This window comes from Triticum aestivum, chromosome 1B (assembly GCF_018294505.1).
Source record: "Triticum aestivum cultivar Chinese Spring chromosome 1B, IWGSC CS RefSeq v2.1, whole genome shotgun sequence".
Classification (NCBI taxonomy): Eukaryota; Viridiplantae; Streptophyta; class Magnoliopsida; order Poales; family Poaceae; genus Triticum; species Triticum aestivum.
The window spans coordinates 458643200-458715288 of record NC_057795.1 but is presented as its reverse complement, the minus strand read 5'-3'; the positions used below and the strand labels follow the sequence as shown (position 1 = coordinate 458715288).

Genomic DNA, 72089 nt, shown 5'->3' with positions numbered 1-72089 from the left:
AATGACATGTTTCCTAAACAGTTTCTCCTAATTGACACTTCCCAGGTGAATTAAATCCTTCGTGGCTAGATTGAGTGCAACTCACATCTCCATATGCAAGCCTGTTCTTAATATATTTCCCAGCATTCAAGTGATATAACCCTAGTGTATGGCCGCCCGTGTAAACACTTACGGGGAATCTGAGAGATAGTCCAATATAATTCAACATCAATGCCATGATCTCGAACGGAATTAAAATAAGCAAGGAAATTCCTAATCTTGTGTGTAAAATTAGCTATGTGCCGAGTTGTTGAGGGAATGATGGCCATGAAGAGCAGGTACCAGACACAACTATTGCAGGCTGTCGCGTTGCCATCAAATAGTTTTTGCAGTGCTTTGCCGCCGTCGATCGTGTGTTGAGTAAACCATGCGAACAGACACAATAGAGGAGCAGAGATATACTTAGTGGCCAGTGGGCATGAGCTAACGCAGTAATCTGATGTTTTAGGGCTTCTCAAGTGTTAATCAGACCTTCCAATCGACTACTCACAAATTAATCAGACCTCAAATTCAAATCATCCAAGAGAGCATGAGGGGAACAAGGCGTGAGGGAGGAGCAGTGGTGGAATATTTTTTTGGAAACAAGGCAAAGCAGTGGTGGAATACCTTGGATAGCTCCGGGAACATGACCCAACCGACGAAGACCGTGCCGGTGAAACGCTCCCGACCAGGGTCCCTGCCGGGAGGGAGACCATCTCTTTCCTCGACGCTTCCTCCTCTTCTCGGTCACCTCCGTCGCGCGCTCAGGGAGGCTTCGCAGTAGGCAGCAGATCCGGTAGGGACGTGCACGAGCAGAAAGAAGTAGGCTCGCAGTAAAGAGAAAGGTACGTGGCGGCGGAGCTCGATCGATGGGAAGGTAAAAACAATCAGGCGGCCGTCACTGCCCCTTCGCATCTTCGCATCGCCCGCACAGACCTACCTTTACGACGGGCCGATTACTCCGACGCCCTCGTGCCGAAAAAAAAAGGCAAAACCTATTCGGCGACGGTTTCTTCGGTTTTCTGCAAACCGGCGCCTGCAGGCGCTTTAGCTGGGCTCGGCCCGTTTAGCTCTTTCGCTAGCGTATTCAAAGCGCAAAAATACAACCATAGGAATCGAACCAAGGGCGCACAGGAGACCTCCTCGTTAGCGCCTTCAGCGCCCGATCGCTGTCCTGGCGCTCACGCGCGCCCATAGTGGGCCGCGGCCCATTCGCTTGATCGCTGCTCGCTCGACCTGCTCGCTTGATCGCTGCTGGCTCGCTCGATCGCTACTTGCTCCTTTCGTAGCCTTTTGTTTTCTTGCAAGCGCTGGTCAATAAAGCCTTGTTGATTAAAAAAAGAAAAAATCCGCAAAAACAACGAAAAAACATGAATTAAAAACTGTACAATAAATTCATAAAATTTCCCGAAATTTGAAAAAAAGGTTCATCAAATTTGAAAAAGTTCATTGAATTTTAAAAAAGTTCATCCAATTCGATAACAAGTTCATCGGTTTGAAAAAAAGTTCATCAACTTTGAAAAAAGTTCATCGAATTTGAAAAAAAGTTCATCGGATTTGGAAAAACTTAGTTCATCGAACTTGGAAAAAGTTCATAGAATTTGAAAAAAGTTCATCGAATTGTAAAAAAGTTCATGGTTTTTGAAAAATGTTCATCAAATTCGAAAAAGTTCATTGAATTTGAAAAAAGTTCATCGAATTTGAAAAAAATGTTCATCAATATTAAAAAAAGGTCATTGAATTTGAAAAAGTTCATCGGATTGAATTAAAAAAAAGCATCGAATTAGAATAAAGTTCATGAATTTGAAACGTACGTTCTTGTATTATAGAAACAGGATAGAAAAGGGTAAAATGGAAATGAAATAAAAATAGAAAAAAAGAAGGAGGAGAAAAAGAAGTAAAGGGAGGAGAGAAAGAAGTAAAGGGTGAAAACCTACAAGTAAACACAGCACGTACAGATGGCCAGTTGGTTAGTGCAGCAAATATTTGTCCAGGAGATCGCAAGTTCGATACGCGTTACGTACACGCCTTCTTATTTGCGTCTTTAAGTCCGAAAGAAAGGACTGTGCGCCCTGTACCATTAACCCTATATCGGGCGCTTAAGGCGCCAAATAGTGCTAACCACCCCGCCACAGGACCTGTATGTGCTAAGCTCCATCACTTGTTTTACTTATCCTTTTTGCTTTTCTTTCTTCTGTTTTTTGTTTTTCGCTTTTTCTGTTTTCTTTTTTATTTTTCCTTCTTCGTTGTTGATGTTTTTTTTCAAATCCATCCAGATTTTTAAAATTCAATGAGATTTTTTCTAATTCTATGAGCTTTTTTCAAATTTAATAAACTTTTTTCCAAATTGGATGAAATTTTCCAAATCCGATGAACATTTTTCAAGATTGATGAATTGTTCCTTAAAATTTGTGAGCATTTTTAAAAATTGATGAACTATTTTTTCAAACGCGGTGAACTTTTTTCTAAAAATTGATGAATTGATTTTCAAATTCGATGAAGTTTTTTCAAATCGAAGAACTTTTTTCAAATTCAATGAACTTTTTTCAAATCTGATGAACTTTTTCAAGATTGATGAATTTTTCTTATCAAATTTGTGAACTTTCTTCAAAATCGATGAACTATTTTTCAAACTTGATGAACTTTTTTCCAAAATCATTGAACTTTTTCAAAACCGATGAACTTCTTTTCGGAAACGATGAACTTTTTCATAATTCTTTCCAAAATCGGTGAACATATTTAAGTTTATGAACTTTATATTCAAAACTGATGAACTATTTCTCCAAGCCGATAAACTTTTTTGAAGTTTATGAACTTTTGTCTCAAAATCGATGAACATTATTAAATTCACGATTTTTTAATAAATAAAAAACAAAGTGATAATTAAATAGCGCGGCCATACTACTTCACCTGTTCGGGCGTTTAAGGCGCCGAACAGCAGCTCCCACAAAAAAAGTCCCGAGCAACCAGATTACTCAGATTTGGCTACATAGCCCATCCGTTCGGAAGAAAAGCTTCACAGCCCAAACGGGAAGGAGACTGTAATTAGACATAGATTGGACGGCCAACACATACCGATCGCAAAAACGAACGGTCACGAGGACTGATAGCGTGAGAGGGTTGGGATGTGGTGCAATTTTACTGTCCTTAATTTCTACGCACGAACCTGCTCAAGGATCGGCTATTCCGCCTCTCTTTTCCCAACCATGCCCGCCGCTCAGGCACGGCTGCTCGCCTCCATCGCCTACTGGTCTGCTCCATCCATGAACCAAGCCGCCGCACTTCCACGGCGCCCACGTCGAGGAGAAGATCGCATCTGATTTGCATGCACCAAGGAGGTCAAGACGGAGGAACAAGGGCATGTCTGAGACGGTCATCTTTGGCTCTTCGCCACTGGCCGATGGTCGTCGTTGTCGACCGGCCGGCACGCCACTCGTCGTCGCATGTCGCCCCCCATACGAATTTGTCTACTTGATTTTGCAAGTGCCATATACCCAGCTCAATTAACCCTAAACTACTGGATCCCTTTTTGCAATGTTGCTTGAACAAGTAAATTGGGGGCAACAGTAAATTTAGGAATATCTTGTTTTAACTTAGCAATTAGTATGCTTATTCATTTGACCTAATTTGGGGTATTTTAACGGAATTCAATGCCTTTCAAGTTTGAAGGCTGAGCGGCAACTTGTATATTTTTGTTTGCTTAGTTCTCTTATGAAGCAGATATATTGCTAATCATACATGTATTTTGCGATCAATATGGGTAATATAAGTATAACTTTTCCTGAATGCTATAAGTTCTTGTTTGTAGAAGTTGTTTGTTTTCTTGTCTTTGGCCTCCCCATAGATTCTTGTCAAGCTCCGCCAGTGCATGTTCCCCACCCCTGCCAGCGTTCGGGTCTTGGGGAGCTGTGAGTGAATAACCGGCCACCACCACGGGCAGCGTGCGGCTGATTCGCAGTGAATGATAAGTACGGGCTCAATGAAATTTAATATGTTCAAGAAACATCCGGTAGGAGAAAAAAGAGATAGCGAGTTCAATGTACTGTCAGAAAACCGAGCGCACTGGCCTGCCAAACGAATACTAAGTGGACACACCGGTGTTCCCACTGTTCCACTTCCGGCCGGCTGCGTGAGCGTGACTTGATGATGCAAGACGCATCCCCTACGTGCTCGCGTATGCGCACCCACGCGCCATGGACAAGACAAAAGAGGGAAACAAAAGTACATTTTTAATCTATTCATCAACTATCAAGGTAATACTCCCTCCGTCTAGAAATATTTGTCATCAAAATGAATAAAAGATGATGTATTTAGATGTATTTTAGTTCTAGATACATCCATTTTTGTCCATTTTGATGACAAGTATTTTCGGACGGAGGGAGTACAACGAACACTAGAAGTAAAATTTACATTCAGGTTCATAGACCATCTAGCGACAACTACAAGGGTTAGAGAGAACCGAAGGCGCGTCGCCGTCATCGCCTCTCCCTCGTCGGAGCCGGGCAAACATTGTTGTACTAAACAGTCGGGAAGTCGTCGTGCTAAGGTCTCATAGGACGAGTGCACCAGAACAATAATCGTCGCCGATAAAAAAACGTAGACCGAAAGGATCCAACCTACAAACACACAGACGTAGACGAACAAAGACCGGATCCAGCTAGATCCACCGAAAACAAACGTCGATTGGATCCCACAAATTTATCGGAGACAAACCTTCACACGCAATGCTTGAAAAATTACCGGAATAGGGGCCAAGCGGGAAGGACTATTCCATCTTCCAGAAGCCGTCGCCGCCTCGCATTGTTGAGCATTGTATAAGGCCTTGTACAATGCTAGATGCTTAGCCAGGTACTTAGAAAAATAAACTGGATTTTTCTGAAGCACCGGCACCTGTTACTACAGGAGAGACGCCTAATTAAGCGTCTATCATGTACAAATAAGTACCGATGATTAAGAAAAGTCTGGTTTATTTCTCTAAGCACCTTCCGTAAGCACCTTGCATTGTACAAGGCCTACCAAAACTTAGAAAAACACGGAGCCCTTCTGCCGGCAAGGGCCGGGATCCATCTTCGCGTACAGTGGTTGCTGCTTCACCAAGCCGGAAGAAGACGGTGATTTGGTGCTGCAACCTCGGCTAACCATCTTGATGCAGGCCTTGATGACGCCGACCATCTTCTCCACACAGTCAGCAACCTTCAAAGATATCCATGGACCACAAGTTACTTAGCGAGTATGCACATCAATATACCAAAGAAAAAAAACCGCAACAAACAACCGCAACTGCAACTCTGAAGGGGGTGTAGGGCCGGTCGTAGGCCATGGCAAAAGGTGTGGCGGCCTAGGGGCCATCTTAAGTAAGGTCCTAATATATCAACACACTTAAAAATTATTAAAAGGGGGCATTTGCCCTCCCCCTCCTCGGCGCACTTCACCATGTTGTATCTATTCAATAGTTATTTTATAGTTGAGTACGTTATATCACATGGTGTATTGAGACTTTATTTGCTAACTATAAAATTAAAAATAATGATGTTCATGCTTATATATTTTTCATGATATACGATATATATTGTTGAAAGTATATATGGGTCGCGCTATTTGTCACTCTGAGTGAGGAATAGTTATTTTTCACCCCCTCTCTATTTTGACATCAATGCACTATATTTTTGCATTTCGTAAATTTTATCTTATTTCATACATAAAAAGATAACGTAAAAAAATATGTACTCGCCGTAAAAAGTACTTTATGTTAGGTAAAATTACGAATGTAAAAATATAGTGTAAAATATACATAAAATGTGATTTTTCTGATCTTATAACCTATATTTTTGTTTTTTATACCAAATTTTACATATTAAATCAATATGCATGTAACTATTTATATTCTAAACGTAATTTATTTAGGAAGCAATCGTAAGATTACCTCGGATGAAGAATAACGTATTGTGCACCCTGGGTGATGAATAGTAACACTATATATATATAGGACAAATGTTTCCTACAAGCAGTGGTAGTTACCACCACTTGCGTTTTGTATGTTGTATGTAGTATCTGTCGATACGGAGAGTATGCATGTGTAATATGTAGTATATAACAATGATTAGATAGTATATATACTAATTTTTAGGTAGTATCTATCATATTTTGAGTATACTCTTTTTAGGTATAAATACATACGTATTTCACAAATATAACAAAAACTATGGTTCATATGCAATTTTTTCATGGAACTTGCTTTCAAATATCTTAGATATAGTATATGAACATATTTAAAATAATAAAGTATTATATACAGTACCACATGGTAGTATATAAGACATATGGGGTAATTATCACTGGGTGATAGGATGGATTTTCCCTATGTGTGTGTGTGTGTGTGTGTGTGTGTGTGTGTGTGTGTGTGTTACTCCGTTAAGGTTCATTGTCCCTCAATTGCACTAGGGCGTTGCACTAGAGGCGATGGCCAAAGGTTAGTCAACATTATTCAATGACAATGTCGCAGAGAGGGTTTTGTTGACTGAGTGCAAGGTACTGGGCTAGACGTAGAGTACAAAATGGTGTACTATTGTGGAGCAACGGCTCTAACCTTTTAAAGCCGTCCCTAGACCCGGGCGCTTGTGCATGTCCAGCCGTGAGGCAGGAGTCAAGGTTCTTGGTAGAAGGCACCTGGATGTTCTTCTCACAAGTAGGAGATCAATGTGGAGGGGATTCAACCGCATGGTGGGCGCTGCTATTACCTCCAAATCCAGAGGAGATCTGGTTCCTTTCCACCCACAACTCCATGCTATGAATTTTGCAGCTCCCCCGCCATCGCATCCCAACGAGTAGCCATCGCCGATGCGTTGTTGGAAGAGTCAAGGTCATCTTCGTTCATGTTTCTTTTCTAGGAGAAACAATCGTTGCCATAGCCAAACGACCGATGTCGTGGCCCATGCGAGCGGATCTAAAACCTTCACTGCGATTGACCAGAATCCACACCTCAACCATTGATGACAACTTTTTGTTGATAGCTTATCAGGCCAACAACCAAACATGACCTTAGTCTTAGCAATCCAATATATGAGTTGTAATCTGAGAGCACTTTGCCTAGAACTTGTAAAATTTATGAGATTTGGATCTCGAAATCCAAAAGATATAGACATACCAACCTCTATAGCCAATCTGAGAGAGTGACTAAAGTTGGCCAAGGACGCACCACTTGGCACGCTATCAGCCGCCACCACGCATCGTGTTTTAGGTGCTTCCTCGGGATATTTTTTATACACGTTTATGAGTTTTAGATGAGTTTTTCATGGTTTTTTGGCTTTTCGTTTTTTGCCCAGTTTTTCCTAGGTTTTTTTGGGAGGGGGATTGCGCGAAAAAAGTCTTTTTCCTTCAGCGAAAGGCACAATTTTGCTTCTCATGGAGGCACAGATTTGCTTCCCCGAGAGGCACAACTTGCCTCTCAGAAAGAAAACCCCCCGCATTTTTTGCTTATGCGGGAGACACAAATTTGCTTCTCATGTAGGCATATATTTGCTTCAGCAAGAGTCACTCACTACTGGAATCAGGATCTTTGCCGTCTGCTAGCTGGCGACAGAGAAGGTCTTTGCCCCCAGCTTAATAGAAGCTGATGGCAAAGAAAGAGCTGATGGCAACGACCATGTTTGTTGGCAGCCAACTCTTTGTCGTCCGCTAGCGAACGACATAGAATCTTTGTCGTACGCTAGCGGATGGCAAAGAATGAGGGTGTCCCACTAACGGAGTACCACCTAACGGACACTATCTTTGCCGTCCGCTAGCAGACAGCAAAGAAAGTGGCCAAACTAACGTCCGTTAGCTAGGATCTTTGTCGTCTGCTAGCAGACAGCAAAGAACCGTGCCCTAACTAAAATCCATCGACGCCCGCTCGCGCCCCACATCTCTATCTGTCCCTTCTCTCTCTCTCCGCCCGCGCCCGAGCCGCCGCCGCCCCGCGCCACCCCGCCCCGTGCCGCCGCCGCCCCGCGCCACCCCGTCACCACGCCGCCCCAGCAACCCCAGTGACCGCCTTCCCTGCCCCGCGCCATTCCCGTCGTTGCGCCGCGCCATCCCGCCCCGCCCCGTATCTGAACTGCCGCCGCCCCCACGCCACCCACGTCGCCACGGCACCCCCTCATCCACCTGGCGGCCTCGGTGCCCCTCTGCTCCACCACCGCGACCGCCCCGCCGCTCCGGCGCCCCCTCCTCCACCCGGCGGCCCCGGCGCCCCTCTGCTCCACCATCGCGGCCACCCTGCCGCTCCGGCACCCCCTCCTCCACCCCGCCACCCCGGTGCCCCTCTCCTCCACCACCGCGGCCGTCCCACCCCTCCAGCGCCCCCTCCTCCACCCAGTGAGACCTCTTGTATTTTTTTCTATTTTTGTTTCTGTATTTTAAGTTTAGTTTAGGTTTACTTTAGGTTTGGTTTAGTTTAGGTTTACTTTAGTTTAGGTTTAGAGCAGAGAGCCTTATATTGCAGTGCAAGAATTGATTATGATAGCTCATCCAGACTTAGAAGTTCTTAGGGTCTGTGCGAATAGAACTTGGTAGCTAGGTTGACTCTGCTAGCTTGCTGATACACACCAGTAGCTCAAGATGCATAGCCTGCTACTGAAATGCGGTGCTGGTGCATTGATGTGAAGCATGGTGTATAATCCAGGTGCTGATCACACCTGAGTATGCGGTCCTGGCAAGTGGCAACATCATTGTTGAGGTGTGTGTGCCTCAAACTCGTATGTTAGTTGCGTCTCCTGTGATCATAGTTAAGCAAGTATAAGATTGCAGTATGGTTATAATGTCTTACCCCAGCTTGCATTTACATACCTTTTCTGTAATAGGATCCTATGGTAATGTGATGTGGTACTCGTTCTGATTTGCATACAAAGTAAATTGATTTTAGCACACTACCCTTAGTTTCTGATTTGAGGTATGTTTGTTTGCTTGGTGTGTGGCACCTAGAGCCACCTAAAATATGGTGCAACTATGATTGTTGCCACAAGTATTCCAATGTGATCACACCACAAGGAACTTTAGGTTTAGTTTTGGTTAAGAAGAAAGAAGAAAGATGAAAAATAATAATAAGAAGAAGATAATTAAAGAGGAGGAAGAAGAAGTGTATTTTTTTTCCTATTTTTAGATTACTATGCTTTTTTTCGACATTTTCAGTTTTCTTTCACGTCTAAATAAATCCTTAGTTTTGAAAGTTGCCAATTGCCATTGCCAACTAACCTATCAAATTAATTAAGTGTTGTTGATGTCGTTGAGCACAAGTGCTTTTTTCTCAGTTTTCTTTCATGTCTAGAAACTTGGCTCTATGTTTACAGATATGCTTCTAGATACTAATTGGTCTCTTCTGCTGCTTATTAGAGATGGGGAGAGGTCGTCACCGCAGGTTATGCTCTGCCACACCGAAATATGAGTTGGATGCTGATAACCCACAAGTGTAGGGGATCGCAACAGCTTTCGAGGGTAAAGTACAACCCAAATTTATTGATTCGACACAAGGGGAGCCAAAGAATATTCTTGAGTATTAGCAGTTGAGTTGTCAATTCAATCACACCTGGATAACTTAGTATCTGCAGCAAGGTATTTAGTAGCAAAGATGGTATGATAATAAAGGTAACGGTAGCAAAAGTAAAGATAAATGTTTTTGGGTTTTTGTAGTAGTTGTAACAGTAGCAATGGAAAAGTAAATAAGCGAAGAACAATATATGCAAAGCTCGTAGGCAATGGATCAGTGATGGATAATTATGCCGGATGTGATTCCTCATGTAATAGCTATAACATAGGGTGACACAGAACTAGCTCCAATTCATCAATGTAATGTAGGCATGTATTCCGCAAATAGTCATACGTGCTTATGGAAAAGAACTTGCATGACATCTTTTGTCCTACCCTCCCGTGGCAGCGGGGTCCTAGAGGAAACTAAGGGATATTAAGGCCTCCTTTTAATAGAGAACCGGACCAAAGCATTAACACATAGTGAATACATGAACTCCTCAAACTACGGTCATCACCGAGAAGTATCCCGATTATTGTCACTTCGGGGTTGTCGGATCATAACACATAATAGGTGACTATAGACTTGCAAGATAGGATCAAGAACACACATATATTCATGAAAACATAATAGGTTCAGATCTGAAATCATGGCACTCGGGCCCTAGTGACAAGCATTAAGCATAACAAAGTCATAGCAACATCAATCTCAAAATATAGTGGATACTAGGGATCAAACCCTAACAAAACTAACTTGATTACATGGTAAATCTCATCCAACCCATCACCGTCCAACAAGCCTATGATGGAATTACTCACGCACGGCGGTGAGCATCATGAAATTGGTGATGGAGGATGGTTGATGATGACGACGGCGACGAATCCCCCTCTCCGGAGCCCCGAACGGACTCCAGACCAGCCCTCCCGAGAGAGATTAGGGCTTGGCGGCGGCTCCATGTTGTAAAACGCGATGAAAATTTCTCTCCAATTTTTTTCTCCGCGAGACGGAATATATGGAGTTGGAGTTGAGGTCGGTGGAGGTTCAGGGGGCCACGAGATAGGGGGCGCGCCCTAGGGGGGCGCCCCCTGTCTCGTGGACAGGCCCTGGGCCACCTGATGTATTTATTTCGCCCAGAAATTCTTATTAATTCCAAAAAGTGCCTCTGTGGATTTTCAGGACATTCCGAGAACTTTTCTTTTCTACACATAAAACAACATCATGGCAGTTTTGCTGGAAACAGCATCAGTCCGGGTTAGTTTCATTCAAATCATGCAAGTTAGAGTCCAAAACAAGGGCAAAAGTGTTTGGAAAAGTAGATACGTTGGAGACGTATCAACTCCCCCAAGCTTAAATCTTTGCTTGTCCTCAAGAAATTCAGTTGATAAACTGAAAGTGATAAAGAAAAACTTTTACAAACTCTGTTTGCTCTTGTTGTTGTAAACATGAAAAGCCAGCATTCAAGTTTCAGCAAATATTATGAACTAACCATACTAACAATAACACCCAGGTCTCACAATTACTCATATCAATAGCATAATCAGCTAGCGGGTCATAATAATAAAACTCGGATGACAACACTTTCTCAAAACAATCATAACATGATACAACAAAATGGTATCTCGCTAGCCCTTTCTGAGACCGAAAAACATAAATGCAGAGCACCTTTAAAGATCAAGGACTGACTAAACATTGTAATTCATGATAAAAGAGATCCAGTCAAGTCATACCCAATATAAACCAATAGGAATGAATGCAAATGACAGCGTGCTCTCCAGCGGGTGCTTTTAATAAGAAGGGTGATGACTCAACATAAAAGTAAATAGATAGACCCTTCGCAGAGGGAAGCAGGGATTTGTAGAGGTACCAGAGCTCAATTTTAAAACAGAGATTGAATAACATTTTGAGCGGCATACTTTCACTGTCAACGCAACAACTATGAGATGGTTGTATCTTCCATACTATATGCATTATAGGCAGTTCCCAAACAGAATGGTAAAGGTTTATACTCCCCCAACCACCAACAAGCATCAATCCATGGCTTGCTCGAAACAACGAGTGCCTCCAACTAACAACAACCCTGGGGGGATTTTGTTTAATTATTTTGATTTGCTTTGATCTTTTTGGATCATGGGACTGGGCATCCCGGTTACCGACCCTTTCTCGTGAATGAGGAGCGGAGTCCACTCCTCGTGAGAATAACCCACCTAGCATGGAAGATATAGGCAGCCCTAGTTGTAACATGAGCTGCTCGAGCATACAAAACAGAATTTTATTTGAAGGTTTGGAGTTTGGCACATATAAATTTACTTGGAACGACAGGTAAATACCGCATATAGGAAGGTATAGTGGACTCATATGGAACAACTTTGGGGTTTAAGGAGTTTGGATGCACAAGCAGTATTCCCGCTTAGTACAGGTGAAGGCTAGCAAAAGACTGGGAAGCGACCAACTGAGAGAGCGACAACAGTCGTAAACATGCATTAAAATTAATTCACACCGAATACAAGCATGAGTAGGATATAATCCACCATGAACATAAATATCATGAAGGCTATGTTGATTTGTTTCAACTACATGCGTGAACATGTGCCAAGTCGAGTCACTCAATTCATTTAAAGGAGGATACCATCCCATCATACCACATCATAATCATTCTAATAGCATGTTGGCACGCAAGGTAAACCATTATAACTCATAGCTAATCAAGCATGGCACAAGCAACTATAATCTCTAAATGTCATTGCAAATATGTTTACTTCATAATAGCTGACTCAGAAACGATGAACTCATCATATTTACAAAAACAAGAGAGGTCGAGTTCATACCAGCTTTTCTCATCCCAATAAGTCCATCATATATCGTCATTATTGCCTTTCACTTGCACGACCGAACGATGTGTATAATAATAAGAGTGCATGTGCATTGGACTAAGCTGGAATCTGCAAGCATTCAACTCAGAAGAGAAGACAAGTAATATGGGCTCTAAGTTAAATAAACAATCAAGCATATGAGAGCCACTAAGCATTTTCAATATGGTCTTCTCGACCCCCAAAGGAAAGAAAAGAAAATAAAACTATTTACACATGAAAGCTCCCAACAAGAAAGAAGAAGAACTAGAAATATTTTTGGGTTTTCATTTTAATTTCTACTACAAGCATGGAAATTAAACTAACTAATTTTTTTGGTTTTTCTCAAGATTTATCGAACACACAAGAAGAAAACTAGAAAAAGAAATTTAAACTAGCATGGATAATACAATGAAAGAGTATGAGCACCGACGACTAGTGTGTGAACATGAATGTAAAGTCAGTGGGAAATATGTACTCCCCCAAGCTTAAGCTTTTGGCCTAAGTTGGTCTAATATCAAGGACCGCCTGGCTGATATCCATAAGTGAAACCGGGGTTGTACTGAGATGCAGCGGCAACCGCCTCCTGAGCTGCAGCATGTTGGCGAGCTGCCTCCACTACCCTCTCGTATTCAGCTGCTTCCTCCCTGCTGACAACACATCTTCCCTTTGCCTGATAATCAAAAAGGTAGGGAGCAGGAAGAGTAACAGGGACGACGTTGCGTCTGTCATAGATTAGTCGATAATGGAGGAATTGTTCATTCCTCTCAAGAAAATGATGACTAAACATAGCTTCTTTATCCAAATAAACAGGAGGTATTATCATATCTCCCTCTCGTGGGGCCATGCCAAGATAATTAGCTACACGGTTTGCATAAATCCCCCCAAATAAATCTCCCTTTCTACTATTATTCTGCAACCTACGTGCAACTATTGCCCTCAAGTTATAACCTTTATAACCTAACACAACACTCTTGAGGACACACAGATCAGGGACACACATGTGACATGCTTCATCCTTACCATTAATACATATACCAATGAAGAGAGCAAAATAATATATAGCAGGAAAATGAATGCTCCCTATGGTAGCTTGTGCTATGTCCCTAGATTCTCCCACAGTAATACTAGCAAGAAAATCTCTAAATTCAGATTTGTGAGGATCATTAATATTACCCCACTGCGGGAGTTTGCAAGCAGTTGTGAAATCCTCTAAATCCATGGTATAAGATGTATCATAAATATCAAATATGACACTAGGAGAATTACGCACACAGTTATATTTAAACCTCCGCACAAAGGAATCAGTCAGTTGATAGTACTGAGGACACTTATCTTGTAAGAAGTCCTCCAGCTCAGCATTACGCACATACGTGTCAAATTCCTCCTTAAAGCCTGCTCTGACCATAAAATCATCGGATGTCCACTCACAAGCTCGTACATTCGCGTCCCTCGGCAATGCAACATCTTGCTCACGTATAGCAATCCTAGGCCCTTTCTTTACCGAGGAACCACCTTGGTACATTTTTCTAAGCATATTTATTTTCCTGAAAAAAATCTGAAATTTTTAGTAACTTCAAAATAAAAGTGCATAAAACTAAACAAGATTGATAGCAACTACTCCTACAAGTGCCTAGAGCCTACATCATGCATTGGAATTGCTTGGGACCTCAAAAATTTAACATGCAAGCTCAAGAACAAGGTCACCTATGCAGCAAAAATTTGCAATGAATAAAGCACTAGAACAAAAACTAATTGGACCAATGGAGGAGTCACATACCAAGCAACAATCTCCCAAAGCAGTTTTGTGAATGGAGCTTTGAGCAAGGAGATCGAAAATCGCAGCAAAACGAGCTAGAACTCGTGGTTGAGCTGGACGGGGATTTTTTTTGGGTAGAAGATGAAGTGTGTGGGTGCTGGCGTAAGTGGAGGAGAGCCACCAGGGGCCCACGAGACAGGGGGGCGTGCCCTCCACTCTCGTGGCCTGGTGCTTGCCCCTCCTGGAGTGATTTCAGTGCCTAAAATCCTCAGATATTTCAGAAAAAATCATACTAAATTTGCAGGGCATTTGGAGCACTTTTATTTTCAGACTATTTTTTTAATGCACGGATAATTCAGAAAACAGACAGATAATACTATTTTTGCTTTATTTATTTTAAATAACAGAAAGTAAAAAGTGGGTACAGAAGATTGTGCCTTCTAGTTTTCATCCATCTCATGATCATTAAAATGAACCCACTAACAAGGTTGATCAAGTCTTGTTAATAAACTCATTTCGAATAACATGGAACTGGAGAAATTTCGAATAACACTAAGTTACCTCAACAGGGATATGAAAATCCCCAACAATAAGAATATCATACTTTTTCTTGACAGTAGGGAGAGGAAATTCAAAACCTCCAAAAATAATAGTTGGAACTTTTCAATAGAATTGATGCTATGAACTTGAGATTGTTTCCTCGGAAAGTGTACCATATGCTCATTACCATTAACATGAAAAGTGACAATGCCTTTGTTGCAATCAATAACAGCCCCTGCAGTATTAAGAAAAGGTCTACCAAGGATAATAGACATACTATCGTCCTCGGGAATATCAAGAATAACAAAGTTCGTTAAGATAGTGACATTTGCAACCACAACAGGCACATCCTCACAAATACCGACATGTATAGCAGTTGATTTATCAGCCATTTGCAAAGATATTTCAGTAGGTGTCAACTTATTCAATTCAAGTCTACGATATAAAGAGAGAGGCATAACACTAACACCGACTCCAAGATCACATAAAGCAGTTCTAACATAATTTCTTTTAATGGAGCATGGTATAGTTGGGACACCCGGATCTCCAAGTTTCTTTGGTATACCACCCTTAAAAGTGTAATTAGCAAGCATGGTGGAAATTTCAGCTTCCGGTATCTTTCTTTTGTTTGTAATGATATCCTTCATATACTTAGCATAAGGATTTACTTTCAGCATATCACTTAAGCGCATACGTAAGAAAATAGGTCTAATCATTTCGGCAAAGCGCTCAAAATCCTCCTCATCCTTTGACTTGGATGGTTTAGGAGGAAAGGGCATGGGTTTCTGAACCCATGGTTCTCTTTCTTTACCGTGCTTCCTAGCAACAAAATCTCTCTTAACATAACGTTGATTCTTTGATTGTGGGTTATCAAGATCAACAGCAGGTTCAATCTCTACATCATTGTTTTTGCTAGGTTGAGTATCAACATGAACATTATCATTAACATTATCACTAGGTTCATGTTCATCACCTGATTGAGTTTCAGCATCAGAAATAGAAATATCATTGGGATTCTCAGCTGTGTCCACAGTAGGTTCACTAGAAGCATGCAAAGTTCTATCGTTTTTCTTTTTCTTCCTTTTAGAAGAACTAGGTGCCTCTAAATTATTTCTCTGAGAATCTTGCTCGATTCTCTTAGGGTGGCCTTCAGGATACAAAGGTCTGAGTCATTCTACCAGTTCTAGTAGCCACTCTAATAGCAAAGTCATTTTTATTGTTTAATTCCTCAAGCAAATCATTTTGAGCTTTAAGTACTTGCTCAGCTTGAGTAGCAACCATAGAAGCATATTTGCTAACGAGGTGAAGTTCATCTTTAACTCTAGCTAGATTATCACTTACACGTCCTATCTCGAAAGCATTATTCTTTAACTTCTACCAACATAAGCATTAAAACTTTCTTGTCTAGCCATAAAGTCATCAAATTCATCTAAGCAAGGGCTATGAAATTTAGTAGAGGGGATTTCAAATTTATCATATCTATAGAGAGAATTTACCTTTACTACCTGTGTCGGGTTATCAAGACAATATGGTTCTTCAATAGGCGGTATATTAAGACCATGTATTTCTTCAATAGGAGATAAATTCTTAACATCTTCAGCTTTAATACCTTTTTATTTCATTGATTTCTTTGCCTCTTGCATATCTTCAGGACTGAGAAATAAAACACCTCTCTTCTTCGGAGTGGGTTTAGGAATAGGCTCAGGAGTTGGCTCAATTGGTTCAGGAATTGCCTCGGGAATTGGCTCAGGAAGAGTCCAATTATTTTCATTAGTCAACATAGTATTCAATAATATTTTGGCTTCGTCAACTGTTCTTTCCCTGAAAACACAACCAGCACAACTATCCAAGTAGTCCTTGGAAGCATCGGTTAGTCCATTATAAAAGATATCAAGTATTTCATTTTTCTTAAGAGGATGATCAGGCAAAGCATTAAGTATCCGGAGAAGCCTCCCCCAAGCTTGTGGGAGACTCTCTTCTTTGATTTGCACAAAATTATAGATTTCCCGCAAGGCAGCTTGTTTCTTATGAGCAGGGAAATATTTAGCAGAGAAGCAATAAATCATATCCTGGGGACTACGCACACAACCAGGAGCAAGAGAATTATACCAAGTCTTAGCATCACCCATTAATGAGAATGGAAATATCTTAAGGATATAAAAATAGCGGGACTTCTCATCATTAGTAAACATGGTAGCTATATCATTCAACTTGGTGAGATGTGCCACAACAATTTCAGATTCAAGGCCATAAAAAGGATCAGATTCAACTAAAGTAATAATTTCAGTATCAATAGAGAATTCATAATCCTTATCAGTAAAACAGATAGGTGAAGTAGCAAAAGCAGGGTCGGGTTTCATTCTAGCATTAAGAGACTGCTGCTTCCATTTAGCTAATAATTTCTTAAGATCATTTCTATCATTGCAAGCAAAGATTTCCCTAGCAGTTTCTTCATTCATAACATAACCCTTAGGAACAACAGGCAATACATAATCATTGGGAGAACCTTCATCATCACTATCATCAATATTAGCATCTTCAATATTTTCACTCCCCCTAACTCTAGCAAGTTGTTCATCAAGAACTTTACCTAATGGCAAAGTAGTATCACGCACAGAAGTAGTTTCATCATGCATAGTAGAAGTGGCATCATCAATAACATGCGACATATCAAAATTCATAGCAGTAGCAGGTTTAGGTGTCGCAAGCCTACTAATAACGGAAGGAGAATCTAGTGCAGAGCTAGATGGCAGTTCCTTACCTCCCCTCGTAGTTGAGGGCAAAATCTTGGTTTTAGCGTCTTTCAAGTTCTTCATAGTGATCAATAGATATAAATCCCAAGTGACTCAGAGAACAGAGCTATGCTCCCGGGCAACGGCGCCAGAAATTAGTCTTGATAACCCACAAGTGTAGGGGATCGCAACAACTTTCGAGGGTGAAGTACAACCCAAATTTATTGATTCGACACATGGGGAGCCAAAGAATATTCTTGAGTATTAGCAGTTGAGTTGTCAATTCAACCACACCTGGATAACTTAGTATCTGCAGCAAGGTATTTAGCAGCAAATGTGGTATGATAATAAAGGTAACGGTAGCAAAAGTAAAGATAAATGTTTTTGGGTTTTTGTAGTAGTTGTAACAGTAGCAATGGAAAAGTAAATAAGCGAAGAACAATATATGAAAAGCTCGAAGGCAATGGATCAGTGATGGATAATTATGCCGGATGCGATTCCTCATGTAATAGCTATAACATAGGGTGACACAGAACTAGCTCCAATTCATCAATGTAATGTAGGCATGTATTCCGTAAATAGTCATACGTGCTTATGAAAAAGAACTTGCATGACATATTTTGTCCTACCCTCCCGTGGCAGCGGGGTCCTAGAGGAAACTAAGGGATATTAAGGCCTCCTTTTAATAGAGAACCGGACCAAAGCATTAACACATAGTGAATACATGAACTCCTCAAACTACGGTCATCACCGAGAAGTATCCCGATTATTGTCACTTCGGGGTTGTCGGATCATAACACATAATAGGTGACTATAGACTTGCAAGATAGGATCAAGAACACACATATATTCATGAAAACATAATAGGTTCAGATCTGAAATTATGGCACTCGGGCCCTAGTGACAAGCATTAAGCATAACAAAGTCATAGCAACATCAATCTCAAAACATAGTGGATACTAGGGATCAAACCCTAACAAAACTAACTTGATTACATGATAAATCTCATCCAACTCATCACCGTACAGCAAGCCTACGATGAAATTACTCACGCACGGTGGTGAGCATCATGAAATTGGTGATGGAGGATGGTTGATGATGATGACGGAGATGAATCCCCCTCTCCGAAGCCCCGAACGGACTCCAGATCAGCCCTCCCGAGAGAGATTAGGGCTTGTCAGTGGCTCCGTGTCGTAAAACGCGATGAAACTTTCTCTCTGATTTTTTTCTCCGCGAGACGGAATATATGGAGTTGGAGTTGAGGTCAGTGGAGGTCCAGGGGGCCCACGATATAGGGGGGCGCACCCTAGGGGGGGCTGTCTCGTGGACAGGCCCTGGGCCCCCTGATGTATTTCTTTCGCCCAGAAATTCTTATTAATTCCAAAAAGTGCCTCCGTGGATTTTCAGGACATTCCGAGAACTTTTCTTTTCTACACATAAAACAACATCATGGCAGTTCTGCTGAAAACAACGTCAGTCCGGGTTAATTTCATTCAAATCATGCAAGTTAGAGTCCAAAACAAGGGCAAAAGTGTTTGGAAAAGTAGATACGTTGGAGATGTATCAGATGCTTTCGAGTTCTTCAGTATCATACTTGGGACTTCCTCCAAGAGGCAAGTATATAAAAGGAGAGATCTCCCCTTCACCAATCTCATTATGATAACTCTGTTGTTTGCTACATCACTCCTTGTCCCAAACTGCAGAGGCTACCTGACACTTTTATGACGATGCTGGACGGTCATCGGCCAAAGAATGTGAAGCTGTGACAGGCCGGCAGCGGGCTTCGTAGGCTTTGGGACGTGGAGTTGGTGATCAGGTACGGCCACATGTACCTGTGTCATGGCTGGGAGCAACTCTACCGTGCCTACGACCTGCGGCATGGGTACTTCCTTCTCTTCAGGTACGACTACGACGCCATGCTCACCGTGAAGGGTTCAACACGACTATGTGTCGCATGCGCTACCAGGACGATGATGATGCCAGTACGTCCTGCCTCTTCTTCCTCTATATTTTGCTTTGTCTCACATCGATTGTTAACGGTCATTGTTGCATTTGGTCAGGCAATGGGAGCAACAATAGCGACTCTGGCTACAGCCAAAGCAGCAGCGACTCTGGCTGCAGCAAAAGCAGCAGCGAGGATGATCTAGAATGGAGTGGGGAAGAAGAGGAGCAGAGTGGGGATGAGGAGGTGCAGGCTAACGATGGGCAATAGATGGTGGTGGCTGAGGATGATGTAGCGATGGTGGTGGCTGAGGATGGGCAAGAGATGGTGGTGGCTGAGGATGACCTAGCGATGGTGCTGCCTGAAGATGGCCTCGCGATGGTGGTGGTGCCTGACAATGACCTCGCGATGGTGGTGGCGCCGGCGATCCCACAACCGGGCGACATGACCATGCCAATTGTGGTAGAAGACTACATCCCACTGCCTCCACTGCCTCGCCGCTCTTGGCACATCAGGATGATGAAGGAGAAGGATAAGAAGAATGAGGAGTGAACTATGTCAGGTATGTCAGATCTCCAGAATGATCTATGTATAGTTAGCTTTGTTTCCTCCGAAATGACATAAGTTAGCTCTAATATGCTAAGTTATCTCTAATATACTTAGTTTCCTAGGTTTTCTCAATAATGACATACACTTGGCTTACTTCTGTAAAAAATGGCATAATTATGCTTAGTTAACTCAAAAATGGCATAATAAGTTAAGTTAGCTCCAAAATGATCCATTTAACCTAGGTTAGCTCTAATATGATCCATTTTACCTAGGTTAGCTCCAAAATGACCAAGTTTACCTAGGTTAGCTCCAATTTGATCCATTTTAGCTAGGTTAGCTCCAAAATGACCTAGTTTACCTAGGTTAGCTCCAAAATGACCAAGTTTACCTAGGTTAGCTCCAATATGATCCATTTTAGTTAGGTTAGCTCCAAAATGATCAAGTTTACCTAGGTTAGCTCCATTATGATCCATTTTAGCTAGGTTAGCTCCAAAATGATCAAGTTTACCAGGTTAGCTCCAATATGATCCATTTTAGCTAGGTTAGCTCCAAAATGACCTAGTTTACCTAGGTTAGCTCCAAAATGACCAAGTTTACCTAGGTTAGCTCCAAAATGACCTAGTTTACCTAGGTTAGCTCCAAAATGACCAAGATGGCATAATGTGCTTAGTTCACTCAAAGATGGCATACTTAGCTAGGTTAGCTCCATTTTACCTAAGTATGCTTACTTCTTATTCCGGTCTTCTTCTTCTTCAATTTCTTCTTCTTCTTCTAACTTTCTTGTTTCCCATTTTGTAGATCTCATTTAATTCACGGAAGCTTGCATGGATGGAGTGCTTCTTTTCCCTTTCTGCTTTTATTTTGTATCGATGAACTTGCATGGATGGAACTTGTTATATGGATGGATGGATAATGGTGTTGGATGAACAATGTGAAACTTTTGTAATATGTATGGATGGAACTATGTGTTGGTGATGTATGTATATATGATGAAACTTGTGTGTTGGATATGTCTTTTGTCAAATTTGTGTGTTGAAATTTGTGTGTTGAAACTTGTGTGTTCAAATTGAATGAATTTAAGAAAAACAAAAAAAATCAGGGGCTATACATGATCTTTGCCATCCGCTGGCGGACGACAAAGATGGCACGTGGCAGCTCCCTATACAACCTGGGGGCTATCCTATTTGGTTACTTTGCCGTCCGTCAGCTGACGGCAAAGCTAACCGTTAGCCCCCTAACGGCCAGACATTGTCACGTGTGCCGTTCAGGACCGTTGCCGTCAGCCGGCTGACGGCAAAGATCGTTTCATCTTTGCCGTCCGCCAGCTGACGGCAAAGAAGCCTTTGTCGTAGCCTATTCAGCCGGACCTGTTGCCGTCAGCTGACGAACGACAAAGGTCTTTGCCGTCCGCCTTGTATGCCTTTGTCGTCCGCCATGGCGGACGGCAAAGAAGCTGATTTCAGTAGTGACTGTTGTGTTTTGTTTTTTCTTTCGAGAGGCGCATAGATTTACTTCTCATAGAGGCACAGGTTTGCTTCCGCGAGAGGCACAGCTATGCCCCTCGAAAAGGAAAAACATGCTTTTTTCGTGAGAGACACGGATTTGCTTCTCGTTGAGGCACATGTTTGCTTCCGCGGGAGGCATAGTGTGCTTCTCGAAAAGGGAAAAAAGTGGGGGGGAAACCGTGCATCCGGCTCACCTTTTTTCTTCTGATTTTTTCGTGAAAAAAATCATCAAATATTATTAACATGGGATATAGTTTTGAAAACGCCGACGTGAGAAACCAACAGTGAAAACAGTCCGTTGTTTTGACGCACGGTTTTAAAGACAAAAACTTTTTGAATAAACGAATCTATGAAAAAGGGAAAATTGCCGGGTTGTGAAAAGTGGCAATGGTACTCCTTAATTAGTTTCTAGGGGAAAGTCCTTGTGATTTGGCCAATCTGTTGTCAAAAAGAAAGTGATTTCGCCAATCTGATATTCCTTTTTCTTTTTGAGCGTAATCTGATCTTCATGGATATGTGCCTTCTGTCCCGCATGGGCCGCCGGCCCGTCTGTGCGCGACACGAGTTTCCCCAGTCCGGCAGTCCAGTCCCACTCGCGGACTCGCCCAAGCGAGTCTATTTTTCCACCTCAGCTCGTCTCCCTTTTGCCCTACCTACCCCCTGTCGGTTGTACTCGCCATTGCCCTGTCGAGTGTCGACGATGAACTCTGGCAGCAAGCTGAGCTTCCCGGTGCTCGACACTCTTGTACTGCTACTGGTGAGCATCTCCGAGCAAGTTGACGAGGTAGACAACTAGCATACGGAGCACATAGAGCACACCAGACAGAGTGGACGGGTACTCTGACGATGGCCCGGAGCGCACGCAGCCCCGTGCGTCGTGCTAGAGCATGGTGATCATGCTCCCTGCTCCCGTGAGAGTGCGAGCTGAGCCCCACCCCAACGGAACGAGATCCTCTGACTTGGGAACGCCTACTGCAGAGGGACAGCCTGCACCGTCCATCAGGCGTCCAATGACATACACATGGACTACAGCCTTGTGCTATCCTTTTTGCTCCAAATAAGCGTGACTACCGTCCCGGGAGCTCCTATAGGACGCTCTTTGCGTCAAATTGTCGTCCCGACGCACAGGGAGGCAGCATGACTGGGCCGGCCCATAGAGCTGTATCGCTGGAACGAAAAAAAGACTCAGGCGCAATGGAAGGAATCGAACCCGCAACCATCAGCTCGCACATGTGTCATCCAAACCACTCCAGCTATCTACCATTGCTTGTACCAGGCCAACGCACAACGTTAATAACCGAGCAGAACCGTCCAACCGGACTTTTCTGAAACTGTATATTTTGAAAAAGTGCGAACATTTTTTGAATATCTGAAAACAATTGTAGACAGGAACATCCTTTCGCATATGCAATTTGTTTTTGAAAACTGCAGGAAATGTTTTCGAAAAACATGAACCATTTTTTGAAGTTGTATACAATTATCAAATACAGCACAAATTTCGAAACTGCAAACATTTTTTGATTTTTTGAACCAATATTTCAAAATGCAACATTTGAAGAAATTACGAAAATATGAAACGACGAACATTTTTTGAATTTTTGAACAAATATTTTAAAACGGAACTTCATGAAATATCTAACAAAAAATTTGAACCCATGAACATTTTTTAGATATCCCTGTACACTTTTTCAAACATGAACATGTTTTGAATTTCGGACCAAATTTTGCAACTGCAAACATTTTAACAATTCCAGAGGTATATTTGAAATATGAACGTTTTCTAAATATGTGAAAAAAAATCAAATACATGAACATTTTTTGAAATTCTGGTACATTTTTTGAATTTAGGAACATATTTTGTAAAGCAGAACTTATTTTAAAATCTGAAAAATGAATTTTAAAAAAGACAAATATCAACATGAAAAAGGAAAAAAGGTGAAAATAAAAATTGAAATGTAAAAGCAAAAAAGGAAAGGAAAAGACAGGAACATTTTTTCGCATATGCGAACAAAAATTGAAACTGCAGAAAATGTTTTCGAAAAACCTGAACCATTTTTTGAAGTTGTGAACAAATTATGAAATTCTGAACAAAATTTGAAACCGCGAACTTTTTTTTGAAGTTTTGAACAAATATTTGAAAATGTAACATTTGATGAAACCACGAACATTTTTTGAATTTGTGAACAAATATTTGAAAGTGAAACTTCATGAAATATCTAACAAGAAGTATGAAACCACGAACATTTTTTAAATTCCTGAACACTTTTTAAAACGCAAACATTTTTTGAATTTGAGACCAAATTTTGCAATCGCGAACATTTTTTACTACGCCATAAGTATTTATGAAATATTATCATTTGCTAAATTTGCGAACAAATTTTCAAATACATAAACATTTTTGAAATTCTTGTACATTTTTTGAATTTATGATCATATTTTATAAAGTGGAGCATATTTTTAAATCTGAAAAAACTGAATGTTAAAAAAAGACAAATATCAACATGAAAAAGAAAAAAAAAGGTGAAAGTAAAAAATCAAATGAGAAAGAAAAAGGAAACAACAAAACTAAAAGAGAAAAGAAACAAGAAAAAAATAAACAAAATCTTTAGAAAAAACCGAAAACCAAAAAGAAACAGAAAAAACGGTTCAGAGAACTTTCTACAAGGTCCCAAAACCAGGAAAACCTGCTGGGAAGCGCTAGAAGGTTCCCAAAACCGAAAGCGCTGCAACCCCGTTAGTGGGCCGGCCCAGGTCATCCATCGATCGGTATGTCTCTGTGAGAAAGGTCGACATTTAGACGCAACGTGCGTCCAATAGGGAATCCCACCTGCACCGTCCATCAGGCGTCCAATGACACACACATGGACTACAACCTTGCGCTATCCTTTTTGCTCCAAATAAGCGGCCCATGCGGCCCACAATAATGCTAGACTTACAGAAAGAAATTAGGGAGCTCCTAGTCGGCGCTGTTAGCGCTGATTAGAGAAACTGGCGCTCGCAGGGGTGCTTAATGGGCCGGTCCATTTGTTTTTCCCTTTATTCCAGAAACTGCAAAAATTATACGCGGGTAACAAGACTTGAACACTAGACTTACAGAAAGAAATTAGGGAGCTCCTAGTCGGCGCTGTTAGCGCTGATTAGAGAAACTGGCGCTCGCAGGGGTGCTTAATGGGCCGGCCCATTTGTTTTTTCCTTTATGCCAGAAACTACAAAAATTATACGCGGGTAACAAGACTTGAACACTAGACCTCACGAACCACTTCAGGGTACACCAACCACTAAGCCATGATAAGACATATGCTTATTTTCTTCGTCTCCTTCATTTTATTCTTTCTGCAGCTCGCGTCCGCCAACTGTTTTTTTAATCTTTTTTTCACTTTTTATGTAACGGTTTTGTTCGCCTTCTTTCTTTCCTTTGTTTGCTAAATACATGCACCATTTGGAAAAAATTAAATAACTTTTTTTCAAAATGCATGAGTTTTTAAAAAATTTGAAAAAAAAATCATTGTTTTTTTAAAGTTCATCAAATTTGAAGAAAGTTCATCGAATCTAAAAAAATGTTCATTAAATTTGAGAAAAGTTCATCAAAACTGGTAAAGCGTCATCGAATTTGAAAACAAAAATCATCAATTTAAGAAAAAAACATCAAATTTGAAAAAAAGTTTATCAAATTTGAAAAAATAGTTCAACGGATTTCTAAAAAAGTTCATCAAATTTGGAGAAGTTCATCGGATATGAAAAAAAGTTCGTCCAATGTGAAAAAAGTTTAGCGAATTTGGAAAAAGTTCATTGGATTTGAAAAAATTGTTCATCGGCTTTGAAAAAAAGTTCATCAAATTTAGAAAAAGTTCATCAAATTTGGAAAAAGTTCATAAAATTTTAAAAAATAGTTCATCAGATATAGAAAAAAGGTTCATCAAATTTGAAAAAAGTTCATCAGATTTGAAAACAAATTCATCCAATTTGAAAAAATAGTTCATCGCATTTGAAAAAAAGTTCATCAAACTTGGCAAAAATTCAGAAAAATAAGTTCAATTATTTTTAAAAAAATTCAATGCTTTTGAAAAAGGTTCATTGATTTTGAAAAAAGTTCATCGAATATGAAACAATGTTCGTGAATTTAGAAAAAAAGATTTATGAATCTTTAAAAAGCGTGCATTAAAGAAAACAAAAAAGGATCAGAAAAAAGAAAAACAAGAAAAAGAAATAAAAACCGAAGTAAGAATGCAATAAAGAAGAAAAGTAAAGGAATCTTGTACGAAAGGTTGGATGGCCCGTCGCTCGCCACCCTTTTTTCGCCAGTTTTTACACGAACGCATAAGGGAACTGGGCCAGCCCAAATCGCGGCAGGGGGGTGTGCGCTGCAGGCGCCCGTTAGCAAAATGACCTATAACGGGCGCCCACAACGCCAAATAGGGTTTGCCAAGAAATTACGCGTTGGTGTTACAGACATAGACGTGGACTCCTGCGGATGGCTAGCGTCAACAGTTGGCTCAGAATATCATGCATCCTGTTTTCACAGCAGTGCGCCACATCATTAGGCTCCGTCTATTGATGCTAGCCACCCGCACGAGCCACGTCTATGTTCGTAACACCAGCGCGTAATTTCTTTCCGTAAGTCTAGCATTATTGATGCGGCCCAGTCCGACGCTAGCGAGGGAAAAAAAAGGCGCCGGAAGTACAGAACGGCGGCGAAGTTGAGCGGAAGAAGATCCCAACAGGCGGCTGGGACGGCTGCTCTGCTGGTCAATCTCAGTAAGTCTCCATAGTCCTTTCTCTGACATCTAACACATGAATAAAACTCTGAAATTGATTGAACTTCACCATCATATTACTTCAGAAATTGATCAAATTTCCCTTTTCTGATGGAAGAAGCAACCTGCTAGTTGATCGGAAGGAGATCCCCGGCACCGGACGGAGACGGCTGCTGTTTTTGGCAATCACAGAAATTGTTCTCTGATTGAACATAAAACATACTTAGTTATTTAATTTCCAGGGACCAATCACACAGATGATGTGTTTACTGGGTCATGGAGAAGTACTACTTCCTCCGTCTAGGTGAGTAAGTCATCTTAGATTGTGCACTGTGACCAAGGAGGAGGGAAAAACGAGAGAACTTAATGTTCATTTGCTAATTAATAGCATTGCATGCAATGAACTAACCACTGCATGTCGTGTTTGGTAGTCTCAAGACATTAAAAGAATGCACACCCCACATCTCTTATTGGTTGATATGTCAAAAACAAGAAACGATGTAGAATTTAATGCACCGCGCCTAAGTGTTTTGGGATTATTTGGTTTTCGTAAGATGAGTACTGTTTTTGGGCAATCATGTGCTCTGTACTTAAATGAGAGCACAAACAAGCATGGTGTTGGCAAATTTGGCCATTCAGTTCAGTTCTATGTTCTAGTTGCTCAATTCCTTTTGCACCTGCAAGTTGTCTTTTGTTCAACTCCTTGGCATCTCTTTTGTTCAATGCACCTGCAAGTTCTCTATGCATGCTCCTTGTACATTCAGCAGCCAAAACAAGCATTATGACTTGCAAATCATTGTATTCCTGGAAGAACATGTTCTCAAATTGTCAACAACAGGTGCTATCCTCTGTAATTAACAACATCAGTATTATGCTCTCGAATGGACAATCTTATATCAGAACAATACAATAGTCAGAGTACACAGAACTTCAGTGATTCACATTCAATATTTTGTAACAATAATCACACTCAAATTCACTAAACTCCACTCACATGATTACAATCTGGATACGACATTCAGTCACACTATTCACTGAAGCATACACTCAATTCAAATAAATTACAAGCTCAGGTTGGCATTTCGCCTGAGTGTTGCCGCTTCTCTGTTGTTGCTGGTTGTCTGCACGACTGAAACTTCAGGCAAGGAAAGCAAGCACCGAACCAATGCAACACGAGTCAAGCAGCAGAGCAATCTTCCGAGAAGAATCGGCGGCGGCGACGATGCTTGGTCCGTGGCTCAACGGTCTCGACGGCTCCGGTGGCGTCGCACCCTGTACACGGCCGCGGCTGACTCCGCCGCCTCAACGGCTAGGCAGCGTCACGCCTTGGACGGGGCAACGGCTGGCTCCGCCCCTCCACGGTTACGCTGCTCGCGCCCTGATGGAGCAGCGGCTGCTCTTCACAGCCGACGTAGCGAACCCTAGGGAGATACAAGAGCGACTGACCGACGAGGATGGTGATGGAGTTTTTTTCTTTAAGAAAACGATGGCGATGGACCGAGGCGAGAGCGATGATGGGTAGCGTCAGACTGGGCCCATACTTTTGTTTCCACCTGAGCGAAAGCTAGCGTTGGCTGTAGTTCTCGCGAGTATCCATGGATGCGTGATGGACCGTGCAGCGCCAACGACGTCCCTCTGCAGTAGAACTTCCCTAAGTCAGAGGATCTCGTTCCACCCCAACCAGGTCTGACCATGACCATGGGCACGTCGAGAAGGAATGCACCGGAATGCGTGCCGAGCGCAGCTAGGTCTAACCGTGGGCACGGGCTTGTAGGGGTGGACTAAATAAAGACGAGCAAGTAAATAATCTGAGCTCATCATTCGCTGCATCGTTGCTGCGAGTCTTTAAGAGCTTGATCGTAGCCGCACCTACTACCTGAGATCATAATCAACCTCCGCGTTGACCATTAATGGTGATTGAGCTGTGCGTTTCTGCCTATGCATGACAGTTAGTTTAAGAAAGACTCGTACACCATGTCTTGTATTTATAGGTATCGACGAAGTGTGTTTGGATTAGACGACGGCGGCAGCAGGCATGGCGGCAAAGATGGGCGCATTACCGGCTGCGGAGTCGAAGACGAAGGCCTCGTCGACGCGGCGGCTATGTTGCATTCTTGGTCCTCCATCAGGCCCAACGGCGTCGATGCATGTCAAGGCGACGAGGCGGTAGGGACTACCCGGTTCAAGAACGCCGCCACGGGCCGTGGCATCGACCGGGCGGACACACCAACCGTTCGATCTTGCGATGCGAGATGCGCCGTGCTGACCTTATCTCGTCGACGGCCCTGGCAGCGGCGCTCGTCTATGTTGGCGTCGAGCTAGCTCAGGGATGCGGATGGCGCGCTAGACGCCCGTGGAGTGGTAGGTGCGGCGCAGGCCCAAGGCGGCGGCCACCTTGTCGACGAGGACGTGCCAAGGCATGCATGTCCTCGATGCGGCACGCGACGTACGCAACACGGTGAGCGCTGCACGCCCGCATGAAGGAAGCAGCAGTCGCAGTGCTCCCGGGAACGCCTCGTACGAGTTTGATCCTCTGTCACGTAAGCATTTTCTGAGCCTAACGAATTTTCAAGTGAGAACGGCCGGGATATGATTGACTGGGATCAGAAAGGATAGGGAGTGCCGGTTCCAGGGATTTTAAAGCAGGGCTCAATTTAGACTTGGATTACAAATTTACAGTTTAGTTTAGACTTTTCTCTCTATATTTTGTTTGCTTGCTTATTGGTCTGCCATATTTATCATCTACCCCCTTTGTTTCAAAATAGATAACCCAACTTTATAGTAACTTTGTACTAAAGTTAGTAGAAAGTTGAGTCATCTATTTTAAAACGAAGGAAGTAGCTTGTAATGGATGTTGTTAAAGATTTACCATGGACATTATGATACACTCAGAGTCTAGTGTATGAGAACAATCTTACAACTACTAGGTGACTCAAGAATGTGTGATGGCTCAAAAAATTATTGGTGGTTACTTACTGCGACTGTTATTTTTCTACCCTTTAACATATATACTTGGGAGCTTTATATAACTCATGCTTGATCCAGCCAAACGAAAGCATGCATGCAGCCACACATTCTGACACACTGTCATAGAGAATTATAAAGTACTAGTACTAATTAACACACGAACGTTACATGCTAACACAAACTAACACAGATACTACGTACCTCCGTCCTGATTTATAGATCCTCTTTGTAGTTTGTGCTAAATTTTGACTAAAGATTTAACTAACAAAATGTTAATGCATGTTAAGAAAAATTATCTCATTGGATTCGTATTTGAACATAGTTTTCAAAAATATAATATTTGATGACATGCGCGAACATTTTATTAGTTTAATCTATGGTTAAAATTTGGCACGGAATACAATGGGGACCAATAAACCTGGACGGAGGTAGGAGAACTTGAACCGATCAGCACTAGCTAGTTGGCCCAAAACGCTCACACTTAACACGCTACATATAAAAGAACTTGGAAAAGATCCTCAAATCGAGGGAACTAATAAGTGCAAGACATAACCAAATCAAGGACACTAATAGGCAAAAGCAATCTTAACGAAGCAATCTTCCGGTCCTTCTTCCGTACTAAATACCAATCAAACCCCGAGATCATCGTCAACAGAGCTGGTGTCCGGGCTCGCCGGCAAAGGTGGTGGCACCGGAGCCCCTTCGGGGTTGGGCGATCCTGGCGCTTGCGAGACTCGGCGAAGTCGAACGCCATGGCAGCAAACGGCTGCACAGTAGAGCCCAACCGCAGCTGCAACTCTGAAGGCGATGTAGGGCCGGTCCTAGGCCATGGCAAAAGGTGTGGCGGCCTAGGGGCCATCTTAAGTAAGGGCCTAATATATCAACATACTTAAAAAAATTACTCCCTCCTTCCCAATATGTAGGGCGTATTAGGAATTGCATGCAATTTCATAATATAAGGCGCACAGTTACATCCTCTGCTATCGATCGCTAGTTTTCAGGGAAAAAAATACGGTGACCACCCTCTCATGCGGTTAGCTCGCACGAGCACACACTCGTCTCTCTCTCCTTCAACCCATTCTGCCCACGAACCCACCTCCCTTTCTCTCCCGCACAATTTTCTCGTTTGTGAAGTAATAAACGACGTACGTTAATTTTCGTGCTACAACCTAATACACCCTACATATTGGGAAGGAGGGAGTATAAAGAAAGGGGGCATTTGCCCTCCCCCCTCCTGGGAACACTTCACCACGTTGTATCTATTCAATAGTTATTTTATAGTTAAATACATTATATTACATGGTGTATGGAGACTTTATTTGCTAATTACAAAATTAAAAATAATGATGTTCATGCCTATATATTTTTCATGATATACGATATATATTATTGAAAGTGTGTGTGTGTGTGTGTGTGTGTGTGTGTGTGTGTGTGTGTGTGTGTGTGTGTTACTCTGTTAAGGTTCATTGTCCCTCAAAATTGCACTAGGGCGTTACCCCATATGCGATGGCCAAAGCTTAGTCAACATTATTGGACGACAATGTCGCAGAGAGGGTTTTGCTGACTGAGTGCAAAGGTACTGGGCTAGACGTAGACTGCAGAATGGTGTACTATTGTGGAGCAACGGCTCTGACCTTTTAAAGTTGTCCCTAGATCCGGGCGCTTGTGCATGTCTAACCGCGAGGCAGGAGTCAGGGTTCTTGGTAGAAGGCACCTGGATGTTCTTCTCACAAGCAGGAGGTCGATGCGGAGGGGATTCAACCGCATGGTGGGCGCTGCTATCACCTCCAAATCCAGAGGAGATCTGGTTCTTTTCCACCCAAACAACTCCATGCTATGAATTTTGCAGCTCCCCCGCCGTCGCATCCCAACGAGTAGCCATCGCCGATGCGTTGTTGGAAGAGTCAAGGTCATCTTTGTTCATGTTTCTTTTCCAGGAGAAACAACCGTTGCCATAGCCAAACGACCGACGTCGTGGCCCATGCGAGCGGATCTAAAACCTTCACTGCGATTGACCAGAATCCACACCTCAACCATTGATGGCAACTTTTTGTTGATAGCTTACCAGGCCAACAACCAAACACGACCTTAGTCTTAGCAATCCAATATATGGGTTGTAATCGGAGAGCACTTTGCCTAGAACTTGTAAAATTTATGAGATTTGAATCTCGAAATCCAAAAGATACAGACATACCAACCTCCATAGCCAATCTAAGAGAGTGACTAAGGTTGGCTAAGGACGAACCACTTGGCATGCTGTCAACCGCCACCACGCATCGTGTTCTGGGTGCTCCCTCGGGATATTTTTTATACACGTTTACGAGTTTTAGATGAGTTTTTCATGGTTTTTTGGCTTTTCGTTTTTTGCCCAGTTTTTCCTTGGTTTTGGAGGGGGGGGGGGGGATTGCGCGAAAAACGTGTTTTTTTCTTCCGCGAAAAGCACAATTCCATTTCTCGTGGGGGCACAGATTTGCTTCCGCGAGAGGCACAACTTGCCTCTCGGAAAGAAAAAGCCCGCATTTTTTTTCTTCCGTAAGAGACACAAATGTGCTTCTCATGTAGGCACATATTTGCTTCAGCGAGAGTCACTGTTGTGTTTTGTTTTTTCCTTTCGAGAGGCACACAGATTTGCTTCTCGTGGAGGCACATGTTTGCTTCTGCGAGAGGCATAGCTATGCCCCTCGGAAAGGGAAAACATGTTTTTTTTCGTGAGAGACACAGATTTGCTTCTTGTTGAGGCACATGTTTGCTTTCGCGAGAGGCATAGTGTGCCTCTCGAAAAGGGAAAAAAGTAGGGGAAAACCGTGCTTCCGGCTCGCTCTTTTTCTTCTAATTTTTTCGTGAAAAAAAATCATAAAGTCCTATTAACATGGGATCTAGTTTTGAAAATGCCAACGTGAGAAACCAACAGTGAAAACGGTCCGCTGTTTTGACGCACGGTTTTAAAGACAAAAACATTTTAAAGAATCGAATCTATGAAAAAAGGAAAACTACCGGGTTGTGAAAAGTGGCAATGGTACTCCTTAATTAGTTTTTAGGGGAAAGTCCTTGTGATTTGGCCAATCTGTTGTAAAAAAAAAAGTGATCTGGCCAATCTGATCTTCCTGGATTTTTTTTTAGCGTGATCTGATCTTCCTGGAAATGCGCCTTCTGTCCCGCATGGGCCGTCGGCCCGTCTGTGCGCGACACGAGGTTCCCCAGTCCGGCAGTCCAGTCCCACTAGCAGACTCGCCCGAGCGGGTCTATTTTTCCACCTCAGCTCGTCTCGCTTGTGCCCTACCTACCCCGCTTGTAGCCGCCGCGTCTGACCCAAGCCTCCCACTTCCACCCAGCCGCCCGCCCCCCATGCCGCTCCCGATGCGCCGCCTCGCCGCCGCTCCCTCCCTCCCAGCCGTGCACCCGCACGACTCCCCCGCGCCCCCCTCCGTTCGCCTCCGACGACAGCATGGCCGGGTGTCGATGGAGAGGTCCTCGACGACGACGTCCCGAGGTATTTCGCCGCGGCTGGCGGAGACTGCTCTTATCTCTTGTTCTGGTAGCTGGGGCATGTGTCATTTAGTCGTGGGAAAGTTAACACCTCTGTGCAATGTACCATGTATCGAAGTATCCTTCTGTGCTTGATTACGGTTTTCTTTTAGTCTATTTGGCTCGGCTTCGCATGCTAGGATGCAAGTCTGAAAGTTCGCCATGTATCGAATATCTCATCTGGGAAGCAAAAGTTACACGGTGTACCTCCTTTCTTGCTGGAACAGATTTTAGTAAACTAACCTCCTACGGTAAAATGGTCTAAATCGAAAGAAATGAAACATATTTTTCAGCCCTCTGGAGTTTTCTTTTCACTAAAATAGTTTACTAATGACCTCTGGTGTTGCTGAATCTGGGTTTTCACATCCTTTGATGCAAACTGGTCCTGACAGTGCCTATTCTCCATGGGCTGGCCATTTTATACCAGAGGGAGATTTGCAATAGGAAACTTGACTGACTTATTTTTATGTTTTATATGGAGGGGTAGCATTTTGCTTCTGTTATGATGGTACCATTATATCGCTGATGATAATCTGCAGGTGTTAGTTGTGTGATGGCAAGTGGTAAGGAGCATGCAGCAACTACTAGTGGTGATGAAAAGAAAGGTGGACTGCGTGGCAAACTGAAAAAAGTTGTTCTAGCTTACAGTGGTGGCTTGGATACATCAGTAATTGTTCCATGGCTTAGGTACAACTACAAATCTTTCTTGTTTCAGTAAGCAATTTACCAAATTAAAGGATGAATTGATCTGATTTGTCTAAACTATGTTTTTTGTTTTTTTTATTGAAGGGAGAACTATGGCTGTGAAGTTGTCTGTTTCACTGCTGATGTTGGTCAGGTATGTTAACATAACTTCAGTGATTCCATTATCTTCCTTTAATCTGCAATGTTGTGCTAAATTGCTGACTATGTCCTGCTTGATAAGTGCCACAACTTTCTCTCTCCCATCCCGTCCCTCTTTGTACATTTTACTTAGTTTTTGCTCTTCTGATGGTTATATTTTTTACCATGAGTTATAGATTCTATAATTTTTCGTCTGTTGTCTCTGGCTTCATGCTGTTCCAAATTTTACAACTTTGAGTTACTTTTGTATCGTATCTTTGTACGGAGTATTTTGTTTTCTATCAGTACATAACTGAACTAGCATTGTTTGGACCTTTTTTCTAGCTTCCTTCTAGTGAACCATCAGTTAAGCTCGTATTTTACCCTTTAGGGTGACATTGAATTGGAAGGATTGGAGAAAAAGGCAAAAGCTAGCGGTGCAAGCCAGCTTGTTGTGAAGGACTTGACAGAAGAATTTGTTGGTGAATATATATACCCCTGCTTGCGTGCTGGTGCAGTTTACGAAAGAAAGTATCTGCTTGGGACTTCCATGGCTAGGCCTGTTATTGCTAAGGTGAAATTGATAAACTAGTTGTATTTTTTGATTTGTGTGCACATTACTTCTGCAAGATAATTGTCTTACAAGTAAATTTGAAATGAATGTGTTGTTGATCTTCAGTTACAATATCTTTTGGAGTGTTTTTTTTTGTAAAATCTGCACTTTCTTGTACTAGAATAAATGCTTCTGAGGTCATTTATATAAGGTTGCTGTCACTTTTTATAGCTAGCCATCCACCCTGGCACCGTTTAAGATTTGTTTACTTACAACATGATTAATTTCTCATTGAGCTTATAAATGCAAGTTTGTTTTCCGTCGAATTTTATTTTATTTGTTCCCTGGAAGTCTCGCCTGTAAGAGTTGCACTTGTGCTGTAAGCTTTGTAGGATCTTAACTTAAATATGTAATTCTAATAGCTGGTGGGATGGATGAAATATTCAAATGAAGTACTTGCAACTATCTGCCACAAATTTTATATGTCCTTATATTCCTTTGAGGACTAAGCAATTTATATCTTTATTGCAGGCAATGGTTGATGTTGCCAAGGAAGTTGGCGCAGACGCAGTTGCCCATGGGTGCACTGGGAAGGGCAACGATCAGGTACATACTGCTGTTCCTGGAAATGTCAATATGGGCAGTCATCTGATGCTATCCTTTTCTGTAGGTTCGCTTTGAGCTTACATTTTATGCCTTAAATCCGGAACTTAAAGTGGTGGCACCCTGGAGGGAGTGGGATATCACAGGACGTGAAGATGCAATTGAGTATGCAAAGAAACACAATGTGCCAATTCCGGTTTCAAAGAAATCAATATACAGCCGAGATAGAAATTTGTGGCACCTTAGCCATGAGGTATATATTACCTATTGTCTTGTTGATGCCTCTTAGGGTTTATGGAGCTCTATTGTTTCTTTTTGGTTTTAAGTACACAGATCTTACAGTAATTCGTACATGATTGCGTAAGTTCAGAAGTTTCAAATCAATGAAGTGCACCATCATATTGATGCCATCTATTAATCTTCAATTGAAAATGTTGATGCTTGTCGGATGATGTGAGTTATTCTCAACATTTTCAGGGTGACATTTTGGAAGATCCAGCGAATGAACCAAAAGAAGATATGTATATGATGTCTGTTTCTCCAGAAAATGCACCTTCAAAACCTGAGTATGTGATCAATCCTTTTTCTTTCCATAGGCCCCATCTGTTGTCCTGGATAAGTACTCTTTATGCTCTTTATTTTATCTTTACTGCAGTGTAGCCCTTTTTACTAAATCTGTGCAATGGTTCATTTGTTTTTGCAATGTGGCCTATTTTACTAAATCTGTGCAATGGTTCATATCCCCCCACGTAAAGTTGAATTGCGTAGAGAACCACCCAAATGATTTGGAATCTGTATACCATTATTCTAAAGTAGGCATGTTGAATCGTGGCATGATGAACTTGAGTTGTTCGGCATTGTGAAGTTCCCAAGTTTTTGACATTGCTAAGTTTTTCATGTTTTCATTTATCCATTTACCCAGCAGCTTTTAATGTAAAGTGACACTGTCATACTGAATAGAAATGGTCACGTTGTTGTAGCCACCAGCTATCTCTAGGTAGGACTTATGTTATGCTTCATGAAATCATCATCTATAACTTGAATTGGGAACATTACTATCGGTCCATTTCTGTTGTAAAAACTTAGTTCGCGTATTTTTTAACTATGGATTCCTTGCTGATAGCATGCGTGAAATCATTGGAACTGGTAACACTACCGTCAGTCCAATTTTGTTGTGAACAGAACACTTTGTTTGTGCCTTTTTGTTACATAATAATTATAATTGGCTGTACAAAAACAATCGGTTAACTGCATGCTTGGTTGCAGAACAGTGTTGTTTCCATTGTTCCACGATAACACGCATATTTATACTCTGTTAGCCAGTTGTATATGAAAACTAAACTTCATGCAGGTATCTGGAGATTGGCATAGTCGCTGGCGTCCCTACTTCTATCAACGGAAAAGATCTCTCACCAGCAACTCTCCTCGCCAAGCTCAATGAAATCGGCGGAAAGCACGGGATCGGGCGCATCGACATGGTGGAGAACCGCCTGGTGGGGATGAAGTCCCGCGGCGTCTACGAGACCCCCGGCGGCACCATCATGGCGGCCGCGGTCCGTGAGCTCGAGTCACTGACGCTAGACAGGGAGACGATGCAGTGGAAGGACATGCTGGCCCTCAAGTACGCGGAGCTCGTCTACGCGGGGCGCTGGTTCGACCCGCTCCGGCTGTCCATGGACGCCTTCATGGAGACCATCACCGCGACGACGACCGGCTCGGTGACCCTGAAGCTGTACAAGGGGTCGGTGACGGTCGCGTCCCGGAAGAGCCCCTACAGCCTGTACAGGGAGGACATCTCGTCGTTCGAGAACGGGGAGATCTACGACCAGGCTGACGCGGAAGGTTTCATCAGGCTGTACGGCCTCCCCACCCGGGTCCGCGCGATGCTGGAGAAGGGAATCTGAAGGTCGGCTTTGCGTCTCGAATAAATTGTTTTCTCATTGAAAACTGCCGAGTGTGTCTTTGAGTAGCTGTGAACAAATGGAAGAGATTTCCAGGTGGGTGGGCTTTGAGCACATTGTGGAGTTTTCTGTTTTGTTTGGTAGCCTTTTCATCCGGTGTGCCTGGATATATGTATTGAGGAGTTGCTCCAACTTGCCGTAATATACTGTTTGGTGCTGCCGTGCATTCCTTGTCTATTTACTTTACACTTGGTGCCTTCGAATCATCCAAGTATGTGAGGCTAAAACGAAGCATCCGCCATTTTAGTTCCCCTGTTCTTCTCTTGTCCCATAACAAGGCAGCTATAGGGTTTTTCCTCTAATTCGGCAAGGTTCTTGTCTCAAGGTGGCGTGTGTGGTTGCTAGAGATTCTGGTGCCATTTTTTTGCAACCGCTTCTTTCTGACAAGCAAAATCTTCTTCGGTGGTAAGGTCAAGAGCGTTCTTCATGGGCTGGCTAAAAAGATTGACTTGGAACGACTTTGGGGACTACGGTATATTTTCTATTTCTTGCTCGAGTCTTCAGTGTGTTTCTTGACGTTTGTCAGATATGCCGGTGGGGGTTTCTTCTCAACGAAAAGAAAGTTTGCGAGACTGTAAAGTTTCACAGAGGTATCAAAAGGATTGCCTTTTCGAAAGTGCTCTTTTGATCCTGAGCGCATAGTAAAAATTTCAAAAAAAAATGATTTTTTTTATGATAAACATTGATGAATGTTCTAACTGCATGCAAAATTTCAGGTCAAAATGACATTCATGGAGGTCTGGGCAAAAAAGAAAAATCGATGCTGCAAAATGCTTCCAACAATAGTCATTTTGAACCATGGAATTTTTTTTCCCAGACCTCCACGAATGTCATTTCAACCTCAAATTTTGCATGCAGTTAGAAAAATTATCAATGTTCATCACAAAAGAAATTCAGAATTTTTGAATCTTTTTTTTTTTGGATTTTACTGTTTATGCGAGAGCATATGAGCTCGGGATCAAATGCTCCATGTTCCGCTTTTATCTTTTCTTCACCAGTTGCTCTTGAAGCTGACCGCTTTCCCCTCTGGTCGCCCAAAAATTTGCATGGTAGTGGGGGCTGGGAAGACGAGACGGGGCAGAAAAGGTGTAATGTTTCGTTGGGGCGCAGTCCAAAGCTCGTTTGAGAGAATTCAACAGTGCTTCATTTTCTCCTTGCATTACACACTGACAATGTAAACTACAGAATTGGCACTGTACAATCAGGATTGTTTATCTTCACCTGCTTCCGCCAACTCGTTTCACTGGATTCCAATCATTTTACTGTACATACATTTGACTGGTTACAAAATCTTGCTCTAGCCATCCTAAAAGAACAAACACACCATCCTACTGTATTCAACAAAGTGTTTGACTGTCAGTCAGCACTGTGGTTGTGTGAACTGGTTGCCCGGACAAAACCTACAATCAAATGAAATACAATTACGAGATGTCCAATGAACATGGGAAATCGTTAGTGATCAAGATTTCCTGGAAAGCCTTAGATGAAACTTACTTGCTAGTCAACCCTGTTTTGTTCAGCAAGTTCTGTGGAACTGCTCCACCCAGCTCATTGTCTTGCAAGAATCTGTATACATGAATAAAAACAGTAAGCAAGTTCGCAAGTGATTTGTTATGACTTGTGCAAAAGCAAATAAAGTGCAGCTAATTTGGAGATGAAAATAAGTAGATTGTAAGAACATTCAAAACTTGTGATGCACCAAGGAATAAGATGGTACAAGCAAGAATCTCAACGATATTGACAACTTAGAGCTTACTCCCTCCGTTCCAAAATAAGTGTCCTTGTTTTAGACTTTTAGTTCAAATTTGAACTAAAACCACGACACTTATTTTGGAACCGAGGGAGTACAAATTTACATGCGGATATTTTTTGTTAAACATTGCACGGAGTCCATGCAAGTATGTTAGAGTATATCTCCGTGTATCTCTTATGTATAGGAATATCTCAACCTACCTGATTTTGTATGATATGGTTGTGATCTCTCTTGGCCTCCAAGGCATGTAACTCCCTTGTACTCCTATATATACGTAACACGAGGGCCGCCCCAGGTGTGGCGCATTGCCTAAATATTCTCGTTTACTTGGTATCAGATAGATCGATCCCCTCCTCCTAAACCCTACCACGCCGCCGCCAGCCCCCTCCCGATCGCCGTCCCCTCGCCATGTCTGGCACCGGCGCCTCCATCACCTCCTCCCTCACCTCTCCCTCCCTACCCGCCTCCCACTCCACCACCGCCGGCGCCCTCATCAACTCCACCATGCCCGCCTTCGCCTTGCCGGCTGTGCAAGTCGCCAGTGTGCGCACCCACGTGCCCGTCATGTTGGATCTCAACACCTCCAACTTCGTCAAGTGGCGGATGCTCATCCGCGTCCTCCTCGGCAAGTACGACCTGCTGTCCCACATCACCACCGTCACGCCCGCGGCGGACCGCACGCCGGACTGGACCCGCGAGGACTACGTCGTCCGGTCCTGGCTGTACGGCTCTATCTCCGACGAGATTCTTGATCTGATCATGGCGGAAGATCAGACGGCGCATGAGGCTTGGAATCTCATCTCCAACCTTTTCCTGGACAACCGGATGACGCACGCGGTCTACCTCGAGGCCGAGTTCCGCGGCCTCGTCCAAGGCGATCTCTCGGTCACCGCGTACTGCCACCGCCTGAAGGCCCTCTCCGACGCCCTTGCCGACGTCGACACTCCGGTCACGGCCAAACCCTCGTCCTCAACTGCCTTCGCGGGCTCAACCCGCGGTTCGCCGACATCACCACGATCGTGACCATGCAGAACCTGCTTCCGACATTCGGGCAGACGCGCTCTCTGCTGGTTCTCCGCGAGACTCAGCTCGCCAACACCTCCGCCGTGGCCAACCAGATCGCCCTGTACGGCGGTCACTCTTCCCAGGGCTCCGGCCTTGGCAGCGCCAACTCTAACCGCGGCGACGGCAACCGTGGTGGCGGCAACTCCGGTGGTGGCGGCAACCGCAACGGCAGGAACTGGCGCAAGAAGCGGCAAGGCGGCGGCTCCGGCGGCAGCAACTCCGGCGGCTCCCGCGTCGGTGCAGGCGGTCAGCCTGCGGTAGGCCCGTGGATCTGCTTCAACCCATACACGGGCCAGCCGCTGCAGCCCCAGGGCGCTCCCACGCCACGACCGACCGATGGCGCCGGCCTGCTAGGCCCGCGTCCCCCGGTGCTGCCACCCGCCCAGGCTTTCACCTCCCTGGCTCCCCTTCACGGCCAGGCCTTCGGCACCAACGCCCCCCCCCCGGTCCCTGGCTACAACCCGGCTCCTCAGTGGGACTGCGCCGCGCTGATGGCCGCCTTGAACAACGCTGCATCGGCCTCCAACGTCGGTGAGTGGGTCATGGACTCCGGAGCCACCTCCCACATGGCCTCCGACCCCGGTATGCTTCGCCATCTCCTTCCTGCCTCCTCCTACTCCTCTGTCACTGTTGGCAATGGCTCCACATTACCCGTGTCCCACACCGGTGACGCCTCTATTCCTACTTCCGCTCGCACACTTCTTCTTCACAATGTTCTTCTCGTACCTCACATTGTTAAAAACTTACTTTCTGTTCGTCGTTTTACTACTGACAACTTATGTTCCATTGAGTTTGACCCCTTCGGCTTCTCTGTGAAGGACCTTCGCACCAAGGCCGTGATCCTTCGCTGCAATAGCCATGGAGATCTCTACGTGTTCCCCTCCTCGGTCATCAACCATCACGCCCGAGGACTCATCGCCACCACCTCCACCGAGCTTTGGCATCGTCGTCTAGGACATCCAGGTCGCGACGCTATGTCGCATCTTCATAAACAGTCGTCTATTCCTTGTAATAAACCGGCACCACACGTTTGCCATGCTTGCCAACTTGGCAAACATGTGCGCTTGCCGTTCAGTAGGTCTACATCGCATTTTGTCGAACCGTTTCAGTTAGTGCATTGTGATCTTTGGACATCTCCTGTTTTGAGCAACTCTGGTTTTAAGTACTATCTTGTTATTGTGGACGACTTCTCGCATTATCTATGGACGTTTCCCCTTCGCAACAAATCCGACACCGCCACCACACTTATTAATTTTGTCGCCTACGCCCGCACACAATTCTCCCGTCCACTAGTAGCAATGCAGTCCGACAACGGCACCGAGTTCCTCAACTCCACGGTCACCACCTTCTTTGCCTCTCACGGCATTCATCTTCGGCTTTCATGCCCTTACACCTCCCCTCAAAACGGCAAGGCCGAACGTGCCATCCGCACCCTCAACGATGTTACACGCACACTCCTTTTTCAGTCCTCGATGCCACCGTCCTATTGGGCGGAAGCCTTGGCCACCGCCACCCATCTCATCAACATACGCCCCTCTCAGTCCATCGAATTCGCCATCCCCTATATCCGTCTCCACTATAGCATGCTCCGTGTCTTTGGATGTCTCTGCTACCCTAACCAATCCTCCGTCGCCAAACATAAGCTAGCGCCCCGTTCCGTCGCGTGCATATTCTTAGGTTATCCCTCCAACCACAAAGGGTATCGGTGTCTAGATCCTCAAACACGTCGCGTCATCATATCTCACCATGTCGTCTTCGACGAGACGATATTTCCCTTCTCCTCCTCTCCGGATCGCCCGTCTAACCCTCTTGCGTCGTTGGATTTTCTCCTCCACCTCATCGCCACCGACACCACACCTGCCCCATCTCCTGCGGTTCAACCCGCTATGCATGCACCCGTTATGCATGCTGACCCTCCACCTTCCCCTCCCCCTTCTGTCCGATCGCCCGCCCACGCACCCAGCCACGCTGGGCCACCGAGCCCGCCGCCTAGTCCCACTGGGCCGTCGAGCCCGCCTACTCGCTCTCCCGCTGTAGCTGACCCGCCGAGCGCACCCGCCTCCCCTGGGTCTCCTCCAAGCACATCCTCTCCTCCTGTTGTCGTACACCGTCCACCCTCCCCTAGCAACACCCACACGATGCTGACTCACGCCAAGCGCGGTCTCTTCCAGCCCATCGATCACATGAACCTTATGGCTTCCGACTCCTCCGTCTCTCCTCTTCCCAAAACACACCGGGGTGCTCTCAACGACCCACACTGGCGTCGTGCCATGCATGATGAGTTCGAGGCGCTTGTCACTAACCGGACGTGGTCACTTGTTCCACGCCCACCTCATGCTCATGTTGTTTCAGGGAAGTGGATCTTCAAGCATAAATTCCATTCGGATGGGCGGCTTGCTCGGTATAAGGCTCGGTGGGTGGTCCGCGGCTACTCCCAACAGCCGGGCATCGACTTCGACGAGACGTTCAGCCCGGTTGTCAAACCGGCCACCATCCGCATCGTCCTCACCATTGCGGTCTCCCGTGCGTGGCCGATCCACCAGCTTGATGTCAAGAATGCCTTCCTCAACGGCAATCTTGACGAGGAGGTTTATTGCCAGCAGCCGCCTGGTTTTGTTGATGCCCGTCGCCCCGACTCTGTGTGCCGCCTTCACAAGTCGCTCTATGGGCTCAAACAGGCGCCCCGTGCATGGTACCAGCGGTTCGCTCTCTACGCTCATCGCCTCGGTTTTGTTGCGTCGAAATCGGACGTCTCTCTGTTCATCTACCGCCATGGAGATCAACTCGCGTACATCCTCCTGTACGTTGATGATATTGTGATCACCGCTTCTACATTTGCACTCCTTCAACATTTGACGCAGCAGCTACACTCGGAGTTTGCCATGACAGATCTTGGAGACCTCTCATTTTTCCTCGGCATCTCGGTTACTCGGGACGCTCATGGACTGGTTCTCTCTCAGCGACAGTACGCCCTGGATCTTCTTCAACGTGCGGGCATGGCCGACTGTCATCCCTCGCCTACTCCTGTTGATGTCAAGGTCAAACTCTCAGCCACTGATGGTGCTTTGCTTGATGATGCTACTACCTATCGGAGTTATGCTGGTGCATTACAGTATCTCACCCTCACCCGTCCGGACATCGCCTATGCTGTGCAGCAAGCCTGCCTTTATATGCATGCTCCCCGTGAGCCGCATCTACACTTGGTCAAGCGTATTCTTCGCTACATCAAGGGTACACTGGATCTCCGCTTGCACATTCCTCAGACGTCGACCTTATCTCTCACGGCCTACTCCGACGCTGACTGGGCCGGTTGCCCTGACACTCGGCGGTCTACCTCAGGTTACTGTGTATATCTTGGTGACACCCTGGTCTCTTGGTCCTCCAAGCGCCAGACCACGGTTTCCAGATCGAGTGCTGAGGCGGAGTATCGTGCTGTCGCTCACGCTATTGCCAGAGTGCTGCTGGATCCGTCAGCTTCTTACAGAGCTCCATCATCCCTTGACTACTGCAACGGTCGTTTTTTGCGATAATGTCAGCTCAGTGTACATGGCCTCCAACCCAGTGCAACACCGCCGTACCAAACACATCGAGATCGACATTCACTTTGTTCGCGAGAAGGTGTCCCTTGGTCAGGTTCGTGTGCTTCATGTGCCATCATCTCGCCAGTATGCTGACATTATGACGAAAGGCTTACCCTCGCAGCTCTTCTCGGAGTTCCGGTCCAGTTTGTGCCTCTTACCAGCTGACGCACAAACTGAGGGGGGATGTTAGAGTATATCTCCTTGTATCTCTTATGTATAGGAATATCTCAACCTACCTGATTTTGTATGATATGGTTGTGATCTCTCTTGGCCTCCAAGGCATGTAACTCCCTTGTACTCCTATATATACGTAACACGAGGGCCGCCCCAGGTGTGGCGCATTGCCTAAATATTCTCGTTTACTAAGTACAGTCTATTTACAAATGACCAGTCATTTTTTCTAACAAAATGCCAACTGCAAAAACTCACAAAATGCACTAAAGGAGATGCAATTGGCTACTCAGGGGTTAATCAAATATATCCAATGGGTAAAATTGCCAACAACAGAAATAAGCACACCATGCAGATACCGAATATTGGCCAAGGAATAATTACATCTTCAGAATAAAAATGAACTACTGTAGATCGACATAGAAAAAAGTTTGTGGCTTGAATACTCTCAGCGTGTATGGCTATTTTCGGGAAAGGGGACGGGAATTTACAGGTGGGGGTTTATTGCGGGATTAGGCTTGGGAAGTTGATTATTAGTCCCCAAACCCACGTTTGGTGTTTGGCGGGAATCAGGAGTGGGAATTTGAGAGGAAGTTTCATCCCACGTGAATTAACAACACCAATCTAGGGAACTTGCAATGAGAATAAAATAGAGTCCCCCAGGTTTGAGGTGTTGCTGTTATGACCGGTTTGGTCTATACAAGGAAGAGGCCCACCGGGCATTAGTATTAGGAGCTTGACCCACAAGTTATCTTAGGCAAGTTATTTTAGGCAAGTTATCTTAGGCTAAAGTTATAAATACTAGTTGTAAGACATCGTTTGAGATCAAGCAATAAAGATAGTTCTATCATATTGCCCGGCTCCAGAGGAGCCGGAAACCCTAGCCGCACCTAGCCGCCGCCGCCCTTCTTCTCCCTCGCGACGGCGCCAACACGCCGGAGCCCCCGCCCTCGCCCCCAACCCTCGCTGTTCTGCCCGTATAACCTACGGAGTAGAGCCGGTAGGAACCCTAGTCCTACCAATTTGGTATCAGGTACCCGGGTTTCGACCATGTCTTCGCCACCTCCAATTCCGCCGCCGCCGCCGCCGCCGCTGCCCATCAACTCCACCACCGCCGCTGCCGCCAACTCCTCCACCGCCGCCGCTTCCGCGCCGGGCGTCACGGCCTCGCTCTCGGCGGGCGCTACGGCGTCGCTCTCGGCGCCGACCCTCCCGGCGCCCGGCACCGCGCCAGGCCACGGGCGGCCACCGACCCCCGTCCAACATACGCCGCCGCCGTCACCTCCCCCGCAGCCGCAGCAGTTCACACAGGAGGCAATGGCCGGCGTCCTCAACGACCTAGTCGCCGCGGTCCAGGGCATCCGCCTCTACCTGGCAAGTCCGTACGGGCCGCCTCCACCACTACATCCCGCCATGGCCGCGGGTTCGCAGGCGCTGCCGTGGTACTCGGTACCGGGGGCCATCACCGGAGGCTACCCGGCGCTCCCCGCCCCGGCGGCCGCACCGCCGCCGTGGCCACAGTGGCCGCCGCCGCTCGCGACGGCAACCACGCCACTCGCCGCCACCACAGGGCAGCAGTGGCCCACCTGGACCGCGCCATCCGCGCCGTCTCCCGCCGCGCCATCACTTCCAGCAGCCACGGAACAGGGTCCTCCACCGCCCCATCCCAGCCCTAACTTGGGCCGGTCGTCGCCGAGCGGGCTTCCGATCCAGGAGGTCCGCTTTTCGTCATCGCCATCACTACTCCCCGACTGGCTTCACGGGCCGCCATCGGCCTACCCGAGGGCCCGTCCGCCGTCCTGTTTCCCGTTGCAGCCCGAGGCGTCGGGCGCCACCGGGAACTACGCCAGGCCTTCCACCATGGACCGCGCACCGTCATCCGCCCTACGCACCGCCGAGGCAGTGGGCCAGCGCCACACCAGCAGCCGCCCCGGTTCGCCAAGATCGACTTCGCCACATACGACGGCTCCGACGACCCTCTTAACTGGCTCAACCAGTATGACCAGTTCTTCCGCGGACAGCGCACACCCGCGTCGGAGCGTACTTGGCTGGCTTCCTACCATCTCCGCGGGGCCGCCCAGACATGGTACTACGCCCTCGAGCAGGACGAGGGCGGCATGCCCCCGTGGGATCGTTTCCGAGAGCTGTGCCTTCTTCATTTCAGGCCACCGGTCCGCGGGAGCCGCTTGGCCGAGTTGGGCCGCTTGCCGTTCACCTCCACGGTGCAGGACTTCGCCGACCGCTTCCAGGCCCTGGCGTGCCACGCGCCCGGTGTGACGGCCTTACAGCAGGCGGAGCTTTTCATCGGCGGCCTTCCCGACCACATCCGCGTGGATGTCGAGATGAAGGGGCCCCAAGACCTTCAGACGGCCATGTACTATGCCCGGGCGTTCGAGCAGCGCGCCCAGGCCTTAACGCGTCCATCCGCGCCACGTGGGGGCCGACAGCTTCCCCGGCCGTCTCCGGCAGCACTGGCGTCGTCCACAGCCGCCCCGGCACCCACCCCGGCACCGACGCGGCCATTCAGGCGCCTCACTCAGGCGGAACAGCTGGAACGCCGGCGCCTGGGCTTGTGTTTCAACTGTGATGCGCCCTATGCACTGGGCCATGTCTGTCCCCGCCTCTTCTACCTGGAGACGACAGACGAGTCTGAGGAGGAGACACTGGAGGATGGCCTCGGCGCTCCAGCCCTTGCGGAGCCCGCAGCGGCACCCGCGCCCACCCCGGCCACCGCCCTCGTGGTGTCCCTACACGCGCTGGCCGGCATCCGTGATGAACGGACGATGCTCTTACCGGTCATGATCCAGGGCGAGCGCTTGGTGGCCCTAGTGGATACAGGGTCCACGCATAACTTTCTGCCGGAGACCACCATGCGGCGCCTTGCATTACAGCCAACCGGCGGTGAGCAGTTGCGAGTCACCGTCGCTAATGGCGACCGTCTCCGCTGCCACGGGCTCGCCCGCGACGTGCCCATCACTATCGGCAACGAGCACTTCACCATCACCTGCGCCGGCATCGACTTGGGCTGCTTCGACTTCATCCTCGGCGTCGACTTCCTGCGCACTCTTGGTCCTATTCTATGGGATTTCGACGCGCTGACGATGACCTTCTGGCTGTTGGGCCGCCGCATTCAGTGGGACGGCATTGGAGGTGTCGCCCCAACCACTCCACTCCAGCTGGCCGCGACCACCGCCACGGCCGAGCACCCACTATTGGAGAGCCTCCTCCAGCAGGACGCGGACATCTTCACCGAGCCACAGGGGCTGCCGCCCGCCCGCACGTACGATCACCGTATACATCTTCTGCCAGGCTCCGCGCCGGTGGCGGTACGGCCTTACCGCTACCCACAGTTGCAGAAGGATGAGTTGGAGCGGCAGTGTGCGCTCATGCTCGCGGCAGGCATCATCCGGCTCTCCACTTCGCCATTTACCGCGCCGGTGCTTCTCGTCCGCAAGTCAGACGGCACATGGCGTTTCTGCATCGACTACCATGCCCTTAATGCTGTCACACTTAAGGACAAGTTCCCTATTCCGGTGGTCGACGAGCTCCTCAATGAGCTCCACGGGGCGCGCTTCTTCACCAAACTTGACCTCCGGTCGGGGTACCACCAGGTGCGCATGCACCCGGATGACATCGCTAAGACGGCGTTTCGGACTCATCACGGCCACTTCGAGTTCTTGGTGATGCCCTTTGGCCTCACCAATGCCCCGGCGACCTTCCAGGCTTTGATGAACGACGTCCTCAGGCCCTACTTACGCCGGTTTGTGCTCGTTTTCTTTGATGATATTCTAATCTACAGTGCGTCTTGGGCCGAGCACCTCCAGCACATCGCCATCGTCTTCAACGAGCTTCGAGCGCACCACCTCCACCTTAAGCGCTCGAAGTGCTCGTTCGGGACACCTTCGGTGGCCTACTTGGGCCACGTCATCTCAGCCGACGGGGTGGCTATGGACGCCGACAAGGTGGCAGCCGTCTCCGCATGGCCGACCCCTCACTCGCCGCGGGCTCTCCGCGGGTTCCTCGGCCTCGCCGGCTACTACCGGAAATTTATCCGGGAGTTCGGGCTTATCGCGGCGACCCTCACGCGGTTGCTTTGCCGCAACGCTTTCGCCTGGGACGACGAGGCGACGACGGCGTTCGAGGCCCTCAAGGGGGCCCTCACGACGGGCCCCGTCCTCCAGATGCCCGACTTCGACCGCCCGTTTGTGGTGGACTGTGACGCCTCGGGCGCAGGGTTCGGCGCCGTGCTTCATCAGGGCAATGGGCCCCTCGCCTTCTTCAGCCGGCCTTTCGCTCCGCGTCATCTTAAGCTGGCAGCATATGAGCGGGAGCTCATTGGCCTTGTACAGGCTGTTCGTCATTGGCGGCCGTACTTGTGGGGACGGTCCTTCCAGATTCGCACCGACCACTACAGCTGAAGTTTTTGCTGGACCAACGGCTGTCGACCGTGCCGCAGCACCAGTGGATCAGCAAGCTCTTCGGCTTCGACTTCTCCGTCGAGTATCGGCCGGGCCGCCTTAACACCGTGGCCGACGCTGTCCCGTCGCGACTCCGACCTCGCTTCCTCCGCTGACAAGTCCGCCGGGGCGGCCCTGTGCATCCGCTCCGGGCCGACATTCGGCCTCTTCGCCGACATTCGCCGCGCCACTGCGACGGCCGACGATGCCGTCCATCTTCAGCAGCAGCTCACGGCCGACGACCTGGAGGAGCCATGGCGCTTTTCTGACGGACTGCTCCTCCATGGGCGCCGGGTCTTTGTTCCGGCGCAGGATGATCTCCGTCACCAGGTGTTACAGCTCGCCCACTCGGCAGGTCATGAGGGTATGCAGAAAACCCTCCATCGTCTTCGCGCCGACTTCTACATCCCTGGCGATCGCGCCCTGGTCCGCGACTGGGTTCGGTCTTGTCAGACATGCCAGCGCAACAAGACAGAGACTCTCAGGCCGGCCGGGTTACTCCAGCCCTTGGAGGTGCCATCTCAGGTCTGGGCGGACATCTCCATGGACTTCATTGAGGGCCTTCCCAAGGTGGGCGGCAAGTCGGTCATCCTCACGATGGTCGACCGCTTCTCCAAGTACGGCCACTTCATAGCGCTCGGCCATCCATACACGGCGGCGTCCGTGGCCCGGGCCTTCTTCGACGGCATCGTCCGTCTACACGGGTTCCCTGCTTCGATCGTCAGTGATCGAGACCCCGTGTTCACGGGCCATGTCTGGCGCGACCTCTTCAGGATGGCGGGTGTCCAGCTCCGCCTGAGTACGGCGTTCCATCCTCAGACGGACGGTCAGTCCGAGGTGGTTAACAAGGTCATTGCCATGTATTTGCGTTGTGTGACAGGTGATCGGCCTCGCGCTTGGGTGGACTGGCTCTCTTGGGCGGAGTACTGCTACAACACCTCTTATCACTCCGCCCTGCGCGCTACGCCATTTGAGGTGGTCTATGGTCGACCACCCCCGCCTATACTTCCAGTGGATCCGGAGATAGCTCGGACGGAGGTTGCGGGTGACCTCATCCGCACTCGTGACGAGATGCTTGCTGAGGTTCGTCAGCGTCTCCTTCAGGCCCAGCAGCTGGCCAAGCACTACTACGACGATCATCATCGCGAGGCGGAGTTCGCGGTGGGTGATTGGGTGTGGCTGCGTCTTCTCCATCGCTCTACGCAGTCCCTCGACCCGCGCGCGAAGCGCAAGCTCGGTCCTCGCTACGCCGGGCCCTTCCCTATCTTGGAGCGCATTGGAAAGGTGGCCTATCGTCTTCAGCTTCCAGCCCGCACTCGCATCCACGACGTTTTCCATGTGGGGCTGCTCAAGCCTTTCCGTGGCGAGCCACCGGCGGCTCCACCGGCGCTTCCTCCCATCGCCAATGGTCGCATTCTTCCAGAGCCGGCAAAGGTATTGCAGGCGCAGCTCCGTCGTGGCGTCTGGTTCATCCTCGTTCAGTGGGCAGACCTTCCGGAGGAGGAGGCTACTTGGGAGCAGCGTGAAGAATTCCGCCAACACTATCCAGACTTTCAGCTCGAGGACGGGTTGTTTGCGCAGGCGGGGAGAGATGTTATGACCGGTTTGGTCTATACAAGGAAGAGGCCCACCGGGCATTAGTATTAGGGGCTTGACCCACAAGTTATCTTAGGCAAGTTAGTTTAGGCAAGTTATCTTAGGCTAAAGTTATAAATACTAGTTGTAAGACATCGTTTGAGATCAAGCAATAAAGATAGTTCTATCATATTGCCCGACTCCAGAGGAGCCGGAAACCCTAGCCGCACCTTGCCCTAGCCGTCGCCGCCCTTCTTCTCCCTCGCGACGGCGCCAACACGCCGGAGCCCCCGCCCTCGCCCCCAACCCTCGCTGTTCTGCCCGTATAACCTACGGAGTAGAGCCGGTAGGAACCCTAGTCCTACCAGTTGCACTCATGGCAAAATACTGTGCATAAGGGATCAGTTTCACTTATGGCCAAGGAGCCGCTTCAGCTTCCAGATCTGAGCCTCCATGACCGCCAGAGCTGCCACATTTACCATCACAGCCACTGCGTCAATCGAGCAAAGCATCTCTGGAACCGAACACGACTGGAAAGATCTGAACAGCGCATAGTAACCATCCTCCTCCAACACCATTGGCAATGGACGAGCGGGAAGAAGCCATGCTGCCGTCAGTCCTATGATCTAAGTGCTGCCTGAAAGGGCAACCCGGGGGCCTGGCAAATGTTTCTAAAATGGTTGCTATGCTTTTCGTGTTTTATGCTTTCTGTTCTTTGAATACTCCGACATGAGAAGTAATGCAGGCAAATATTCTGAAACTGGAACAATAACCAGTAAGTAAAAATATTGACACAAATCAACTCACAGTTCACGCAAGGGCTGAATTGTCCCCAACGTCTCAGCTATTGTTCCATTCAACTTGTTATCATTCAGGTGCCTAAAGAGTAAAGACAAACCAATTTTCGCAGTAACGTATAAATAGTATGATTGTATAAACAATTTTTGAACTAAATTACAAAAGCCGAAGGGTTAGCTTACAGTCGTTGGAGTTGTCCCAGATTGATGAGATCAGGAATAGTTCCAGACAAGCTATTGTTTGCAAAAGATCTGCCAATGGTAATAGTGTCATTTTGCTAGCTTATATTTTCATTCCCTTTGATCGGTTATAAATAGAACTTACATATCAATAAGAGCAGTCAGATTTGCAATGTCAGGCGACAGAGATCCGGAGATACCCATACCTGAAAAGTTCCTGGTGTGGACCAATACAAAGAATTGTTACTGCAAACTTGCAAAGGATAAAAGAATTGCATCGTATAGATGGAAGGATCATGAGTTGAACTCACAATGAAATGACACGTATATTTTCATTTTGTCCTTCCTGACATGTAACTCCAGTCCAAGCATATCCATGAGGCATACATGGATCTCCAATCCAATCATCAGGTATGTTTTGGAGGCTTCTCTTCATACTCTCCATAGCAAGCGCTGTAAAGAAATGAAAGTACTAGGTCAATTTCATAAAAGAGACAGGCGCAAGTTAGAGCAACTTGCTGCATTGCAAGAACATCATGTAATACGCCCACAACAATATTTAAAGGACACTCACACAACCTAAAGTCAATGTGCACACTTGATAAAATATCTGAACAATACAAGTACGACTCAACGTGATGCTAAAATTGGGAGAGATGTCAAATGGTCATGTATACGCAAATTCACCCAAGGCACATTTTGATGACATGTTGCTAACACAGTACATAAACATACAACCTACCATACAAATAATTGAATCAGTGCTACCAGAATCATTACACATTTACATACATAATGTGCATTGCATCAGGCTGAACAGGAAATGTTTCATTGCCTGTTTGCATGCACTGTCAACTCAGGGGGAAACAATTGATAATAAAGGAATAAATGCAGCAAATGATGTACCATCACGTGTAATTGTCAGTCTTCCGATGGGAAAAATTCCAAAGACTTCGCCAGCATTGATAAGTGGTGGAAGAACAGACTTAGAAGTCAATATAACTCTGGTTAGGCCTGAGAGAATCCATTGAGTTGCAAAGACAGAAAGACCAGCTGATGTTACAGTCCCTTGGTAAAACTGGTAATCATTAATATTCACATCCAAGGTCCTCGAACTATTAGCCAATGTATCAGCAAAATAAAGAGAAACATAATAGCTGCCATTCTGAAGAGATATCGGCGGCCATTGCAACACCAAGGGTGCATTTTGTTCTGCTACCAAAGCTGTATTAAATACGTCAGGAGGAGGAAGATTCCAGAAATCGGCTGATGTAACGTTGTGGGTACTACTGACTGCATGTTTGCTGTCTGGAAATGGCTGCCAATAGCGGTCAAAACTGTCATCAGGGTACCTAAGTTTGAATGTAATGAAGAAAATGAAGTCAGGGATCTACAGAACTTCCTCACAAGAAAATCTACATAAAGCTTGTAATTTGTAGTCCTCTAGAAAAGGGAGAACGAAAGAAAATAAAAACATATATGATATAGGCCGACACGCTTCTTTCCTTTTTGTACTTCATTTAGTGAGCATCTTTTTAACAAGTACCTATTTGTTCCTTGGAATACACTTGTAAAGTTCTAATCACTAGTGCATGCACATGTTTCCTCAAAAAAGTAACGAGAAAGAGGTTCAGGAACTTTTGGTATTTTTGCTTAAGAATTAGGGATTCGATATGGTGAATTCTGCTTCTTTGATATTGGGGGATCATGTTCATTGCTCAACATGCTATAGGAGCCAAAGAAGCAACAGCCGCAACATGACCATAAAAATTAGAAGAGTTCTAAAGAAAGAAAACTACCAAATCAACCTACATCTACTGAATAAATGTTGTGAACCACATCCAGAGTTACTTTACATGACAAACTAAACCTCAGATCAGAAACAGCTGAAACCTAGAGCTATTCACTTCACAAAGAACTGACCCAACTGGTACTATCTTAAGATAAAAACTGGTACTGTATATGCCTGATCGACAGCATTCTCAGCCATATCGACAATGAGTCAGTTCTGCAGTCCTAATTCCTAAACCTACTCAAATTATGGGAAATCACAGAACATCTAGCACTTCATCACTAAAAGGGCACTGAAATCAAGGCCAGAGAAGTCGGCACTCACCTCTCGACGTCGCCAGTCGAGCCAAACTTGGTGCGCGCAATGAGGCCCATGGCGCTGCCCGTGAAATCGGTGGCGTTGTACACCGAATCATGGAGCTGGATGACCTGCAGCGCGTTGATGAACGGGCCGGAGTTGGTGTAGTCGGGGTTGACGCCGATGCAGAAGGTCAAGTTCCTGCCCCTGGCCGGGAACACGGCCTCGTAGTGCGAGGCGCTGCCGGCCAGGATGTCATCGGCGGTGTCGACGGCGGTCCAGAAGGTGCCGTCGACGATGAGGTCGAACACGGGCGGGGCCGTCGAGGTGGGGCCGTAGAAGAAGGTGGGGCGGAGCAGGTAGTGGCGATTGGGGTCGACGGGGAGCGCGTAGCAGAACTTAGCGGCGGGGCGGTACGGGAATACGCGGAGGGAGGCGAGGGTGGGGTCGAGGAGGCCCTGGGCCGAGAGCGGGCGGGCGGAGCCGGCGGAGACGTAGGGGCCGTCGGGGTCCCAGCGGAGGCCGCGGCTGTCGGTGGAGGAGCTCGCGGCGCCGCAGTCGAGTTGGTAGGAGAAGCCGCGGAGTCGCTGGCCGGCCGCGAGGGGGAGGAGGAGGAGGAGGAGGGCGGCGGCGGCGGCGCTGAGGAGAGGCCGCATTCTGGTGAGCCTTGCTGTTGCCGGACGATTTTGGGCGGAAATGGAGGGGAATTGGGATGGTTTCGTGCTGGGCGGGTGGGTTGACTCGGCCGGCGGGGAAGGTGGGCGCGGTCAGCGGAGAACGGGCGGCGGATGCGCATGCGCGTTCCCGGCGGCGGGTGTCGGACGTTGGGTCGGGCGGGCCGTAGGGCTCGGCTGGGTCACGCGGATCCGCGGACATTTTTTTTTGAAAATATCCGCGGACATTTTTGACAGCTCAGTTTTGTTGTCATCTTTTTCCTTTTTAAAAAAAAATCAGCAGGAGAGCTGCTAAGATTTCATTGATTGGAGAAGAGGCCGATGGCCAGAAACATGAAAAAGATAGACAGAAAAAAAACTGAAGGTATAAAAAAACATTTTTATTTTATTTTTTATTTGGTTAATCAAATAGTGTAGAAGTTAGATGAGGCTTTTTTTTACGGGTAAAACACTTTACTTCTCAAATAATAGACATGTCATTTACAAGAGAATGAGAAATAAAACCTGGAATCACAGATTCCCAAGAATTAGAGGATCTACTAACAAAAGAATTCTTGGCTAACTCATCCGCCACTTGATTTGCCTCACGGTAGCAAATGCTTGAAAGAAATGCCTCTGAACTCCATCGCTAGCTGATTGCAATCAACCACTATTGCCACATGAGGACCCAAATAATCCATGGAGTTCAAGGTGTCCACAGCAAATAAGCAATCTGGTTCAACTTTGACTAAATTGCACCCGACGCTAGCCGCTAGAAAAAGACCGTTCCTGATAGCAGTAAGTTCAGCAACATCAACGTCTTGTATATGTGGGATAAACCAATTTGCAGCAGCAATAAAATATCCTTTATCATCACGAGCTATAGCTTCAGAAGCACCTGACAAAGTATCTCCATGAAACGATGCGTCCACATTTGTTTTTACCACACCGTGACTTGGCTTCTTCCACATGCAACCATCCTTTCTGCTTGGCATTTTAGGTGATACCGACCTCATATAATTAGTCGCTAGGACCCTGATCGACAAAGCTGTCCTTTCTAGTGTTTGAACCTCAATACCCTTTACACGTTGAGGGCGTTGCCACCAGATGTACCATGCAGCGACGGCTACCAACTCGGCATTTGGGATTTCAGCTGATCCATCCGGTAATTTCATCAGCATTTCCATGGTAATTGATCCGGATCTATCATCAACTACTGCCCTCTGTATTGCTTCCTTTAGGCCAAGCTGCATCCAAATTTCTTTCACTCGATGACAATGAAACAAACAGTGTTGTATATCCTCAACCCCCACTAAACACACTGGGCATTGAGGTGAACAGGGGATATGACGTCCAGCAAGCACACAAAAACAGGAAAGAACGCCATGTAATACCTTCCATACAAAGTGCTTCACTTTCCTTGGAATCCGTAGCCGCCACACATCCTTCCAAACAAGGTTGATATGAACACTGCCTTGCCCATCTGCTCTTGTCCATTTAGAGCTGAATTGATGCTCAAACTCTCTGTGGTATGTCGATCTCACAGAGAAAGTACCTGACCGGGTATAGTTCCAACCGATGAAATCCTCGCCCATCTGAACATTTAGTGGTATTCTAAGAATTCTTTCAACATCCACAGGAGAGAACACATCACGTATAAATTCTCATCCCACTGTCCAGTATGCGGATCAATGAAGTCTTCAACTTTTGACAACATGGTTCCTCCTCTCAGAGAGATAACTCGTCGTGATGGACTTGAAGGAATCCATGGATCTTGCCAAATGTTCACTTTGGAACCCGTTCCAATACGTGAAATACACCCCCTCTGAAAGGTTTGTATGCCTGCAACAATACTTTGCCACGTATAGGACGAGCCCTTCTTAGGACCTGCTTTTAAAACATCACCATGAGGATTATACTTTGCACTCAGAACTTACGCGCACAAAGAATCAGGGTTCTGGATTAGTCGCCAACATTGCTTTGCTAACATAGCAAGATTAAAGCTGTGAAGGTCCCTAAAGCCCAATCCCCCCTTTTTCTTTGGATTGCACAACTTCCACCATGCAAACCAATGCATTTTTCTTTTCTCCTCATTGTCTCCCCACCAAAAACTAGAAACTTCATATGTGATAGCCTTGCAAACTCCCTTTGGCAATTTAAAAACAGACATAGCATATGATGGAATTGCTTGTGCTACTAATTTCACTAGGATTGTTGGGGAACGTAGCAGAAATTCAAAAATTTCCTACGTGTCACCAAGATCTATCTATGGAGAAACCAGCAACGAGGGGAAGGAGAGTGCATCTACATACCCTTGTAGATCGCTAAGCGGAAGCGTTCAAGAGAACGGGGTTGAAGGAGTCGTACTCGTCGTGATCCAAATCACCGGAGATCCTAGTGTCGAACGGACGACACCTCCGCATTCAACACACGTACAGCCCAGTGACGTCTCCCATGCCTTGATCCAGCAAGGAGAGAGGGAGAGGTTGGGGAAGACTCCGTCCAACAGCAGCACGGCGGCGTGGTGGTGGTGGAGGAGCGTGGCAATCCTGCAGGGCTTCGCCAAGCACCGCGGGAGAGGAGGAGTACTTGGGAGAGGGGGAGGGCTGCGCCAGAACCTGGGGTGCGGCTACCCTCCCACCCCCCACATATATATAGGGGCAAAGGAGAGGGGGGCCGGCCCCCTCAAATCCAATCTGAGGAGGGGGCGGCGGCCAGGGGGTTGCCTTGCCCCCCAAGGCAAGGGGGGCGCCCCCCTTTAGGGTTTCCCCCAAGCCCTAGGCGCCTTGGGCCTTGGTGGGGGGTGCACCAGCCCACCTGGGGCTGGTCCCCTCCAACTCTTGGCCCATGCAGTCCTCTGGGGCCGGTGGCCCCACCTGGTGGACCCCCGGGACCCTCCCAATGGTCTCGGTATGTTACCGATAGTACCCGAAACTTTTCCGGTGACCAAAACAGGACTTCCCATATATAAATCTTTACCTCCGGACCATTTCGGAACTCCTCGTGACGTCCGAGATCTTATCCGGGACTCCGAACAACATTCGGTAACCACATACAAACTTCCTTTATAACCCTAGTGTCATCGAACCTTAAGTGTGTAGACCCTACGGGTTCGGGAACCATGCAGACATGACCGAGACGTTCTCCGGTCAATAACCAACAGCGGGATCTAGATACCCATGTTGGCTCCCACATGTTCCACGATGATCTCATCGGATGAACCACGATGTCAAGGACTCAATCAATCCCGTATTCAATTCCCTTTGTCTAGCGGTATTGTACTTGCCCGAGATTCGATCGTCGGTATGCCGATACCTTGTTCAATCTCGTTACCGACAAGTCTCTTTACTCGTTCCTTAACACATCATCCCGTGATCAACCCCTTGGTCACATTGTGCACATTATGATGATGTCCTACCGAGTGGGCCCAGAGATACCTCTTCGTTACACGGAGTGACAAATCCCAGTCTCGATTCGTGCCAACCCAACAGACACTTTCCGAGATACCTATAGTGTACCTTTATAGCCACCCAGTTACGTTGTGACGTTTGGTACACCCAAAGCATTCATACGGTATCCGGGAGTCGCACAATCTCATGGTCTAAGGAAATGATACTTGACATTAGAAAAGCTTTAGCATATGAACTACATGATCTTTGTGCTAGGCTTAGGATTGGGTCTTGTCCATCACATCATTCTTCTAATGATGTGATCCCGTTATCAATGACATCCAATGTCCATGGTCAGGAAACCGTAACCATCTGTTGATCAACGAGCTAGTCAACTAGAGGCTTACTAGGGACATGGTGTTGTCTATGTACCCACACATGTATCTGAGTTTCCTATCAATACAATTATAGCATGGGTAATAAACGATTATCATGAACAAGGAAATATAATAATAACTAATTTATTATTGCCTCTAGGGCATATTTCCAACAGTCTCCCACTTGCACTAGAGTCAATAATCTAGTTCACATCGCCATGTGATTAACACTCACAGGTCACATGGCCATGTGACCAACATCCAAAGAGTTTACTAGTGTCTAAACTAGTTCACATCATCATGTGATTAAGACTCAATGAGTTCTGGGGTTTGATCATGTTTTGCTCGTGAGAGAGGTTTTAGTCAATGGGTCTGCAACATTCAGATCCGTATGTACTTCGCAAATTTCTAGGTCATATTGTAAATGCTGCTTCCACGCTCCACTTGGAGCTATTCCAAATGGTTGCTCCACTATACGTATCCGGTTTGCTACTCAGAGTCATTCGGATAGGTGTTAAAGCTTGCATCGACGTAACCCTTTACGTTGAACTCTTTATCACCTTCATAATCGAGAAACATATCCTTATTCCTCTAAGGATAATTTTGACCGCTATCTGGTGATCCACTCCTTGATCACCTTTGTACCCTCTTGCCAGACATGTGGCAAGGCACACATCAGGTGCGGTACTCAGCATAGCATACTGTAGAGCCTACGTCTGAAGCATAGGGGACGACATTCATCCTTTCTCTCTCTTCTGCCGTGGTCGAGCTTTAAGTCTTAACTTCATACCTTGCAACTCAGGCAAGAACTCCTTCTTTGACTGATCCATCTTGAACACCTTCAAGATCATGTCAAGGTATATGCTTATTTGAAAGTACCATTAAGCGGTTTTTGATCTATCCTCAAAGATCATGATACTCAATGTTCAAGTAGCTTAATCCAGGTTTTCACTTGAAAAACACTTTTCAAATAACCCTATATGCTTTACAGAAAATTCTACGTCATTTCTGATCATCAATATGTCAACAACATATACTCATCAGAAATTCTATAGTGCTCCCACTCACTTCTTTGGAAATACAAATTTCTCATAAACTTTGTATAAACCAAAAATATTTGATCATCTCATCAAAGCGTACATTCCAACTCCGAGATGCTTACTCCAGTCCTTAGAAGGATAGCTGGAGCTAGCATACCTTTTAGCATCCTTAGGATCGACAGAAACCTCCTGATTGTATCACATACAACCTTTCCTTGCGAAGACTGGTAAGGAAACTCGTTTTGACATCCATCTGCCAGATTTCATAAATGTAGCTAATGCTAACATGATTCCGACGGACTTAAGCATCGCTACGATGAGAAAATCTCATCGTAGTCAACTCCTTGAACTTGTGAAAAACTCTTCGCCACAAGTCGAGCTTCATAGACGGTGACATTACCGTCCACGTTCATCTTCTTCTTAAAGATCCATTTATCTCAATGGCTTGCCGATCATCGGGCAAGTCCACAAAAGTCCATGCTTTGTTCTGATACATGGATCCTATCTCGGATTTCATGGCTTCTAACCATTTGTTGGAATATGGGCCCACCATTGCTTCTCCATAGCTCGTAGGTTCATTGTTGTCTAGCAACATGACCTTCAAGACAGGATTACTGTACCACTCTGAAGTAGTACGCATCCTTGTCACCCTACGAGGTACGGCAGTGACTTGATCCAAAACTTCATGATCACTATCATAAGCTTCTACTTCAATTGGTGTAGGCGCCACAAGAACAACTTCCTGTGCCCTGCTACACACTAGTTGAAGTGATGGTTCAATAACCTCATCAAGTCTCCACCATCCTCCCACTCAATTCTCGAGACAAACCTTTCCTCGAGAAAGGACCCGATTCAAGAAACAATCCCTATTGCTTTCGGATATGAATTAGGAGGTATACCCAACCATTTTGGGTATCCTATGAAGATGCATTTATCCATTTTGGGTTCGAGCTTATCACGATGAAACTTTTTCACATAAGCGTCGCAGCCCCAAACTTTTAAGAAACGACAACTTAGGTTTCTCCAAACCATAGTTCAAACGGTGTCGTCTCAACGGAATTACGTGGTGCCCTATTAAAGTGAGTGCGGTTGTCTCTAATGCCTAACCCATGAACGATAGTGGTAATTCGATAAGAGACACCATGGTACGCACCATATCCAGTAGGGTGCAACTATGATGTTCGGACACACCATCACACTATGGTGTTCCAGGCGGTATTAGTTGTGAAACAATTTCCACAATGTCTTAATTGTGTGCCAAAGCTCGTAACTCAGATACTCATCTCTATGATCATATCATAGACATTTTATCCTCTTGTCACGATGATCTTCAACTTCACTCTGAAATTACTTGAACCATTCAATAATTCAGACTTGTGTTTCATCAAGTAAATACACTCAGTATCTACTCAAATCATCCGTGAAGTAAGAACATAACGATATTCAGCACTCATTGGACTGCACACATCAAAATGTGTTACTTCCAACAAGTTGCTATCTCGTTCCATCTTATTGAAACCGAGGCTTTTCAGTCATTTTGCCCATGTGGTATGATTTGCATATCTCAAGTGATTCAAAATCAAGTGAGTCCAAACGATCCATTTGCATGGAGTTTCTTCATGTGTATACACCAATAGACATGGTTCGCATGTCTCAAACTTTTCAAAAGTGAGTGAGTCCAAAGATCCATCAACATGGAGCTTCTTCATGCGTTTTATACTAATATGACTTACATGGCAGTGCCACAAGTAAGTGGTACCATCATTACTATCTTATATATTTTGGCATGAAAATGTGTATTACTATGATCGAGATTCAATAAACCATTCCTTTAGGTGCAAGACCATTGAAGGTATTATTCAAATAAATAGAGTAACCATTATTCTCCTTAAATGAATAACCGTATTGCGATAGACATAATCCAATCATGTCTATGCTCAACGCAAACACCAAATGACAATTATTCAGGTTTAATACTAATCTTGATGGTAGAGGGAGCGTGCAATGTTTGATCATATCAAACTTAGAAACACTTCCAACACATATCGTCAGCTCACCTTTAGCTAGTCTCCGTTTATTCCGTAGCCTTTTATTTCGAGTTACTAACACTTAGCAACTGAACCGGTATCAAATACTCTGGTGCTACTAGGAGTACTAGTAAAGTACACAATAACTTAATGTATATCCAATATACTTCTATCGACCTTGCCAGCCTTCTCATCTACCAAGTATCTAGGGTAATTCTGCTCCAGTGGTTGTTCCCCTTATTACAGAAGCACTTAGTCTCGGGTTTGGGTTCAACCTTGGGTTTCTTCACTAGAGCAGCAGCTGATTTGCCATTTCATGAAGTATCCCTTCTTGCCTTTGCCCTTCTTGAAACTAGTGGTTTCACCAACCATCAACAATTGATGCTCCTTCTTGATTTCTACTTTCGCGGTGTCAAACATCGCGAATACCTCAAGGATCATCATATCTATCCGTGATATGTTATAGTTCATCACGAAGCTCTAGTAGCTTGGTGGCAATGACTTTGGAGAAACATCACTATTTCATCTGGAAGATCAACTCCCACTCGATTCAAGTGATTGTTGCACTCAGACAATCTGAGCACAAGCTCAATGATTGAGCTTTTCTCCCTTAGTTTGCAGGCTAAGAAAATCGTCGAAGGTCTTATACCTCTTGATGTGGGCACGAGCCTGAAATCCCAATTTCAGCCCTTGAAACATCTCATATGTTCCGTGATGTTTCGAAAACGTCTTTGGTGCCTCAACTCTAAACCGTTTAACTGAACTATCACGTAGTTATCAAAACGTGTATGTCCGATGTTCGCAACATCCACAGACGATGTTTGGGGTTCTGCACACTGAGCGGTGCATTAAGGAAATAAGCTTTCTACTGATGGCATAATCGCTACTATCAACTTTCAACTATATTTTCTCTAGGAACATATCTAAACAGTAGAACTAAAGCGCGAGCTTACGACATGATTTGCAAAGATCTTTTGACTATGTTCAGGATAATTAAGTTCATCTTATGAACTCCCACTCAGATAGACATCCCTCTAGTCATCTAAGTGATTACATGATCCGAGTCAACTAGGCCGTGTCCGATCATCACGTGAGACAGACTAGTCATCATCGGTGAAAATCTTCATGTTGATCATATCTACTATACGACTCATGCTCGACCTTTCGTTCTCTTGTGTTCCGAGGCCATGTCTGTACATGCTAGGCTCGTCAAGTCAATCTAAGTGTTTCGCGTGTGTAAATCTGGCTTACACCCGTTGTATGTGAACGTAAGAATCTATCACACCCGATCATCACGTGGTGCTTTGAAACGACGAACTTTCGCAACGGTGCACAGTTAGGGGGAACACTTTCTTGAAATTTTAATGAGGGATCATCTTATTTACTACCGTCGTTCTAAGCAAATAAGATGCATAAACATGATAAACATCACATGCAATCAAATAGTGACATGATATGGCCAATATCATATTGCTCCTTTTGATCTCCATCTTCGAGGCTCCATGATCATCATCGTCACCGGCATGACACCATGATCTCCATCATCATGATCTCCATCATCGTGTCTCCATGAAGTTGTCTCGCCAACTTATTACTTCTACTACTATGGCTACCGGTTAGCAATAAAGTAAAGTAATTACATGGCGTTATTTAATGACACGCAGGTCATACAATAAATAAAGACAACTCCTATGGCTCCTGCCGGTTGTCATACTCATCGACATGCAAGTCGTGATTCCTATTACAAGAACATGATCAATCTCATACATCACATATATTTCATTACATTCTTCTTGGCCATATCACATCACATAGCATACCCTGCAAAAACAAGTTAGACGTCCTGTAATTGTTGTTTGCATGTTTTACGTGGCTGCTATGGGTTTCTAGCAAGAACGTTTCTTACCTACGCAAACCACAACGTGATATGCCAATTGCTATTTACCCTTAATAAGGACCCTTTTCATCGAATCCATTCCGACTAAAGTGGGAGAGACTGGCACCCGCTAGACACCTTATGCACCAAGTGCATGGCATTCGGTGGAACCTGTCTCACGTAAGAGTACGTGTAAGGTCGGTCCGAGACACTTCATCCTATAATACCGTCGAAACAAGATTGGACTAGTAACGGTAAGCTTATTGAACAAAATCAACGCCCACAACTACTTTGTGTTCTACTCGTGCAAAGAATCTACGCAATAGACCTAGCTCATGATGCCACTGTTGGGGAACGTAGCAGAAACTCAAAATTTTCCTATGTGTCACCAAGATCTATCTATGGAGAAACCAGCAACGAGGGGAAGGAGAGTGCATCTACATACCCTTGTAGATCGCTAAGCGGAAGTATTCAAGATAACGGGGTTGAAGGAGTCATACTCGTCGTGATCCAAATCACCGGAGATCCTAGTGCCGAACGGACGGCACCTCCGCGTTCAACACACGTATAGCCCGGTGACGTCTCCCATGCCTTGATCCAGCAAGGAGAGAGGGAGAGGTTGGGGAAGACTCCGTCCAGCAGCAGCACGACGGTGTGGTGGTGGTGGAGGAGCGTGGCAATCCTGCAGGGCTTCGCCAAGCACCACGGGAGAGGAGGAGTACTTGGGAGAGGGGGAGGGCTGCGCCAGAACCTGGGGTGCGGCTGCCCTCCCACCCCCCACATATATATAGGGGCAAAGGAGAGGGGGGCCGTCCCCCTCAGATCCAATCTGAGGAGGGGGCGGCGGCCAGGGGGGTTGCCTTGCCCCCCAAGGCAAGGGGGGCGCCCCCTTTAGGGTTTCCCCCAAGCCCTAGGTGCCTTGGGCCTTGGTGGGGGGCGCACCAGCCCACCTGGGGCTGGTACCCTCCCACACTTGGCCCATGCAGCCCTCTGGGGCCGGTGGCCCCACCTGGTGGACCCCCGGGACCCTCCCGGTGGTCCCGGTATGTTACCGATAGTACCTGAAACTTTTCCGGTGACCAAAACAGGACTTCCCATATATAAATCTTTACCTCCGGACCATTCCGGAACTCCTCATGACGTCCGGGATCTTATCCGGGACTCCGAACAACATTCGGTAACCACATACAAACTTCCTTTATAACCCTAGCGTCATCGAACCTTAAGTGTGTAGACCCTACGGGTTCGGGAACCATGCAGACATGACCGAGACGTTCTCCGGTCAATAACCAACAGCGGGATCTGGATACCCATGTTGGCTCCCACATGTTCCATGATGATCTTATCGGATGAACCACGATGTCAAGGACTCAATCAATCCCGTATTCAATTCCCTTTGTCTAGCGGTATTGTACTTGCCCGAGATTCGATCGTCGGTATGCCGATACCTTGTTCAATCTCGTTACCGACAAGTCTCTTTACTCGTTTCGTAACACATCATCCCGTGATCAACCCCTTGGTCACATTGTGCACATTATGATGATGTCCTACCGAGTGGGCCCAGAGATACCTCTCCGTTACACGGAGTGACAAATCCCAGTCTCGATTCGTGCCAACCCAACAGACACTTTCGGAGATACCTGTAGTGCACCTTTATAGCCACCCAGTTATGTTGTGACGTTTGGTACACCCAAAGCATTCCTACGGTATCCGGGAGTCGCACAATCTCATGGTCTAAGGAAATGATACTTGACATTAGAAAAGCTTTAGCATATGAACTACACGATCTTTGTGCTAGGCTTAGGATTGGGTCTTGTCCATCACATCATTCTTCTAATGATGTGATCCCGTTGTCAATGACATCCAATGTCCATGGTCAGGAAACCGTAACCATCTGTTGATCAACGAGCTAGTCAACTAGGCTTACTAGGGACATGGTGTTGTCTATGTACCCACACATGTATCTGAGTTTCCTATCAATACAATTATAGCATGGGTAATAAACGATTATCATGAACAAGGAAATATAATAATAACTAATTTATTATTGCCTCTAGGGCATATTTCCAACAAGGATCTCTTTACCTTGTATGGATAGTTTTTTTTCTTTCCATCCTTTCAGCCTCTGGCAAACTCTATTAATCAAATGCTGGAAGCTATCACTTCTGTCCACACCCACCGTTGTAGGGAGGCCCAGATAAGTATCTGATAGAGCCTCAGTCACAATATTCAGCTCCCCCAAATATGTTCCCTCACATCGACATTAGTATTCGGGCTGAAAAATATACTTGATTTTGCAGTACTTACTAACTGTGCAGAACTACCACAATAAACATCCAACACCTTCTTAAGAGTGCTTGAATTATGGGCATCCGCTTTCATCAGTACTAATGAGTCATCAGCAAATAATAGGTGTGAAATAGAAGGTGCACTGCAGCACACCCTTAATCCCCTCCAGCCCTCTAGTTTCCTCCTCATTGGCTAACATGCTAGATAGGCCTTCCAAGCATAACAAAAATAAATAGGGAGATAAGGGGTCTCCATGTCTTAGGCCCCTGGTGGGTATAAATTCATCTGTCTCTGTATTATTAAAGCGCACTCTGTAGGTGACAGAAGACACACAATCCATAATCAATTGTACCAACTACACATGAAATCCCATCTTAAGCATCATTTTCTCCGGGAAACGCCACTCAACAGGATCATAGGCCTTATTCATATCCAGTTTAATAGCACAAAATCCAGTAGACCCATTGGTCCTTTTCTTTATTGCATGAAAGCACTCATACACCACCAACACATTATCTGTGATCAACCTCCCAGGCACAAATGCGCTCTGTGTTGGGGAAATGACTTCTGGGAGTATTCTTTTCAATCTATTAGCAAGCATCTTTGATATAATCTTGTAAACAACATTACAAAGACCGATGGGCCTGTATTGAGTGATTACCTCTGGGCTCTCAACCTTTGGGAGAAGCACAGTCTTTGTTGAATTCCAACCCGAGGGGATTTTTCGGTTGTTAATTGCATCAAGAACCTCATCAGTTAGCTCTCCCCCTAATATATGCCAGAATCGCTTGAAAAAAACAACATGGAGGCCATCCGGGCCGGATGCCTTCATATTGCCTATTTGGAACAGTGCTTTACGCACCTCTCCCTGGTGTACTCCGCAATAAGCATATTATTCATGTCGTTGGTAAGAAGGGTCTTTACAGAATTAAGCAAGGAGGGATCAATCTCCTCTACCTCGGAAGAAAATAGCTTACTAAAATAGCCACCAATCAATGGTTTTAAATCTTCATTGCCTTCTACCCATCCATTCGCATCATTCTTTAGCTTCTTTATTAGATTCCGCCTTCTCCTAGTAGATGCAAACTGATGGGAATATGTTGTATTGCGGTCGCCACGTCTCATCCAGCTTACTTTACCTCTTTGGGCCCAATAAATTTCATCATGTTCAACTAGGTTTTCAATGAATAATGCAAGCTCTTTCTGCTTCATCCGCACTTCAGCAGTCGGCGGGCTTCGCATTAGATCATCTAGCTCACGCTATGCCTATTTTCGCTGACGTATGTGGCTTTTTAGTCATTTTGTATAGACGGAACATAAAACACCGGCCCCAATAAAAAATAACCAGCGTAAATCAACCAGCATGCGCCTCTACTTTGGAGCATAGCCCTTGGCTATCTTCCTCCCCCAACCAGCGTCAATACTATTAGAAGCTAACGCGCGCTTCGTTGTGCCTATTTTCGCTGACGTATGTGGCTTTTTAGTCATTTTGTATAGACGGAACATAAAACGTAGTATACGAAGACAAAAGCTATAATCGGAACATAAAACTCAAGGTAACTCAAAGAGGCCACCAGAAATAAACTTAACATTAGTTCCATATATATACAATGAACATTATTGAAGCGGTACAATCACAAGTTACAATCGGGAGAAATAGAGGCCGAATTCTTTGTTACATCACTACAACTATATGAAGATGCAAAGTTTTCTACCTTCACTACTTTGAAGGTCCACCGCCAATGTTCTCATAAATGAATTGCAACCACATAACTTCTTGTTATGCTGCATTACTATGAGAACAACCTACGCGATGTTATAGTAGAAAAGGATGGAAGCAACCTTATATTCGTCACATTTACTTTTTTTAGGAATTCATCCCAATTACTTGGACATATAGTTACAAAGAAAAATCTTGATCATTCGTCAGGTCTTCGTAATTGTCATGTGAACAAAAAAAGCACACCTCAAAACTCTAGAACTCAATTGGATACACTGTTGTAGAACAAATTTCCTCCACATGGCTGGGAAAAAAATGAAAAATAAAGATAAGATCCTGAACAACCAGATGTTTTAAGCATAGTGAGATCCAGAGGATCTCATTGATGTGGCGACATCATGTCATGTTGAAATACTGTTTTGTCCATTTTTACCAGAAAGCAACAATAACTATAGGTAAAACTGGGAACAACTATTTCTTGAAATAGTACTGTGCAGAACAATAATCTAGACATAAAAAAACAAACAGTTGATGCAGAAACCCAATACATATATTAACAGAGACAGAAAGGTCCTGAAGATTATGCGAACTGAAGACTGTAAATAAGTTGAGTCACAAGCACCGGGAATTTAATGATTAACAATGTCTCAATCAGACTGAGTATGCACATGGCTAAAAGACACGATTCTCACATAAGTAGCAAACAACTCCGGAGAACAATTTCTTGAAGGGTAGTAGATGGTGTTTCCTAATGCTGAAATTAAAATGTTCCAGTCTAACCCAAGTATTATTCAAACTACACAGAACTGTGTTCTCGCACATCAACTGTATGAGTGCCACCCAAATTTCCCACATCCGCGTGCTCTCCCTCGCCGCTGCCGCCAGCTTCCCACCGCTGTTGCCCCTTGCATACCCTTCTCCCTCCCTCCCTCCCTCTCTCTCTACAACCCACCCACCTATGCACTCCCTGCCCCAATTCCCGACCTCCGTCTCGCAATCGCCTCCTCCTCCGGTTACAGACACCGGCTCCAACGTGCCTGTCCTTGTGAGCTCCCCCGCGACTAGCGCTGACCTGCATCGTGCTTCACCAGGCAGTCTCGCACATGGGATGAGAGGGTCCGAGGAGAAGCTGTAAGGGGCGACAACGGGAGAGCAGCGGCAGAGACAAGAACCCTAGCATGTCATGCTTGGGACGGAGGCAAAGCGAGGGGAAAGAGAGATTGGGTTGGAGGAAGATGTCGATAGTCATCGTCAAGTTAAAAAAATTATTTTCTGGGCCACCCATCGATGCACAGGCACTGAGTTTCGGCCTTGAAGCTTCGAACGAAAGGACACGCGGACGCATGCCCGTGCGAGAAATGGCATTGACCCAACAAATAATCATGAACAATGATACGTCTTTAACGTATCTATAATTTTTAATTGTTCCATGCTATTATATTGCCTCTTTTGGATGTTTATGGGCTTTATTTTACACATTTATATCATTTTTGGGACTAACCTAATAACCGGAGGCCCAGCCCATATTGCTGTTTTTTTTTGCCTATTTCAGTATTTCGAGGAAAGGGAATATCAAACGGAATCCAAATGGAATGAAACCTTCGGGAGCATTATTTTTGGAACGATCATGATCCGGAGAGCTTGGAGTGCAAGTCAAGAAGCTTCCGAGGGCCACAGGAGATAGGGGGCCGCCCCCCTGTAGGGCGCGCCCCCTATCTCGTGGGCCCCTCGGGCGGCCACCGACGTACTTCTTCCTCCTATATATACCTACGTACCCCGAAAACATCCAGGAGCACCACGAAACACAATTTCCACCGTCATAACCTTTTGTATCCGCGAGATCCCATATTGGAGCCTTCGCCGGCACTCTGCCGGAGGGGGAATCAACCATGAAGGGCCTCTACATCAACATCCTTGCCCCTCCGATGAGTTGTGAGTAGCTTACCACAGACCTACGGGTCCATAGTTATTAGCTAGATGGCTTCTTCTCTCTTTTTGGATCTCAATACAATGTTCTCCCCCTCTCTTGTGGAGATCTATTCGATGTAAACTCTTTTTTGCGGTGTGTTTGTCGAGATCCGATGAATTGTAGGTTTACGATCAAGTTTATCTATGAATAATATTTGAATCTTCTCCGAATTCTTTTATGTATGATTGAGTTATCTTTGCAAGTCTCTTCGAATTATCAGTTTGGTTTGGCCTACTAGATTGGTCTTTCTTGCCATGGGAGAAGTGCTTAGCTTTGGGTTCAATCTTGCGGTGTCCTTACCCAGTGACATAAAGGGTTGCAAGGCACATATTGTATTGTTGCCATCGAGGATAACAAGATGGGATTTATATCATATTGCATGTGTTTATCCCTCTACATCATGTCATCTTGCTTAATGCGTTACTCTGTTCTTATGAACTTAATACTCTAGATGCAGGCAGGAGTCGGTCTACTTGTTATGGACGTGATGCCTATATACATGATCATGCCTAGATAATCTCATAACTATGCGCTTTTCTATCAATTGCTCGACAGTAATTTGTTCACCCACTGTAATACTTATGCCATCTTGAAAGAAGCCTCTAGTGAAACCTATGGCCCCCGGGTCTATCTCTTATCATATTTGCTTTCAATCTACTTTATTTGCATCTTTACTTTTTGCATCCATATTATAAAATACCAAAAATATATTTATCTTATCATACTATCTTTATTAGATCTCACTTTCGCAAGTGGCCGTGAAGGGATTGACAACCCCTTTATTGCGTTGGTTGCGAGTTCTCAGTTTGTTTGTGTAGGTGCGTGGGACTTTTGAGGAGCCTCCTACTGGATTGATACCTTGGTTCTTAAAACTGAGGGAAATACTTACGCTACACTTTGCTGCATCACCCTCTCCTCTTCGAGGAAAACCAACGCAAGCTCAAGACGTAGCAGACAACACATCATATACACCCCAAATCATTGAGAGCGCATGATTTTCTGGGAGCTTAGTATCTGTACTGATAGGGATTGGCTGCCAGCCGGCTTCTAGTATGCTGCTTCATCGTTAATTTGTGTCATCAACAGTCTTGGTGTCAATCTTTTTTGTGAAAAGTTCTTTGCTTGCGTTCATTCCAAATAACTAAACACAACTTTGATATATCACATGCAAACCAAATGAATCAGACAAGTTCAAACTAAAATTTTAACTTAACTAAATCAAAGTAAACTACGTGAGGTACCGAACAATGACCTCCATGGCCCAGCGGCACCTCCGCCGCCATCGACATCGTCAACGTTGTCCTTCCAGTGGCGGAAGGTCACATACGGGTCACGAAAACCGCTTGCCGCTGGTGGCGCAGCTGCTTGGCTTCCTTTGAAGTGGAAGAGTTGGCCCCGATGGCACGCCCGACGCCTTGCCCTTGCCCTTGATTACATTTGTGATAATTTAGACACCCGGATAGGTCTACAGACGTTGGAGTGCCCAAAGTGTCTAGACCGCACGATTCGGAAGTTTACCAGTGGTTTGATCTACATAGTTGGAGATGCCCTAAGTGCAAAAATCATCGTGCTCGGAATACAATTTGGTCTAGGTTCGGTTGATGTATCATTTTTTGTTACTAGCACCTAATTTTTACGGCGGAGGGTGCAAAGCCATCACCGGTGTAGAGGTGTTCGTGAGACCAACAACTCTCGCTAGTGCCGCGTTCTCTAGCGGCGCAACCGCGCTACAGCTCTCGACGTTACTCTCTACTAGGCCAAATTTCGTGTTTTGACCCTTTTCCTATCTTATTTTGGGATCTGACCCAGGTTTGTTTTTTTAAATCTGACCCTTTTACCTACCGCCAGGGACATTGGCGGTAGGTCTCCACAGCCTACAGTCGTTGACCGTGGTGGTAGGTGTCGAGATGGCGACAAACGGCCGTCAGCTCGTGCTGACGTGGAAAAGGACCCTACCACCAGACATCCCAGTGGTAGGCTTATAAAACCTACTGATGTCTGCTAGAACTATGTCGGTATTTCCCTAAAGAGGAAGGGATGATGCAGTATAGCGATGGTAGATATTTCCCTAAGTGATGAGACCAAGGTTATCGAACCAGTAGGAGAACCTCCTCACACCACGTAAACAACACCTGCACACAAATAACAAATACTAGCAACACGACGTGTTAAAGGGGTTGTCAATCCCTTTCGGGTACGACGCCTCAAGATAGGCAAAAAACGTGAGGTAAAAGTGGTAGATAGGATAAATAGATTGCTGAACAAACAAATTGCAGCAAGGTATTTTGTATTTTTGGTTTAATAGATCTGAAAAGAAATGCAAGGGAAAATAGATCGCAAAGGCAAATATGATGAAAAGAGACCCGGGGGCCGTAGGTTTCAATAGTGGCTTCTGTCGAGAAAAATAACAAACGGTGGGAAAACAATTATTGTTGGGCAATTGATAGAACTTCAAATAATCATGACGATATCCAGGCAATGATCATTATATAGGCATCACGTCCAAGATTAGTAGACCGACTCCTGCCTGCATCTACTACTATTGCTCCACACATCGACCGCTATCCAGCATGCATCTAGTGTATTAAGTTCATGATAAAACAGAGTAATGCATAAGAACGATGACATGATGTAGACGAGATCCGTTTATCTATTACGGAGATATAGATCTCATCTTGTTATCCTTAGTGCAACGATACATACGTGTCGGTTCCCCTTCTGTCACTGGGATCAAGCACCGTAAGATCGAGCCCACTACAAAGCACCTCTTACCATTGCAAGATAATAGATCAAGTTGGCCAAACAAAACCCAAATATCGGAGAAGAAATACGAGGCTATAAGCAATCATGCATATAAGAGATCAAGAAGACTCAAATAACTTCCATGGATAAAAACATAGATCTGATCATAAACTCAAAGTTCATCGGATCCAAACAAACACACCGCAAAAGACTTACATCATATGGATCTCCAAGAGACCATTGTATTGATAATCAAGAGAGAGAGAGAGAGAGAGAGAGAGAGAGAGGAAACCAGCTACTAACTACGGACCCGTAGGTCTACAAAGAACTACTCACACATCATAGGAGAGGCACCAATGGAAGTGTTGAACCCCTTCATGACCGTGTCTAGATTGGATCTGGTGGTTCTGGACTCTGCGACGACTAGAATTGATTTTCATTGACTCCCCTAGGGTTTCTGAAGTATTTGGGTATTTATAGAGCAAAGAGGCAGTTCAAGGGGCACCCGAGGTGGGCAGCACCCACTAGGGCATGCCCTGGTGGGTGCTGCTCCCCTTGAGGAGCCCCGCAGGTGCTTCCTTGGCCCACTGGCTTTCTTCTGGCCCAAAAAAATCCTCCAGGAGTTACGTTGCGTTTGTACTCCGTTTTATACTGATTTCCTGCGATGTAAAAAACATGCAGAAAAGAACAACTGGCATTGGGCACTATGTCAATAGGTTAGTACCAAAAAATGATATAAAATGGGCATAAAATGATTGTAAAACATCCAAGAATGATAATATAAAAACATGGAACAATAAAAAATTATAGATACGTTGGAGACGTATCACCTACCGCCAAGGACCATGGCGGTAGGGTCCTGGGATGGATAAGGTTGGGAGGGAGGTCCCCCACACTCATTCTTTCAGCCCCCACACCTCACACCTCACCTCTTCCCCGAGCTCAAGCCCCCTCCCCTCTCTTTTTCTACCACAAGATCCTCTCAAATCTCTCTCATTTGGTTGACATTTGGCCAGTGGATTCGTAGCACTTTCATCACCCAAGGTACCTCTCTCACTTCCCCTCATTTTGATTGGTTGAAATCTTGGTTTTGTGTGCTTTAGCTCATTTTATTGCAAATCCTAGTTCATCATTTTGGTGTGGTCAAATCAATTAGTATGATGCATTTAGGGCGATGTTTGTTATTTCTTTATGTATTATGTGCGTAGAATTGTTTGTAGAATTGTTTCTGTATCTAGATCTAGTGCTATGATTAGTGGTCATCTTTGGGGTTAGGGTTAGGCTTAAGAAAATAATTAAGATCAAGATCAGCTTAATTGTAACGAAGTGTTGTGCTCTATTTGATTTATTTTGTTGATTGTCATCTTAAACCCATATATTCATGTAGCATGGACATTGCAGCTATGAGTCTGGCGGTAGCATGTGAGAAGGTTGTAGTGAAGCGACAACGTGGTATGAAGAGGGAGCTTGAAGCATGGTTCAAGAGTTGTGATGAGGCAAATGCGACCATGATGGATTTCAACAAGTATCCTTTTATGGAGGAACCTTGTGATCTTAAGGAGAGAAAAGTTTTCTGGAGGCTTGTGAAAGAAAAACAGAAGATACTTAATGAGCTCCATGAGATGTAATATGCTTGCAAACACGCTTTGGCAATGGAGATTGGGTTTTCTGTCAGCAAAGAAGAATTACTGGAGCTGGACTTGACAAAACCCGGACATGTCATTGGATGGGCAATCACACAAGGCATGTCAGAGATTCCGGAAC

At 45.6% G+C, this 72089-nt stretch overlaps 2 protein-coding genes and 1 long non-coding RNA gene across 5 annotated transcripts in view; 1 reads left to right on the top strand and 2 right to left on the bottom strand.

Moving 5' to 3' along the window:
* LOC123092630 (uncharacterized) overlaps positions 1-910 on the bottom strand; it is a 2101-nt gene extending 1191 nt beyond the window's left edge. Inside the window, exon 1 of one of the 2 annotated variants that reach the window (XR_006444784.1) lies at positions 1-910. This exon is cut by the window's left edge and continues 340 nt beyond it. This is a non-coding gene — a long non-coding RNA (uncharacterized lncRNA). The other variant, XR_006444783.1, reaches the window with a different exon arrangement.
* Positions 911-32357: 31447 nt separating this feature from the next.
* On the top strand, positions 32358-36741 carry LOC123131536 (argininosuccinate synthase, chloroplastic). The gene is made up of 8 exons (XM_044551182.1): positions 32358-32601; positions 33176-33323; positions 33426-33474; positions 33850-34032; positions 34543-34617; positions 34682-34867; positions 35092-35180; positions 35966-36741. Exons 1-8 carry the CDS (start codon positions 32457-32459, stop codon positions 36516-36518), a joined length of 1428 nt encoding a protein of 475 aa, XP_044407117.1. The 5' UTR covers positions 32358-32456; the 3' UTR covers positions 36519-36741.
* Positions 36742-37695: 954 nt separating this feature from the next.
* On the bottom strand, positions 37696-53091 carry LOC123131520 (putative leucine-rich repeat receptor-like serine/threonine-protein kinase At2g14440). 2 transcript variants are annotated; one of them, XM_044551174.1, is made up of 8 exons: positions 52271-53091; positions 51061-51512; positions 50466-50607; positions 50300-50371; positions 50158-50226; positions 49985-50056; positions 38070-38141; positions 37696-37975 (listed from the first exon to the last, which is right to left on the bottom strand). In XM_044551174.1, exons 1-8 carry the CDS (start codon positions 52897-52899, stop codon positions 37936-37938), a joined length of 1548 nt encoding a protein of 515 aa, XP_044407109.1. In that variant the 5' UTR covers positions 52900-53091; the 3' UTR covers positions 37696-37935. The 2 variants fall into 2 exon arrangements, with proteins under 2 accessions (XP_044407109.1, XP_044407110.1); XM_044551175.1 differs by having other exon boundaries at positions 51061-51506; positions 52271-53089.
* Between the last annotated feature and the right edge of the window lie 18998 nt (positions 53092-72089).

What these genes read in the sequence shown, in the direction of transcription:
- LOC123131536 (XM_044551182.1), top strand. Translation starts at nt 32,457, where the DNA reads ATGCCGCTCCCGATGCGCCGCCTCGCCGCCGCTCCCTCCCTCCCAGCC. An exon ending in TCACTGCTGATGTTGGTCAG is followed by an intron (nt 33,475 to 33,849) that starts GTATGTTAACAT and finishes TTTACCCTTTAG; the next exon opens with GGTGACATTGAATTGGAAGG. An exon ending in TGTGGCACCTTAGCCATGAG is followed by an intron (nt 34,868 to 35,091) that starts GTATATATTACC and finishes CAACATTTTCAG; the next exon opens with GGTGACATTTTGGAAGATCC.
- LOC123131520 (XM_044551174.1), bottom strand. Translation starts at nt 52,899, where the DNA reads ATGCGGCCTCTCCTCAGCGCCGCCGCCGCCGCCCTCCTCCTCCTCCTC. An exon ending in TCGACTGGCGACGTCGAGAG is followed by an intron (nt 51,513 to 52,270) that starts GTGAGTGCCGAC and finishes CATTACATTCAA; the next exon opens with ACTTAGGTACCCTGATGACA. An exon ending in CTGACTGCTCTTATTGATAT is followed by an intron (nt 50,227 to 50,299) that starts GTAAGTTCTATT and finishes TACCATTGGCAG; the next exon opens with ATCTTTTGCAAACAATAGCT.